Here is a 72,089-nt window from a genome sequence, read left to right on the forward strand (position 1 = left end):
TGCATGTGTGGGTTCCGGAGGTTGCTGTCGGTTGTACACAGTCGTGATGTGCGCTGTCAGTTTCACTGTCATTACAGTCACAAATTCCACCACAAAACTTTCTGTTTTGTTTCAGATTCCAGCATCCACTGTAATTTGCTTTTTTCTTTGTTTTTCATGCTCCACCAATTGCGATATAATTTGCATGGATCTCCCCCACTTGCTTTGCGATCTTATTCACTAGGAGGCTCCCTATTAAATTGAATTGGGATTGCAATATTGCTGGATTTATGACATTAGTATGAATGATTGGTGCGTTAGTCATTCCGGGTAGTAATCAATGTCACAAATTAAGTGGACTTTGATCTTTTTTTGATCAGCAGTCCCAATGTTGCATTAGCTCCAGACATTGTGGGTAAAGAATGTTTCGACATTTCATACACCAACCCTGACATTCGCTCATCAACCTCTCCAGGAATGTTTCCAAAAATGTATGGTGACCATATATTGTAACACCAATGGCGAGAGTAATGGTTCAACGAATATTGTTTGCTAAACTCAGCACGGCAGCAATTGGTGTCTCACTAATATGGGCGGGGAATTGTTCAAATTAAAGCAGCAAATGATTCCTTGCAATTGGCAGTGGATGCCAGCTTGAGGTGTGCCAACTTGTGCGCCAGGTCCAGGTGCGCGAGCTCCAGGTGGGCCAACTGGAGGTGTGCCAACTTATGCATCAGCTCCAGGTGTGCCAGCTTGTGTACTAGCTCAAGGTGTGCCAACTTATGCGCCCGGTCCAGGTGCGCCAGCTCCAGGTTTGCCAACTCGGGGTGCGCCAACTTGTGCTTCAGCCCCGAGTGTCTCAACTTGTGCGCTTTCTCCAGGTGCATCAGCTCCAGATGCACCAACTCCAGGTGCGACAGCTTGAGAAGTGCCAGCTCAATGTGTGCCAACTTGTGCACCATCTCGTGGTGTGCCAGCTTGATGTGTGCCAACTGTTGCACCATCTCAAAGTGAGCGCCAGCTCAATGTGTGCAAATTGTTCACCATCTCGTGGTGTGCCAGCTCAACGTGTGCCAACTTGTGCAACATCTCAAAGTGAGCCCAAACTCAATGTGTGGAACTTGTGCACCATCTCGTGGTGTGCCAACTTGTGCACCATCACAAAGTGTGCCAGCTTGTGCACCATCTCGTGGTGTGCCAGCTCGATGTGTGGCAACTTGTGCACCATCTCGTGGTGTGCCAACTCGAATTGTGCCAGCTTGTGCAACATCTCAAGGTGTGCCAACTTGTGCACCATCTCGTGGTGTGCCAGCTTGATGTGTGGCAACTTGTGCAACATCTCAAAGTGAGCCCAAGCTCAATGTGTGGAACTTGTGCACCATCTCGTGGTGTGCCAACTTGTGCACCATCACAAAGTGTGCCAGCTTGTGCACCATCTCGTGGTGTGCCAACTTGTGCACCATCACAAAGTGTGCCAGCTTGTGCACCATCTCGTGGTGTGTCAGCTCGAGCTGTGCCAACTCATGTTCCATTTATGGTTTCCAGCTGACTGTGTGCCAGCTCGTCTACCAATTTGAGGTGTACCAGCTCCATGTGTTGTATCAGGAAGTCCTCAGTCCTGTTAATTTAACTGGAAGGAAAGTGCACATCAATCGCCTTGTGATTCTAACAATTCACATCTCCTACCTCAATGTTCCTCTTCCAGGTCATTGGATGGTCAAATTCATTGTCATAGTCTGCTGAACCTTTAAGGAAACAAATAAAATGGTCACCCTCCAGCCTTCTTTCCTGCTCTGGTGAATTTATAGAGAAAAGTTCCTTTTAGGTTTCGACTTGCAGGAGTTCAGGCCCAGCCCTTTCCTCTGAAATACGTTCGGCCCCAGGCTTCATTACCATCCAGCCATTCATCAGAGGCACAATTGAGTTGAGAGATGATTAGGATTGTGGAGAGAGCATAATTGAATTGGGAGAGGGGAGGTGATTAGAATGCTGGGTGACTTGGAGGGGAACCTCCAGGTGGTGGGGTTCCCAGGTATCTGCTGCCCTTGTCCTTCTAGATGGTAGAGGTTGTGGGTTTGGAAGGTGCTGCCTAAGGAGCCTTGGTGAGTTGCTGCAGTGCATCTTGTAGATGGTACACACGGCTGCTACTGTGCGTTGATGGTGGAGGGAGTGAATGTTTGTGGAAGGGGAGCCAATCAACCCTCTATTCCCATCCTATTCATGTATTTGTCAAGATGCCCCTTAAATGTCACTATCGTCCCTGTTTCCACCACCTCCTCCGGCAGCGAGTTCCAGGCACCCACTACCCTCTGTGTAAAAAACTTGCCTCGTACATCTCCTCTAAACCTTGCCCCTCGCACCTTAAACCTACGCCCCCTAGTAATTGGAGTATTGTGTTCAGTTTTGATCTCCTTACCTGAGAAAGGACATACTGGCACTGGGGGGGGTGCAGAGGAGATTCACGAGGTTAATCCCAGAGCTGAAGGGGTTGGATTATGAGGAGAGGTTGAGTAGACTGGGACTGTACTTGTTGGAATTTAGAAGGATGAGGGGGGATCTTATAGAAACATTTAAAATTATGAAGGGAATAGATAGGATAGATGCGGGCAGGTTGTTTCCACTGGCGGGTGAAAGCAGAACTAGGGGGCATAGCCTCAAAATAAGGGGAAGTAATAATAATAATAGCTTATTGTCACAAGTAGGCTTCAATGAAGTAACTGTGAAAAGCCACAAGTCGCCACATTCCGGCGCCTGTTCGGGGAGGCCGGAATGGGAATTGAACCGTGCTGCTGGCCTTGTTCTGCATTACGAGCCAGCTGTTTAGCCTAATGTGCTAAACCAGCCCCAGTAGATTTAGGACTGAGTTTAGGAGGAACTTTTTCACCCAAAGGGTTGTGAATCCATGGAATTCCTTGCCCAGTGAAGCAGTTGAGGCTCTTTCATTACATGTTTTTAAGGTAAAGATGGATAGTTTTTTGAAGAATAAAGGGATTAAAGGTTATGGTGTTCAGGCCGGAAAGTGGAGCTGAGTCCACAAAAGATCAGCCATGATCTAATTGAATGGCGGAGCAGGCTCGAGGGGCCAGATGGCCGACTCCTGCTCCTAGTCCTTATGTTCTTAAAAGCCCCTTCTTACCATTTGCGAGGGTGCTTCGCGTTGCATTTTCTTTCAATTGTTTCTTTCTTTCTCGCACTTCTGTACACTTCTCCATCCTCATTTGAAGTCCTGAAAATACAGAAGAAATGCCATGTGAAAGCAGCAAAAGGTGGATGTAGACTGTGTTGTGTGACCCGTGGTATCTTTCATGGTCGCATCTACCTTGTACTAAGTGTACTGTCAATGATGTGTCCCATGAGCTGTAGGTACTGTTTACTGAGTGCAGTATATATGGCATGTACTCTGAGCCACATGTACTTTGTGCTCCACGCAGAATTAGAGAAACTTACAGCAGAGGGCATACGGCATATCTGTCCTCTGCTGGCACTTTGCAAGCACTGTTGGGCAGGATTCTCCCAACGGGAGTCTAAATGCCGACGCCGGATTAAAAACCGGAGTGTTTTACTCCGGCGTCGGCGCCCATTCCCAGACCCCCTATTCTCCCCCCCCCCTCCATGGGGCCTAGTAGGGGCGTTGCGCGGTTTACAAGGGCGGGGCCTCGGTGTGGCGTCAGAGACCCTGCGCCGCGTAAAAGATGCGGTGCCTTGGGTCCCGCGCATGCGCAATTGGGCTGGCGCCAATTGGCGCATGCGCGGTTACCTAGCAGAGCGCTCCGGGCCCTCACCAACATGGCGCTGGGGTTCTGGGGCTGGCCGCGGAAGGAAGTAGGCCCGGAGGGGGAGAGGCCGGCCCGGCGATCGGTGAGCCCCGATCGCGGGCCATACCCCATCGGAGGCCCCCCCCCCGGGAACGGAGCACCCTTCCCCCCCCCCCCCCCCACAGGCCGCCCCCCCAAGCCTTCGCGACGAGTACCCGCCGGCAGCGACCAGGTGTGGACAGCGCCGGCGGGACTCGGCCGTTTACGCGCGGCCGCTCGGCCCATCCGGGCTGGAGAATCGCCGCTCGCCATTTGATTCTCCGAGCGGCCCGGCGCAATTCGCACGGCGCTGGTTTCGGGAGGGTGGGAGAATCGCGTGCAGGTGTCGGGGTGGCGTGGCGTGATTTGCGCGACACCCCGGCGATTCTCCCACCCGGTGAGGGTGGGGGGGTGAGAATACCGCCCTGTTGTATTTAATCCCACTGCCCGCCATTCTGCCCACAACTCTGTCAGTTCCTCACCCTAATATCTGCGAAAGCCCCGTGAGATATTCCGTGAAAACCAAAGTGAAAACACAGAGAGAGTTCTGGAAAGGGGGTGCATGGAATTCCTGGCTATGAGGTCGTTAGACTTCTGGGAAATTAGCTAACTTGAGGCTGCTAAGGAGACAGAGTTGAGATGCAAGGCGAAACAATGAATTGGGCCGCGACTTAGCACTGCTATGGAGATGGGAGCTTGATAACCAGAAAGGGCAAATAGCAACTAAATGGGGTATCAGGGTACATCTTGTGGTGTTGCACAAACGGATGAAGAATTGTTCATCTGATTCAGTTATGCAGAGGAAGGGAGAACAGAGAAGGCACATTTACAAGGAGCGGTGTTTGTATGTAATCGAGTTAAATGACAGACAGCAGAAGGCAGCATTAGAGTAGGGATTGTGAATTGGGCAGTTTTACAGCTGCTGTTTCCGTTTGCCGGAGACGTTAAGACCATTTGGTGGGATTTATGAAAGGTGTCGGGCAAACGAGCCTCTGGGGAAACTGCCATCAAGTCTGACACGAACCGAGCTAAAGAGGCTCAGGAAGGAGTGTGCCAGATGGGTGTTAACCATATCCAGGGACTTCAGGACATATATGGCCTGCTACTGAAAGTGAATCAAAGGCCAAACCCATTGATGAGAAAAGTGAGAGAGCCTGCCAAAGACTGAGTTGGAAAGATGGTGAGATTTCACATGATAACACATCTGTGCAGTGAGTAATGGCCTTTCACATCTTTTGTTCTCTCTGGGGACTGCCATTAGCACTCTTTCCCCTTGGTTTCTATGGCCATTAGCACCCGGTTTCCCTGGGTTTCTGTGGCTATGACTCATAGAATATACAGTGCAGAAGGAGGCCATTCAGCCCATCAAGTCTGCACCGACCCACTTAAGCCCTCACTTCCATCCTATCCCCGTAACCCCATAACCCCTCCTAACCTTTTTGGTCACCAAGGGCAATTTATCGCGGGCAATCCACCTAACCTACACGTCTTTGGACTGTGGGAGGAAACCGGAGCACCCGGAGGAAACCCACGCAGACACGGGGAGAACGTGCAGACTCCGCACAAACAGTGACCCAGTGAGGAATCGAACCTGGGACCCTGGCGCTGTGAAACCACAGTGCTAGCCACTGTGCTACCGTGCTGCCCTGAATGGGAGGTGCTTGTAATTTCTTGAGGTATATATTTCTTGTAATGACTATTTAGAGTGATATTAATCAAATGCTAAATCATTTGTCTATTTCAGCCTGCTTAATTTCATGTTGATTTTAGGATTTCAGTCAAAGATTTAAGAAGTGAATTCTCCTCCATCGATTCTGATTGTTATTGGGAGATTCCTTTATTGTCAGGTTACAGTTCTACGCATGTGACAAAATTGTATAATTTATGCTTTACTGTCTTTCTATATTGTCTATAAAGTCCATCACTCCTCCACACTGAACTCCGTAATTCTGCTCCGTTTTCCATCATGTCTGGTACCCTAAAGACTAAAACTATCCCCCATCCCTTGACTCAAGATTCAAAATATTTACTAACTGAACACCAAAGTCTAAGTTGTTTACAAAAATTGTGAAGAATAAAGGATCAAAACATGATTATTGGTGATGACCATTGAAAGCTATTCACAAAATCCACCCATCTGGTTCCCCTTACAGATCCAATTCTGTATTTAATACCGCTCTCCATCCTGTACTTCCCATCACCACCCTCTGCTTCACATTACTGAGCCAATTCTGTATCTATAAGGTTAGGTGGATTGGCCATGCTAAATTGTCCCTTAGTGTCCAAAGATGTGCAGGTTAGGTGGATTGGCCATGATAAATTGTCCCTCAGTGTCCAAAGATGTACAGGTTAGGTGGATTGGCCATGATAAATTGTCCCTTAGTGTCCAAAGATGTGCAGGTTAGGTGGATTGGCCATGCCAAATTGTCCCTTAGTGTCCAAAGATATGCAGGTTAGGTGGATTGGCCATGTTAAATTGTCCCTTAGTGTCCAAAGATGTGCAGGTTAGGTGGATTGACCATGTTAAATTGTCCCTTAGTGTCCAAAGATGTGCAGGTTAGGTGGATTGGCCATGTTAAATTGTCCCTTAGTGTCCAAAGATGTACAGGTTAGGTGAATTGGCCATGATAAATTGTCCCTTAGTGTCCAAAGATGTGCAGGTTAGGTGGATTTGCCAATCAAATTGTCCCTTAGTGTCCAAAGATGTACAGGTTGGGTGGATTGGCCATGCCAAATTGTCCCTTAGTGTCCAAAAGGTTGGGTGGGGTTACGGTGATAGAATGGGGGAGTGGGCCTAGGTAGGGTGCTCTTTCAGAGGGTCAGTGCAGACTCAATGGGCCGAATGGCCTCCTTGAGCACTGCAGCAATTCTATGGTTCTATGGAATACGGATATGAACCTGTGATGCCAACACCACTGAAGCAGAAAAAATCTGGCTTCATCTCCTCGAGGGCCTGCTGTGTCACTGACTCCGGAGGACTGTACCTCCGTACCGCCGAGTGGCTCTGAGGATAACTCTTCGCACATCATAGTCCTGCTCGTCTGAGTCTACAGGAGCCAGTACTGTGAACCGTTCTTGAAAGTAGTTGGCACCAGAGAGATTATGCACTGTTTGCACTTAACTCCCAGATGTCCTTCACCCAATGGAATTGACTTTGACCTGGAGATAACACTCTGCAGCCAGAAGTCCATCCGTCTGTGCTCCACTTGTATTGAATAACCAGTGTTGAACAGTAATGATCGATCTACTCAGAACCAAACACACAGCTCAAGGTGGGTCTGGCCAGAGCTCTGAATTTGAATATCTGGACAAGGAGCAGGAGGCCACTCAGCCCCTCGAGCCTACTATCCCATTCAATAAGATTGTATCTGATCTGATTGTAAGCTCAGCCCCACATTCCTGCCGACCCCCCGATAACCTTTCACCCCCCATGTTAATCAAGAATCTAACTGGCTCTGCCTTAAAAATAGTCAAAGATTCTGCTTCCACTGCCTGTTGAGGACGAGAGTTGCAGTGACTGACCCCCTCTGAGAGAAAACATTTCTCCCCATCTCCGTTTTAAATGACGACTCCTTATTTTTAAACAGTGACCCCGAGTTCCAGATTCTCCCACAAGAGGAAACATCCTCTCCACATCCACCCTGTCAATACCCCTCAGGGTGTTAAAGGTTCCAATCAAGTCGCCTCTTACTCTTCAAAACTCCAGTGGATGCAAACCCAACCTCTCCAACCTTTCCTCATAAGACAACCAGCCCATTCCTGGGATTAGTCTAATAAACCTTCTCTGAACTGCTCCTCACACATTTCCATCTTCCCTTAGATAAGGAGACAAATACTGTTCACAATACTCCAGATGTGGTCTCACCAACGCCCCGTACAACTGAAACACAACCTCCCTGCTTTTATATTCAATTCCCCTCACAGTAAACAATAACATTCTATTCACTTTCCTAATTACTCGCTGTACCTGCAGACTAACCTTTTGTGATTCATGCACTCGGACCCCCAGATCCCTCTGTACTCCGAGCTCTGCAATCTCTCACCATTTAGAGAATCAGCTTCTTTTTTATTTGTGCTGCCAAAATGGGCAATTCCACATTTTCCCACATTATATTCCATTTTCCAGATTTTTGCCCATTCACTGAACCGATCTGTGTCCCTTTGGAGCCTCCTTATGTCCTCTTCACAATTTACTTTACTCAATTCGGCCCATCGAGTCTGCACTGACCCTTCGAAAGACCACTCGACTTAGGCCCAATCCCCCACCCTAACCCTGTAAACCCCACCCAACCGTTGCATATTTAGGGGCAAATTAGCATAGCCAATCCACCTAACCTGCCCATCTTTGCACTGTGGGAGGAAACCGGAGCCGGGGCCCTGGCGCTGTGAGGCAGCAGTGCTAACCACTTTGCCGCTGTTAACTAACTAATCTTTTATCCATGCCAATATATTACCCCCTACACCTTGAGCCTTTATTTTATGCAATAACCTTTGATGTGACATCTTATCAAATGCTTTCTCAAATCTAAATCCATTCAGTACATCCACCGGTTCCCCTTCATCCACATGTACATGTACATGTGGCTCCTTCAAATATCTCCAATGGGTTGGTTCAACATGATTTCCCTTTTACAAGACCATGTTGACTCTGCCTGTTTGCTTTGAACGTATCTAAGTGCCCTGCCATAGCATCTTTAATAATGGCTTCTAATATTTCCATACAACTGATGTTAGAGTAACTGGCCTGTAGGTGCCTACTTTCTGTCTCCCTCCCTTTTTGAATAAATTAGTTACATATATAATTTAAACATGATGAACATTAGACATCATGGCTGGAATTTTCTGGCTGTTAATGCCGGCGGGATCTTCCGGTCCTCCCAATGGTGCACGGATTTCCCGGAAGCAAGGGGTGCATTCAACGGGGAACCTCATTAACAATGGTGAGAACAGAAGATCCCATCCCCCGGCCAATGGCTGGCTGACTCCGCCGCCATGAAACACGCGGTGGATTGCGCGGTAAACCCCGCCCATTGTTCTAAGTTTAGCCAGAACAGGTTGGTTGAGTACAGTCCGTTCTCTGCTTATTCCAAGCATCTGAAGGGTCCCAGTGTCTGATATGATCCACCAATTATTGGGATGTACGGCCTTTATACCTGGCATCACACAGTCATTGAAATTCATATAACGCATTGCTCATTTGTGCGATCAGCAGAACGTCTTCTTGTCTTGATGGCAGCATCCTGTTAGCAATGATTACTACTCCTCTTACTACTGTGAAAGGGCTAACCATCTGATGCTCAAATTTTTAAATTATAGGCCGTACGTCCCAACGTCTAGTGGATTGTATCAATCCCTTCAAACCATACTCAACTAACCCATGCTTGGAAAGCTCAGCACATAATATCAATTGTTAGATGAGATTCCGCGATTGGACAGTACCTGCTGAGCAACCCTGAGTGCGCTAAAGGTTACACCTATTTAAGGCTATCAGTCGGGCTCACAATATAGCTCACTTACACTTGCTAGAAGTGACATATATTCACAGGCAGGGACCTGTCCCTCTGCAAGCAAAAGTAACATGTCCGGGCATTGCACCTTCTCTGAATAAACAAAAGCATGGGGGACAATAGCTCCCTGGGGCATTCGCTATAGAAATATCTCAACCAATCAGAGCCGACTTGTCAACCAATCGGCACTCCTTTTCTAGTGCACCATTGATTGTTGTTCCCTTTGAAATTTGGCATTCTTACATCTGCCCTGATGGATGCAAGATGAAAAGCTTCGACGGATGTCTCTTTTCTTTCCAGAAATATTCAAAATCCTGTGCTCCCGACTGATTATTTGCACACCACCCTGACTTGGAAATATATCGGCCGTTCCTTCACTGTCGCTGGGGCAACATCCTGGAACGCTCTCCCTAACAGCACAGTGGGTGTACCTACACCACATGGGCTGCAGCGGTTCAAGAAGGCAGCTCACCACCACCTTCTGAAGGGGCAATTAGGGATGGGTCCCAAATGCTGGGCCTAGCCCATGTCCCATGAACTCAATAAAAAAGTCCCAGGCATCGTTGCAGTGTAAGGTAGGGGCTAATTGCTCTGTCTTAAAGTCTACTATTTCTACGCTGCAATTGATTTCTCCATACCGTGATAATATTAATCTTTAATCCACCTGATAAGCAGAGAAGTGAAAGTTAATTTAAATTATCACTGGGACTGTGGAGTTTTCACTACTTCAATAAACATAATTTTTAAACTGCCAGGCCATACTGACTTATATTTCAGAGAACCTTAATCAGCGGCGAACAAGGTCGGAAAATCAGTTCGTTCTGTGCATCTGAAACATCTGGATTGAGGTCATCCTGTGAATTGAAGCCGGGAAGAAAATGGTAGGGGATGTTACAAAACGAAGGTTCACTTGATGAAATAGCAATTCTAGTTAACAAGACTGAAACTATTGATAAGATAACAAAGCAAAGGACTATGCTTCTATGATCTTGTGACTATTGTGAAGAAAGGTCTTGTTAATTAAGGGCAGACGATCATAGTTCAGGGACAAATCAATTAAATTCTCCTTCTGTTTTAGTCTGTGTGCGTTGGCCAAGGAAGGTGCATTCATAACGCTACCAACCAGGTCGATTGTCAACTTGTAAACCTTCCAACATGCACAGGCGGTAAAAGCGGTAGACGTACCTGGTCAGCCATGTGATGGAGCGAATATTGCAGCCTCTACCATCAATCATTGTCCATATCTCCAGCTACAACATGTGCGTCATGTGACAGCAACTCGGACTCCTTCGGGTAGGGACGGGGTGGGTAAGGGGGGTACGGTTGGCTCAGTTGCCCGGGAGACCAGTGTGCATCAGATTGGTGCCAACAGCATGGGGTCCGATCCCTGTCTTGGGTGGATTCAGGACCTGTCTTCTTGTCCTAACTACTGGAGGTCATGGGTCAGATCGACCTCTGTTCAGATAACTGAAGATCATTTATTTTCCAATCAAGGGACAATTTAGCGTGGCCAATCCACCCAGCCTGCACATCTTTTGGATTGTGGGGGTGAAACCCACGTAGACACGGGGAGAATGTGCAAACTCCACACGGACAGTGACCCGAGGCCGGGATTGAACCCAAACCTCGGCGCGTGAAGCAGCAGTGCTAACCACTGCGTCACCGTGCTGCCCCTCTGAAGAAGACAATTAAGTTGCGCCGAAAAGTTTGGAGTTTCACCTGGAGAGAGGGCGAGAGACTTTAAATATTGTCGATTTGGATTCTTAACGGGCAAAGTTGAGCTCAACACTGTCACGTGGTTTGAATGTATAAATAATACTATTGATTTCAGGGATAAATGATCAATAAGATTCCCTTCTCCAGCACGATCACTTCCTGTTCTCTCCACTCGCAGACCAGGAACTTTCTGAAGAATGTGTCTTTACCGGCTCCCGGTAACTGCCATCCCTCCTGGCCCCCACACACTAAATCTTTTCTTTCCACACTTTTTGGAATCGAATCATTTCCAATAATGTTTATCTACCTGAGCTGCATCTCACCATCCGTAACGGAGCTGAGAGGTACTGAAGCCCATCACAGCCAACCACTGAGTGCAGGAGCTAACACTGAGACACACGTAGGCCTTGGAGTCGTCAGTCACGATACCCATTGTCTGACCCATGACAGCCCTGGAAGGCCGCAGCCTCAGCAGCAGTTGACGGTGACGGGGGCTGAATTACAGTTTCCTTTAGTGACACCCCCACCCCCACCCCCTTAAACACCCGGTGTCAGAAGGGGAACAGTGAGCCAATCATCTTGTCCATCGTCAATGAGCTGTCAGTGGCGTTGGAAGTGAGGTGGACATGTCGTGGGGAGATTCACATTAGGGCGGCACGGTAGCACAGTGGTTAGCACTGTTGCTTTGCAGCTCCAAGATCCCAGGTTCGATTCCCGGCTTGGGTCACTGTCTGTGCGGAGTCTGCACGTTCTCCCCGTGTCTGCGTGGGTTTCCTCCGGGTGCTCTGGTTTCCTCCCACAGTCCAAAGATGTGCAGGTTAGATGTATTGGCCGTGATAAATTGCCCTTAAGTGTCCAAAAATGGCTACGTGGGGTTACTGGGTTACATGGATAGAGTGGAGGCGTGGGCTCAAGACGGGTGCTCTTTCCAAGGGCCGGTGCAGACTCGATGGGCCGAATGGCCTCCTTCTGCACTGTAACTTTTTTTTTTTTAATTTAGATTATCCAATTATTTTTTCCAATTAAGGAGCAATTTAGCATGGCCAATCCACCTACTCTGCACATTTTTGGGTTGTGGGGGCGAAACCCACGCAGACACGGGGAGAATGTGCAAACTCCACACAGACAGTGACCCAGGGCCGGGATTCGAACCTGGGACCTCAGCGCCGTGAGGCGGTTGTGCTAACCACTAGGCCACCGTGCTGCCCTCTTCTGCACTGTAACTTTTCTGTAACTGCCGATACTCACTGCCGGGGCTCAGTTAAGAGGTACAAGAGGGTGGGACATTCGAACATCTGAATTCGGAGCAGGAGGAAGCCACTCAGCCCCTCGAGCCTGCTATCCCATTCAATAAGATTGTGCCTGACCTGATTGCATCCTCAACCTCATATTCCTGCCGACCCCCAATAGTCTTTCAGCCCTCCCCTCCCCCTTGTAAGTCAAGAATCTATCCACCTCTGCCTTAAAAATATTCAAAGATTCTGCTTCCACTGCCTTTGAGGACGAGAGTTCCAGAGACTCAGCCCCTCTGAGTGAAAACATTTCTCCTCATCTCCGTTTGAAATGACAGCCCCTTATTTTTAAACAGTGACCTCCCCCTCATCCTAGACTCCCCCACAAGAGGAAACATCCTCTCCACACCCACCCTGTTGCCATGTTCTTCTGCACTGGCTGGTAGGAATGATGCACTACAGAACATCTAGTTCTTAACGAGTTAAGATAATTTATTATAAATCAAATGCGTGGTGAAAATAACTGGAGCAAATATATTACAAACTACTAGCTCGAGCCACTGTAAAATATGTCTATCCACCAACACGGCTTACTCCCAGCTCCCCGAGGAACATGGTAGGTTTACACTGCCACCTACTGGTCGGAGGTTGCGTACATTATTATTTTCATTTGGATTTAGATTTCTTTGGATTTGTTTATTGTCACGTGTACAAAATACAGTGAAAGGTATTGTTCTGCGTGCAGCTCAGACAGATCATTCCGTACATGAAAAGAAAATACATAAAATACACAATGTACATAAAATACATAATGTAAATACATAGGCATAGGCATCAGGTGAAGCATACGGAGTGTCGTACTACTCAGTAGAGAATATGTGTGAAGGGATCAGATCAGTCCATAAGAGGGTCATTTAGGAGTCTGGTGACACCGGGGAAGAAGCTGCTTTTGAATCTGTTCGTGCGTGTTCTTAGACTTCTGTATCTCCTGCCCGATGGAAGAAGTTGGAAGAGTGAGTAAGCCGGGTGGGAGGGGTCTTTGATTATGCTGCCCGCTTTCCCCAGGCAGCGGGAGGTATAGATGGAATTAATGGATGGGAGGCAGGTTAGTGTGATGGACTGGGCGGTGTTCACGACTCTCTGAAGTTCCTTGCGGTCCTGGGCCGAGCAGTTGCCATACCCAGGCTGTGATACAGCCAGATAGGATACTTTCTATGGTGCATCTGTAAAAGTTGGTAACGGTTAATGTGGGCATGCCGAATTTCCTTAATTTCCTGAGGAAGTATAGGCACTGTTGTGCTTTCTTAGTGGTAGCATCGACGTGGGTGGACCAGGACAGATTTTTGGAGATGTGCACCCCTAGGAATGTGAAACTGCCAACCATCTCCACCTCGGCCCCATTGATGCTGACAGGGGTGTGTACAGTACTTTGCTTCCTGACGCCAATGACCAGCTCTTTAGTTTTGTTGGCATTGAGGGAGAGATTGTTGTCGCTGCACCACTCCACTAGGTTCTCTATCTCCCTCCTGTATTCAGACTCGTTATTCGAGATCCGACCCACTATGGTCGTATCATCAGCAAACTTGTAGATGGAGTTGGAACCAAATTTTGCCACGCAGTAATGTGTGTACAGGGAGTAGAGTAGGGGGCTAAGTACGCAGCCTTGCGGGGCCCCGGTATTGAGGACTATAGTGGAGGAGGTGTTGCTGTTTATCCTTACTGATTGTGGTCTATGGGTCAGGAAATCGAGGATTCAGTTGCAGAGGGAGGAGCCAAGTCCTAGGTTTTGGAGCTTTGATATGAGCTTGACTGGGATTATGGTGTTGAAGGTGGAGCTGTAGTCAATAAATAGGAGTCTGATGTAGGAGCCCTTGTTTTCGAGATGCTCTGGGGATGAGTGTAGGGCCAGGGAAATGGCATCTGCTGTGGACCGGTTGCAGCGGTATGTGAATTGCAGTGAATCAAGGCGTTCTGGGACTATGGAGATGATGCGCTTCATGATCAACCTCTCGAAGCACTTCATTACGGCTGAAGTCAGGGCCACCGGGCGGTAGTCATTGAGGCACGTTGCCTGGTTCTTCTTTGGCACCGGTATGATGGTGGTCTTCTTGAAGCAGGTGGAGACATCGGAGAGGAGTAGGGACAGGTTAAAGATGTCTGTGAATACCTCTGCCAGCTGGTCCGCACAGGCTCTGAGTGCACAACAAGGGATCCCGTCCGGACCCGTCACCTTCCGAGCATCCACTTTCAGGAATGCCGATCTGACTTCAGAAGCCGTGATGTGTATGGGTTGCTGAGGCAGTTGACAATGATTTGATGGATTCCTGCTCGAACTGAGCACAGAATGCACTGAGTTCATCGGGGAGGGGTGCGCTGCTGACAGAGATACTGCTCGGCTTCGCTTTGTAGCCCGTTATGTTGTTTAGGCCTCGCCACAACCGACAAGAGTCTGAATCGCTAGTCTGTGACTCTAGCTTGGTCTGAGATTCTCTCTTGGTGTCCCTGATATACAAGATTGCTTATGCTTATCATCACACCTGTCCGTACTCCTCAGGATCTTATATGTTTCAATCAAGCAGGATAAATCCATCCCAGCCAATTCCCGCCCTATCAGCCCACTCGCCACCATCAGCACAGTGATGGAAGGAGTCATCAACAGGGCTATCAAGCGGCACTTACTCAGCAATAACCTGCTCACGGGTACTCAGTTTGGGTTCCGCCAGGGTCACTCAGCTCCTGACCTCATTACAGCCTTGGTTCAAACATGGACAAAAGAGCTGAATGCCAGTTGAGGTGAGTGTGACTTCCCTTGACATCAAGGCAGCATTTGACCGAGTGTGGCATCAAGGAGCCCGAGCTAAACTGGAGTCAATGGGAATCAGGGGGGAAACTCTCCGCTGATTGGGGTCATACCCGGCACAAAGGAAGGTGGTTGTGGTGGTTGGAGATCAATCATCTCAGCTCCAGGGCATCACTGCAGGAGTTCCTCAGGGTAGTGTCCTAGGCCCAACCATCTTCAGCTGCTTCATCAATGACCTTCCACCGCTGTCTCTGGCGGGTAGGGTGCAGTCCGTCAAGATGACGGTGCTCCCGAGGTTTTTGTTCCTGTTCCAGTGCCTTCCCATCCTTATCCCGAAGGCCTTTTTTAGGAGAGTTAACAGGAGTATTACGGGATTTGTATGGGTGCATGGGACCCCGAGGGTGAGAAGGGTGTTTTTGGAACGGGGCAGGGATAGGGGGGGGGGCTGCCGCTGCCCAGCCTCTGTGGGTATTATTGGGCTGCCAACGCAGCGATGGTGCGTAAGTGGGTAATGGACGGGGAAGGGGCAGCATGGAAGAGGATGGAGATGGCGTCCTGCGTGGACACAAGCCTGGAGGCGCTGGTAACGGCGCCGTTGCCGCTCCCTCCAACGAGGTATACCACGAGCCCGGTGGTGGCGGCTACCCTCAAAATTTGGGGGCAATGGAGACGGCATAGGGGGGAGGTGGGGGGCTCGAGGGAGTCCCCGATACGGGGGAACCACCGGTTTGTTCCAGGGAGCATCGATGGCGGATTTCTGGGCTGGCATAGGGTAGGTATTAAGAGGTTGAGGGACCTGTTTGTGGATGGGAGGCTTGCGAGCCTGGGTGAGTTAGAGGGGAAGTTTGGGCTCCCCCCGGGGAACATGTTTAGGTACATGCAGGTTAGGGCGTTTGCCAGGCGGCAGGTGGAGGGGTTCCCTCTGTTGCCCCCAAGTGGGGTACGGGACAGGGTGCTCTCGGGGGTGTGGGTTGGAGGAGGGAGGATTTCGGACATATACCGGGTAATGCAGGAGGTAGACGAGGCCTCGGTGGAGGAGCTGAAGGGTAAATGGGAAGAGGAGCTGGGTGAGGAGATTGAGGATGGGACGTGGGTGGATGCCCTGGAGAGAGTGAATTCCTCCTCTTCCTGTGCGAGGCTTAGCCTCATACAGTTCAAGGTGCTGCACAGGGCCCACATGACAGGGACGAGGATGAGTAGGTTTTTCGGGGGCGAAGACAACTGTGCTAGGTGCTCGGGGAGCCCAGCGAACCATGCCCATATGTTTTGGGCATGCCCAGCGCTGGGGGAGTTTTGGAAGGGGGTAGCAAGGACGGTGTCGAGGGTGGTAGGATCCAGGGTCAAGCCAGGCTGGGGACTCGCAATTTTTGGGGTTGCAGTGGAGCCGGGAGTGCAGCAGGCGAAAGAGGCCGGTGTTTTTCATAGAGTTTGCAGTGCAGAAGGAGGCCATTCGGCCCATCGAGTCTGCACCAGCTCTTGGAAAGAGCACCCTACCTAAGGTCAACAACTCCACCCTATCCCCATAACCCAGTAACCCCACCCAACACTACGGCCAATTTTGGACACTGAGGGCAATTTAGCATGGCCAATCCACCTAACCTGCACATCTTTGGACTGTGGGAGGAAACCGGAGCACCCGGAGGAAACCCACGCAGACACGGGGAGAATGTGCAGACTCCGCACAGACAGTGACCCAAGCCGGGAATCGAACCTGGGACCCTGGAGCTGAGAAGCATTTGTGCTATCCACAATGCTACCGTGCTGTTCTGGCCTTTGCGTCCCTAGTAGCCCGGCGGAGGATCTTGCTTCAATGGAAGGATGCGAGGCCCCCAAGCGTGGAGGCCTGGATCAACGATATGGCGGGGTTCATCAAATTGGAGAAGGTGAAATTCGCCCAGAGGGGATCAGTACAGGGGTTCTTTAGGCGGTGGCAGCCTTTCCTGGACTTCCTGGCGGAACGGTAGGGAAATAGGCCGGCAGCAACAGCAACCGGGGTGGGGGGGGGGGGGGGGGGGGGGGGGGAGGGGGGGAGGTTTGGTTCGGTGGGAGGGGGAATTGTGTACATGGGTTTATTGGATGTGGCGGGTGTTATCTCTTTCCTTTTTGCTGTTTGCTTTTTTTGTTTTTGTAGTTGCTTTTGTAGTTGGGTGGGTGTTGGTCTTGGGTTTTTACCATGGTTGTTTTGTTAATATTGTTTTGTTGTTTATATTTTGTGAAAATCTTAATAAAAATTATTTAAAAAAAAAAAAATCAATGACCTTCCTTCCATTATAAGGTCAGAAGTGGGGATGTTTGCTGATGACTGCGCAATGTTCAGCACCATTCGTGACTCCTCAGATAATGAAGCAGTCCATGTCCAAATGCAGCAAGACCTGGACAATATCCAGGCTTGGGGCTGACAAGTGGCAAGTTACATTCGGGCCACAGAAGTGCCAGGCAATGACCATCTCATTGAGGATCTAACCATCAACCCTTGACATTCAATGACATTACCATCGCTGAATACCCACAATCGTCATCCTGGGGGTTACCATTGATCAGAAACTGAACTGGACCCAGCCATATAAATATTGTGGCTACCAGGGCAGGTCTGAGGCTGGGAATCCTGCAGTAAATAACTCACCTCCTGACCCCGCAAAGCCTGTCCACCATCTACAAGTCACAAGTCAGGAGTCATCTTGCCTGGGTGAGTGCGGCTCCAACAACACAATGTCAACACCGTCCAGGACAAAGCAGCCCCGCTTGATTGCTCCCCCCTTTCACAAACATTCACTCCCTCCACCACCGACGAACATAAAACATAGAACATACAGTGCAGAAGGAGGCCATTCGGCCCATCGAGTCTGCACCGACCCAGCCAAGCCCTCATTTCCATCCCATCCCTGTAACCCAATAACCCCTCCCAACCTTTTTTGGTCACTAAGGGCAATTTATCATTAATGACCAAAAAAGTGGCAGCCGTGTGTACCGTCTACAAGATGCACTGCAGCAACTCACCAAGGCTCCTTAGGCAGCACCTTCCAAACCCACGGCCACGACCATCTAGAAGGATAAGAGCAGCAGATACCTGGGAACCCCACCACCTGGAGGTTCCTCTCCAAGTCACTCACCATCCTGACTTGGAAATGTATCGGCCGTTCCTTCACTGTCGCTGGGGCAACTCCCTCCCTAACAGCACTGTGGATGTACCTACACCTCAGGGACTGCAGCGGTTCAAGAAGGCAGCTCACCACCACCTTCTGAAGGGTAACTAGTGATGGGCAATAAATGCTGGCCTAATCAGCGAAGCCCACATTTCATAAAAATATATAAAAAATAAACCATGCCAATTCTTACTCTTCTGGACTCCAGCCTAACCTCTCCAACCTTTTCTTGTAAGACAGCGCACCCAGTCCAGGTTTTGAGGGAGAGAATCATGTTATAAACAAGCCTTTTGAAACTATTAACCAGCTGAATCGGAAGGAGGAAAACCAGGCTTATCACTCAACTGTTCTCGTTGAATGCGATTGGATTTTGGGTGTTTGGTCGGGCGTTTGGGTAAGTTGGGTTTATGCCGTACTTACAGAGGTTCCTGCTGTCAGCTCACCCTCCTGTCTTTCTGCTGCTCCCTGTGCTTCCTGCTTTGTGTTGGAGAAATCACACAGATCGTGTTCAGAGAGCACTGTTCTTTGTACTACTTCCCAGAGATAGGCGGCTTGTTGTAATCCTAGAGGAGCTTGCAGCTATGACCTTCCAATCAGAAAGATACGTATGAGCACTTTGGCCTCATTCTTGGGACTATTTTTGTTTAACCCTCTCCTCCCTGACGTGTGGATTTCTTTTAACCACTTTGCGATGTGCAGGCTCGAATTGGCATTGCCAGATCGTTAGAAGAAAGGATTTTCATTGGCATGACACGTTTCACAATGGAGCATATTCCAAAGCAGTCCTGTTGAAGTGGAGTCCCCGTTATAATGGCAGCAATCCAGCAGGGGGAGCTGGCGGTGTCATGGTCATGTCATTGAACTGTTAATTCACCAGTTTAGGTTAATATTCTGGGAGCGTGCGTTCCAATCCCATTGCAGGCTCGATGGGCCGAGTGGCATAATTCTGCTCCTATGTTTTCTAGTCTACAGCAGCTGATAGAATTTCAATTCAGTGGATACAATCTGTGATTTCAATCTCATCTCAGTAATGGCTCCCTGAAACTAACGTCACTTTCTGTTACCGGGGGAACCAAGGTGAAAAGTGATAAAAGGAATGAAACGGGATGGATCACCCGGATCGACCCAGGCACCGGAAACGAACCCAGTCCTGTCGACCCTGCGACGTCCTCCTTAGTAACATCTGGGGGTGTGTGCTAAAGTTGGGAGAGCTGTCTCACAGACTAGTTAAGGCGCAGCTTGATGCAGTCATACTCACAGAATCGTACCTTACAATGTCCCAGACATCACTATCACCATTCCTGGGTATTTCCTGTCTCCCGGCAGGTCAGACCCAGCAGAGGTGGCCGCACAGTGGTACACAGTCAGGAGGGAGTTGCCCTGGGAGTCCTCAACATCGACTTTGGACCCCATGAAGTCTCATGGCATCAGGTCAAACATGGGCAAGGAAACCGCCTGCTGATTACCACGTACCGGCCACCATCAGCTGGTGAATCAGTACTCCTCTATGTTGAACACCACTTGGAGGAAGCACTGAATATGATCTGGGTGGGGAACTTCAATGTCCATCACTAAGAGGGGCTCGGTAGTACCACCACAGACCGATTTGGTGAGTCTGGGGCCTGGGGCAAGTGGTGAGGGAAAAACAGACACAACCCTGTCATCACCAATGCACCCAGTGCATCTGTCCATGACGGTACTGGAGTCACCACTGCATTGTTTATGTGAAGATGAAGACCCATCTCAATTGCTTTGCATTAACTCTGTGCTGGAAGATTCAGAACAGATCGAGTAGCTTAAACCTAACCGATGAGAGGTTGTGGACCATCAGCAGCCCCCACTCTACCATTACCGCCAAGCCAGGGGATCAACCCTGGTTCAATGAAGAGTGCAGGAGAGCATGCCAGGAGCAACACCAGGCATACCGAAAAATGGGGTGTCGACCTGGTGAAGCTACAACACAGGACTACTTGTGTGTCCAACAACATGAGCATAAGTCATGCATAGGCTGTGAAGTATTTTAGAGTCATATAGTCTTACAGCACAGAAAGAGGCCATTCAGCCCAAGGTTTCTGTGTCGGACATCAAGCGCCTATCTATTCTAATCCCATTTTCCAGCACTTGGTCCGTAGCCTTGTGTGTTGGGGTGATTCAAGTGGTCATCTAAATGCTTCTTCAATGTTGTGAGGGTCTCTGCCTCCATCACCCTCTCAGGCAGCGAGTTCCAAACTCCCACCACTCTCTGGGTGAAAAGGTTTTTCCTCAAATTGCCTCTCCCTTACTTTAACTATATGCCCCTTGGATGTTCCATAGAATCCCTACAGTGCAGAAGGAGGCCATTCGGCCCATTGAGTCTGCACTGACCCTCTGAAAAAGCACCCTACCTAGGCCCACTCCCCCGTTCTATCACTGTAACCCCACCCAACCTTTTGGACACTAAGGGACAATTTATCATGGTCAATCCATCTAACCTGCACATCTTTGGACACTAAGGGACAATTTAACATGGCCAATCCACCTAACCTGCACATCTTTGGACACTAAGGGACAATTTAGCATGGTCAATCCACCTAACCTGCACATCTTTGGACACTAAGGGACAATTTATCATGGTCAATCCACCTAACCTGCGCATCTTTGAACACTAAGGGACAATTTATCATGGTCAATCCACCTAACCTGCACATCTTTGGACACTAAGGGACAATTTAACATGGTCAACCCACCTAACCTGTACATCTTTAGACACTAAGGGACAATTTAACATGGCTAATCCACCTAACCTGCACATCTTTGGACACTAAGGGACAATTTAACATGGCCAATCCACCTAACCTGTACATCTTTGGACACTAAGGGACAATTTATCATGGTCAATCCACCTAACCTGCGCATCTTTGAACACTAAGGGACAATTTATCATGGCCAATCCACCTAACCTGTACATCTTTGGACACTAAGGGACAATTTATCATGGCCAATCCACCTAACCTGTACATCTTTGGGCACTAAGGGACAATTTAACATGGCCAACCCACCTAACCTGTACATCTTTGGACACTAAGGGACAATTTAACATGGCCAATCCACCTAACCTGTACATCTTTGGACACTAAGGGACAATTTAACATGGTCAATCCACCTTACCTGCGGAGGAAACCCACGCAGACACGGGGAGAACGTGCAGACTCCACACAGACAGTCACCCAAGCCGGAGTGGAACCCGGGTTCCTGGCGCTGTGAGGCAGCAGTGCTAACCACTGTGCCACCGTGCCGTCCCCTCTACCAAGGGGAAAGGTTTCTTCCTATCTATCTATGCCCGTCATAGTTTGTGATCGCTTGAAAAGACCAAAGGCGTAGAAACACGAGCTCATTCCTTCCCCTGAATCCTCGGAGAATTCCTTCAGCCCACCATCTCCTGTCAGACCCACTCAGTCTGTGCTGCCCACTCCTCCCTCCAGCTGACTCCTTACCCTGGAACTCTTTTCAAGGGTTAATGGAGGTGGATTTGCCGTCGAATCAGAGAGGGCCCCAGATGACAGCACAATCCATTTCATTTTGCGGGTTGCACCGCTGCTCATTTGAAATTGTTGTATGTTCCAGTCGGCCATCTTTAGTCGGAATGGAATGTATTTGGAAATGTACAAAAAAACATTTTTTGCAAGTACAAATTCCACTTGGCACTAATCTTGAGCTCTGAGCCGTGTTAAGGGCAATGTGTCAACAGATGGAAAGGAGTTAATTATTACTTCTTCGGCAGGCTTTGCTCGATGACAAGAGGACTGGAGTTTCACGGCATCAGAGTTTGTTTTTTGAGGAATATGTCAAGTTCTGCACTTTGGTAGGAAGAATAAAGAAGCTGATTATTATTTAAATGGAGAAAGACTGCAGAAAGCTGCATCACAGGGGGACCCGGGGATCCTTGTGAATACATCACAGCAGCTAGCCTGCAAGTCCAGCAGGTAATTGGGAGCGCAGATGGAACGCTGCCCTTTATTTCAAAGGGAATGGAGTGTAAAAGTAGGGAAGTCCTGTTAAAAATGGGCGTCACGGTAGCACAGTGGTTAGCACTGTTGTTTAACAGCTCCAGGGTCCCAGGTTCGAGTCCCCGCTGGGTCACTGTCTGTGCGGAGTCTGCACGTCCTCCCCGTGTCTGCGTGGGTTTCCTCCGGGTGCTCCGGTTTCCTCCCACAAGTCCCGAAAGACGTGCTGTGAGGTAAATTGGACATTCTGAATTCTGCCTCTGTGTATCCGAACAGGCTCCGGAATGTGGCGACTAGGGGCTTTTCACAGGAACTTCATTGCAGTGATAATGTAAGCCTACTTGTGACAATATTATTATGAAACTATACAAGGCGCGAGTTAGACCACATCTGGAACACTGTAAACAGTTTTGGTCCCCATATCTAAGGACAGATATACTCCCATTGGGTGCAGTGCAGAGAAGGTTCACTAGTTTGATCCCGGGAATGGAGGGATTTTCTTATGAGGAGAGGTTGGGTAGGTTGGGTCTGTATTCATTGGAGTTCAGAAGAATGAGAGGCGACATTATTGAGACGTATCAGATTCTCAGGGGATTTGACAGGGTCGATGCTGAGAGGTTGTTTCCCCTTGTGGGAGAGCCTGGGACCACAGGGCAGAATCTCAGAGTGAGGGGTCGCCCATTTCAGACAGAGAGGAGGAGGAATTTCTCCTCTCTGAGGGCAGTGAATCTGTGGAATTCTTTACCGCAGAGAGCTGTACAGGCCGGGCCGTTAATATGTTCACAGCTGAGATTTTTAATCAGTGAGGGAATCGAGGGTTATGGGGATAAGAGTGAGGGAATTGAGGGTTATGGGGGTAAGAGTGAGGGAATCGAGGGTTATGGGGATAAGAGTGAGGGAATCGAGGGTTATGGGGATAAGAGTGAGGGAATCGAGGGTTATGGGGATAAGAGTGAGGGGATCGAGGGTTATGGGGATAAGAGTGAGGGAATCGAGGGTTATGGGGATAAGAGTGAGGGAATCGAGGGTTATGGGGATAAGAGTGAGGGAATCGAGGGTTATGGGGATAAGAGTGAGGGAATCGAGGGTTATGGGGATAAGAGTGAGGGAATCGAGGGTTATGGGGATAAGAGTGAGGGAATCAAGGGTTATGGGGATGAGGGGATCGAGGGTTATGGGGATAAGAGTGAGGGAATCGAGGGTTATGGGGGTAAGAGTGAGGGAATCGAGGGTTATGGGGATGAGTGAGGGGATCGAGGGTTATGGGGATAAGAGTGAGGGAATCGAGGGTTATGGAGATAAGAGTGAGGGAATCGAGGGTTATGGGGATAAGAGTGAGGGAATCGAGGGTTATGGGATAAGAGTGAGGGAATCGAGGGTTATGGGGATAAGAGTGAGGGAATTGAGGGTTATGGGGATAAGAGTGAGGGAATTGAGGGTTATGGGGATAAGAGTGAGGGAATTGAGGGTTATGGGGGTAAGAGTGAGGGAATCGAGGGTTATGGGGATAAGAGTGAGGGAATCGAGGGTTATGGGGATAAGAGTGAGGGAATCGAGGGTTATGGGGATAAGAGTGAGGGAATCGAGGGTTATGGAGATAAGAGTGAGGAATCGAGGGTTATGGGGATAAGAGTGAGGGAATCGAGGGTTATGGGGATAAGAGTGAGGGAATCGAGGGTTATGGGGATAAGAGTGAGGGAATTGAGGGTTATGGGGATAAGAGTGAGGGAATTGAGGGTTATGGGGGTAAGAGTGAGGGAATCGAGGGTTATGGGGATAAGAGTGAGGGAATCGAGGGTTATGGGGATAAGAGTGAGGGGATCGAGGGTTATGGGGATAAGAGTGAGGGAATCGAGGGTTATGGGGATAAGAGTGAGGGAATCGAGGGTTATGGGGATAAGAGCGAGGGAATCGAGGGTTATGGGGATAAGAGCGAGGGAATCGAGGGTTATGGGGATAAGAGCGAGGGAATCGAGGGTTATGGGGATAAGAGTGAGGGAATCGAGGGTTATGGGGATAAGAGTGAGGGAATCGAGGGTTATGGGGATAAGAGTGAGGGAATCGAGGGTTATGGGGGTAAGAGTGAGGGAATCGAGGGTTATGGGGATAAGAGTGAGGGAATCGAGGGTTATGGGGATAAGAGTGAGGGAATCGAGGGTTATGGGGATAAGAGTGAGGGAATCGAGGGTTATGGAGATAAGAGTGAGGGAATCGAGGGTTATGGGGATAAGAGTGAGGGAATCGAGGGTTATGGGGATAAGAGTGAGGGAATCGAGGGTTATGGGGATAAGAGTGAGGGAATTGAGGGTTATGGGGATAAGAGTGAGGGAATTGAGGGTTATGGGGATAAGAGTGAGGGAACCGAGGGTTATGGGGGTAAGAGTGAGGGGATCGAGGGTTATGGGGATAAGAGTGAGGGAATCGAGGGTTATGGGGATAAGAGTGAGGGAATCGAGGGTTATGGGGATAAGAGTGAGGGAATCGAGGGTTATGGGGATAAGAGTGAGGGAATCGAGGGTTATGGGGATAAGAGTGAGGGAATTGAGGGTTATGGGGATAAAAGTGAGGGAATCGCGGGTTATGGGGGTAAGAGTGAGGGAATCGAGGGTTATGGGGATAAGAGTGAGGGAATCGAGGGTTATGGAGATAAGAGTGAGGGAATCGAGGGTTATGGGGGTAAGAGTGAGGGGATCGAGGGTTATGGGGATAAGAGTGAGGGAATCGAGGGTTATGGGGATAAGAGTGAGGGAATCGAGGGTTATGGGGATAAGAGTGAGGGAATCGAGGGTTATGGGGATAAGAGTGAGGGAATCGAGGGTTATGGGGATAAGAGTGAGGGAATCGAGGGTTATGGGGATAAGAGTGAGGGAATCGAGGGTTATGGGGATAAGAGTGAGGGAATCGAGGGTTATGGGGGTAAGAGGGGAAAGGGAAGTTGAGGATTATCACATCAGATCAATCATGATCTCATTGAATGGCGGAGCAGACTCGATGGGCCGAATGGCCTACCTCTGCTCCTACATCTTATGTTTGAAAATGAGCAACGTGGGACTTTGGTTTTCATGGAGACTGAAGGAGCTAGGATTGTTCTCCTTTTACAGAGAAAGTGAAGAGGACATTTAATTGGTGTTCAACAGTAGAAGAGATTATGATCAAGTGATTAAGAAGAACCAGTTCCCGCTGGCAGGTGATCCAGTGGACACAGGTTTAAGATTATTGGGAAGAGAATCTGTAATGGGGTTGGTGTGGGAGCTGGAAAAAAAACTTTTAGACATAACTAACCGTTGTGATATACACGAACATAAGAAATAGGAATAGACCATTCGGCCCATCGAGACTGCTCCACCAGTCAATACGATCATGACTGATCTCGGGCTTCAACTCCATTTTCCCACCCACTCCCCATAATTCCAAGAGACCACAAATCTATCTCGGCCTCAATTATGTTCAACGACGGAGCACCCACAATTCTCTGGGGTGGAGAAACCCAAAGATTCACAACTCTTTGAGTGAAGAGATTTCTCCTCATCTCAATCCAAAATGGCCGACCTCTTATCCCGAGACTGTGACCCCCGTGTTGCAGATTCCCCAGCCAGGAGGAAACAATCTCTCAGTATCCACCCTGTCAAACCCCAGCCAGGGGGGGAAACAATCTCTCAGTATCCACCCTGTCAAACCCCAGCCAGGAGGAAACAATCTCTCAGTATCCACCCTGTCAAACCCCAGCCAGGGGGAAACAATCTCTCAGTATCCGCCCTGTCAAACCCCAGCCAGGGGGAAACAATCTCTCAGTATCCACCCTGTCACACCCCAGCCAGGGGGAAACAATCTCTCAGTATCCACCCTGTCAAACCCCAGCCAGGGGGGGAAACAATCTCTCAGTATCCACCCTGTCAAACCCCAGCCAGGGGGAAACAATCTCTCAGTATCCACCCTGTCAAACCCCAGCCAGGGGGAAACAATCTCTCAGTATCCACCCTGTCAAACCCCAGCCAGGGGGGGAAACAATCTCTCAGTACCCACCCTGTCAAACCCCAGCCAGGGGAAACAATCTCTCAGTATCCACCCTGTCAAACCCCAGCCAGGGGGAAACAATCTCTCAGTATCCACCCTGTCAAACCCCAGCCAGGGGGGGGAAACAATCTCTCAGTATCCACCCTGTCAAACCCCAGCCAGGGGGGGAAACAATCTCTCAGTATCCACCCTGTCAAACCCCAGCCAGGGGGGGGAAACAATCTCTCAGTACCCACCCTGTCAAACCCCAGCCAGGGGAAACAATCTCTCAGTATCTACCCTGTCAAACCCCAGCCAGGGGGAACAATCTCTCAGTATCCACCCTGTCAAACCCCAGCCAGGGGGAAACAATCTCTCAGTATCCACCCTGTCAAACCCCAGCCAGGGGGAAACAATCTCTCAGTATCCACCCTGTCAAACCCCAGCCAGGGGGGGAAACAATCTTTCAGTAACCAGCCTGTCAAACCCCAGCCAGGGGGAAACAATCTCTCAGTATCCACCCTGTCAAACCCCAGCCAGGGGGAAACAATCTCTCAGTATCCACCCTGTCAAACCCCAGCCAGGGGGAAACAATCTCTCAGTATCCACCCTGTCAAACCCCAGCCGGGGGGAAACAATCTCTCAGTATCCACCCTGTCAAACCCCAGCCAGGGGGAAACAATCTCTCAGTATCCACCCTGTCAAACCCCAGCCAGGGGGAAACAATCTCTCAGTATCCACCCTGCCAAACCCCAGCCAGGGGGAAATAATCTCTCAGTGTCCACCCTGTCAAACCCCAGCCAGGGCGAAACAATCTCTCAGTATCCACCCTGCCAAACCCCAGCCAGGGGGGGGAAACAATCTCTCAGTATCCACCCTGTCAAACCCCAGCCAGGGCGAAACAATCTCTCAGTATCCACCCTGTCAAACCCCAGCCAGGGGGGAAACAATCTCTCAGTATCCACCCTGCCAAACCCCAGCCAGGGGGAAACAATCTCTCAGTATCCACCCTGTCAAACCCCAGCCAGGGGGAAACAATCTCTCAGTATCCACCCTGTCAAACCCCAGATAGGGGGAAACAATCTCTCAGTATCCACCCTGTCAAACCCCAGCCAGGGGGAAACAATCTCTCAGTATCCACCCTGTCAAACCCCAGCCAGGGGGAAACAATCTCTCAGTATCCACCCTGTCAAACCCCAGCCAGGGGGAAACAATCTCTCAGTATCCACCCTGTCAAACCCCAGCCAGGGGGGGAAACAATCTCTCAGTATCCACCCTGTCAAACCCCAGCCAGGGGGAAACAATCTCTCAGTATCCACCCTGTCAAACCCCAGCCAGGGGGAAACAATCTCTCAGTATCCACCCTGTCAAACCCCAGATAGGGGGAAACAATCTCTCAGTATCCACCCTGTCAAACCCCAGCCAGGGGGAAACAATCTCTCAGTATCCACCCTGTCAAACCCCAGCCAAAGGGAAACAATCTCTCAGTATCCACCCTGTCAAACCCCAGCCAGGGGGAAACAATCTCTCAGTATCCACCCTGTCAAACCCCAGCCAGGGGGGGAAACAATCTCTCAGTATCCACCCTGTCAAACCCCAGCCAGGGGGAAACAATCTCTCAGTATCCACCCTGTCAAACCCCAGCCAGGGGGAAACAATCTCTCAGTATCCACCCTGTCAAACCCCAGCCAGGGGGAAACAATCTCTCAGTATCCACCCTGTCAAACCCCAGCCAGAGGGAAACAATCTCTCAGTATCCACCCTGTCAAACCCCAGCCAGGGGAGAAACAATCTCTCAGTATCCACCCTGTCACACCCCAGCCAGGGGGAAACAATCTCTCAGTATCCACCCTGTCAAACCCCAGCCAGGGGGGGAAACAATCTCTCAGTATCCACCCTGTCAAACCCCAGCCAGGGGAGAAACAATCTCTCAGTATCCACCCTGTCAAACCCCAGCCAGGGGGGGAAACAATCTCTCAGTATCCACCCTGTCAAACCCCAGCCAGGGGGAAACAATCTCTCAGTATCCACCCTGTCAAACCCCAGCCAGGGGGAAACAATCTCTCAGTATCCACCCTGTCAAACCCCAGCCAGGGGGGGAAACAATCTCTCAGTATCCACCCTGTCAAACCCCAGCCAGGGGGAAACAATCTCTCAGTATCCACCCTGTCAAACCCCAGCCAGGGGGAAACAATCTCTCAGTATCCACCCTGTCAAACCCCAGCCAGGGGGGAAACAATCTCTCAGTATCCACCCTGTCAAACCCCAGCCAGGGGGAAACAATCTCTCAGTATCCACCCTGTCAAACCCCAGCCAGGAAGACTTCTTTATTCCTGTACTGCAATCCCCTTGGAATAAAGGCTGATGTGCCATTTGTCAACCTAATTGCTTGTTGTACCTGCATGTTAACCGGCAGCATGGTAGCACAAGTGGATAGCACTGTGGCTTCACAGCGCCATGGTCCCAGGTTCGATTCCCGCCTGGGTCACTGCCTGTGTGCAGTCTGCAAGTTCTCCCTGTGTCTGCGTGGGTTTCCTCCGGGTACTTCGATTTCCTCCCACAGTCCAAGGATGTGCAGGTTAGGTGGATTGGTCATGATAAATTGTCCCTTAGTGACCAAAAAGGTTAGGAGGGGTTACGGGGCTAGGGTGGAAATGAGGGCTTAAGTGGGTCGGTGCAGACTTGATGGACCAAATGGCCTCCTTCTGCACTGTATGTTCTAAACTAAAGTACGAAAGTAAAGTTAACTCTCATGTTCCTTGCATGAACATCTGAAGTCTCCAGAATGAATTGCCTGAAAGGGTAGGTGAGGCAGACGGAGCAGTAACTTTCAAAAAGGGGTGGAATACATACTTGAAGAGAGAAAAGGAAGCATTTCCGGGGAAAAGGGCAGGGTGAGGGGGGGGGAAAAGGGCAGGCCGAGGGGGGGAGTAATTGGATCGCGCTTTCCAAGAACCAGCCCAGGCGCAGTGAATCAAATGGTCTCCTTCTGCCCCTGTCATTTGACAACATGTGTATTAACGAGGACCAACTGTCCCTCCCATTTCCTCGCCTCTGGAGTTTCAAGGCTGTTCGGAGCCAGTCAGGCTTTGATCAGCTCTGAGGAGCGGCCTGGTCAAAATGGCCTCCATTCTGCTGCAATGCTGTGCGCACTGATTTCCCAAACTACACCCCCCCCCCCCCCCCCCCACCAACCCCCACAGAGGACAAACATGACATTCAGATAAATCATTAAAAGGTGAGATTTTATTAAATAAGACATTGCAAGAACAAATCCCAAATTTCAAAGCAACACCAATTTATCACAAAGAAGCATTTATTGATTTCAGACATCCTAGATTTCACTATTTCTGTTCTTGAAATTTAAATATATAATTGCATCATATTCCCCAGTAAAAAAATACATAGTGCTTATAAAGTCCTCTGGAGTGATGTAAAGTTTCACGGGCTCTGTGCCCACACCAAGTTACATCCACCGAGACGTCAAGGGGCAGCGCGTTAGCTGGGAACCATGAGTCAAGAGCCAAGATTCTCCGTTCGGAGTCCGACCCGCTACCAGCGAGAAGAAACCGGCCAGTCGCTGGAGCGGGAACTGAGTCCCATCAGTATGAACGGATGGAGAATCCAGGGCTAGTTGTTAAATTAAACAATTTCTAAATTGCTTTCTGGGTGTCAAGTGGGAGAGGTGGCAAAACAAAATGGAGGCTACCGAGGTCTGGCGGGTAGCATTGTGCAAGTGGGAAGCCTCCACCTTCACCCTGAACATTCATGAAGTAAAATTAAACAAACAGGTTTGAATATATCTGATTTGAAAACGTGCCCGCAAACCGCGTGGAGGAGCCAGGTCAAACACTCCAGACCCGCTGGGTTTACGGAGGGCAAACGGGTGCTGCCACTCATGTTACGCGGGCAGACATCTGGGGCCGGAATTTGTGGGCCATCGGGATTCCCCGTCCCCGGCGGGAGTGCACCCCCGCCCACGGGTTTCCCGGCGGCGTGGGGTGACTTCAATGGGAATCACAGCGAGCAGGCACGCTGCCGAGGATCACGCGGCTGGGGGGATGCGCATCCCCGCCCCTGGTCATCGGTTGAAATCAGGCGAGGTTTCTAGAGTGCTGCTTCAGCAGCTGACAGCACACCTCCTGCATCCATGCAGCTCTGTACTTTGCCCTCTCCCGAAGGTGCTCCACCATCACCACAGCGTGCGAGGGAGCCAAGAGGGCTGTACAACTGAGGGGGGCATCACAACAAAATGTGCACTTTCCTGCAAGGGATCACTGGGCAGTGATCGGGCGTGACAGCTGGCCTGCCCGGCTCGGTGCCAATTCAGCTGGCACGACCACCCCACTGAGCTACCAGGGTGCCACCGTTCAATGATGCTGCAGGACCAGACCTAACCCGAGTCTTCTACCAGACTCTTTGTTACAACTCAAAGTTTGTGCTGAAAGGGAGTCAAACTAGGGCGGTGGGGGAGGGCATGGAAGCCATGCCAGTGCGATGTGTTAATGCCAGGCACTGAAGCACATTTGATATGAGTAGGAATCAGAATTTAAAGGTTGAATTTCGGAAGACCTTGTTACACGTTTTCTAAGCTTTAAACTAAACTACTTCCAGCATGTGCGATTCCAGGTAAAGCCTGGAGGTCATTGTAGGAATGGACCTCCAGCGAGAGAGCAAGGCTGATTGGAGATATTCTCTTTCTAGTTTAATCTTGTCGTCAGAAACTTCAGGCAGTGCTGCCCTCAGGGGGACAGTGGCCACGGCACCGATTAATAGCCAACCTCTCCAGAGGACGCACTCTGCCCACACGACACAGGCTTTTTCCTGCGCACAGGCCCAGGAAGCGAATGGCCATATTTGTCCACACACCAGCAGTGGCCTCGTTTTCGGCCTCTCGATGGCTTGCACTAGGAAACAGGAAAAACATCAGGTGTTAATGGAAGGGGGGAAAATACAAAATACTTCAGAAATATTACAGCCAATGTTTGCCCCCGCAGACAGCAGTGTGACAGCGATCAGTAAAGTAGGCCCACGACCCGCAGGCGCCATCAGAGCAGTTGTGGACCATTCGGCCCATCGAGCCTGCTTCGCCAGTCAATACCATCATGACTTATCTCGGGGTTCAACTCCACTTTCCCGCCCAGTCCCCATTACCCATAATTCCCTAAGAGACCATAAATCTATCTCGGCCTTAAATATATCCAACGATGGAGAGCCCACATTCCTCTAGGGTGGAGAATTCCAAAGATTCTCAGCCCTTTCAGCGAAGAAATTTCTCCTCATCTCAGTCCTAAATGATTGTTTCCTTATCCCGAGACTGTGACCCCCATGTTGTAGATTCCCCAGCCGGGGGGGGGGGGGGGGGGGGGGGAGAACAATCTCTCAGTATCCACCCTGTCAAACCCCAGCCAGGGGGAAACAATCTCTCAGTATCCACCCTGTCAAACCCCAGCCAGGGGGAAACAATCTCTCAGTATCCACCCTGTCAAACCCCAGCCAGGGGGAAACAATCTCTCAGTATCCACCCTGTCAAACCCCAGCCAGGGGGAAACAATCTCTCAGTATCCACCCTGTCAAACCCCAGCCAGGGGGAAACAATCTCTCAGTATCCACCCTGTCAAATCCCAGCCAGGGGGAAACAATCTCTCAGTATCCACCCTGTCAAACCCCAGCCAGGGGGAAACAATCTCTCAGTATCCACCCTGTCAAACCCCAGCCAGGGGGAAACAATCTCTCAGTATCCACCCTGTCAAACCCCAGCCAGGGGAAACAATCTCTCAGTATCCACCCTGTCAAACCCCAGCCAGGGGGAAACAATCTCTCAGTATCCACCCTGTCAAACCCCAGCCAGGGGGAAACAATCTCTCAGTATCCACCCTGTCAAACCCCAGCCAAAGGGAAACAATCTCTCAGTATCCACCCTGTCAAACCCCAGCCAGGGGGAAACAATCTCTCAGTATCCCCCCTGTCAAACCCCAGCCAGGGGGAAACAATCTCTCAGTATCCACCCTGTCAAACCCCAGCCAGGGGGAAACAATCTCTCAGTATCCACCCTGTCAAACCCCAGCCGGGGGGGGAAACAATCTCTCAGTATCCACCCTGTCAAACCCCAGCCAGGGGGGGAAACAATCTCTCAGTATCCACCCTGTCAAACCCCAGCCAGGGGGAAACAATCTCTCCATATCCACCCTGTCAAACCCCTTTAGAGTCTGCTATGTTTCAATAATATCACCTCTCATTCCTATCTCCAGAAAATATCGACCCAATTTACTCCAGGGTGGCCCGCCCACTACCCACACCCCTCACCCTGGCCTGCCCACACTTACCTGGGCTTCGGAGCCTGGTAAGACTGACTGTAGTCCCAACAATGGCCAGCATTCCCAGTGGCGCTGCCAGAACTACAGAGCTGCTGGTTATCTAATTGGCTGGCAGCTCTCTAGTGTGGGACGTTCTCGTGAGGAAGTGGGAGTGGGGCGTCATCCATCTTGAACTACTCAACGCTGCGCCCTTGTTAAATTGTTCCAAGGCAGCATTCAGGAAGGTAGGTGCCATACCCTTCCCACGCCACCCCCACTGCGACCCAATTGTTTTGCTGATGGGGCAAGGATTATGCCACCCTGTTCAGTCCGGCTCCTGTGGTCTTATTCTTTCTCCCATTACACACCAGATTTCACCATCGGTGGGTGAGGGGTTTCTCACTTTAACTGATAGACTGCGCAAAAAGCTGCGTTAGGATCACTATTTACTTGTTTGCTCCGGTAGAATCCTCTCTTATCACAGTTCGGGATGTAGATGTCCTCTGGGCTGCGGAAGAACTCTGGCTTCAGGTCCTGGAGAATGGATTCCATTTCTCGGCGACACGGGCCCTAAGTACAGACAAAACAATTGGTTCAAATCCAAAGTCAGGTCCGTGACAAAGGCTCATTTGTCCATCAAAGTCCAACCCTCCCACTGCAGCCCATCACCCATGAGCTCTTTGCCCCACTGAAGCTTCTCTTGCTGCCCAGCTACATTTGCCCTCCAGGGAGATTATCTCCACCACACAGTATATTATTCAAAATGGTCACGGTAAAATACGCTTCACAATGTTTTTGTTCCCTCTCGACAAACGGTTAGTTTTGACTGAATTACAATGCAAATGTTTGTCAGAGAATCATACAGCACAGAAGAGGCCCTTCGGCCCATCAACAACAACAAAAAACAACTCTAATTGACACTAATCCCACTTCCCAGCACTTGGCCCATGGCGTTGAATGTTACGACATTTCAAGTGTTCATCGAAGTACCTTTTTTAAAATAAATTTAGAGTGCCCAATTCATTTTTTTTCCCAATGAAGGGGCAATTTAGCATGGCCAATGCACCTAACCAGCACATCTTTGGGTTGTGAGGGTGAGACCCACGCAGATACGGGGAGAATGGGCAAACTCCACACAGACAGTGACCCAGAGCCGGGATTGAACCCGGGCCCTCGGTGCTGTGAGGCAGCAGTGCTAACCACTGCGCCACCGTGCTGCTCTATCCAAGTATTTTTTTTACAGATTGTGAGGTTTTCTGCCTTGACTACCCTCCAAGGCCGTGCATCCCAGATTCCCATCACCCTCTGGGTGAATACCCTTTCCTCAAATCTCCTCTCAACCTCCTGCCCCTCACCTTAAAATGATGCCCCCTCCATATTGATCCTTCAACTGAGGGGAACAGCTGCTTCCAATCCCCACCCTGTCCACATCCCTCATAATCTTATACACCTCAATCAACTCCCCTCTCCGCCTTCTCTGCTCCAACTCAAGCTTATCCAGCCTCCCCTCATAGCTCATATCCCAGTGAACCTCCTCTGCACCCTCTCCAGTACAATCACATCCAACTCTCTGACTCCCCTGAAAAGTTTTAACTGCCCCGGGGCGGCACGGTAGCACAGTGGTTAGCATTGCTGCGCCACAGCTCCAGGGTCCCAGGTTCGATTCCCAGCTTGGGTCACTAACTGTGCGGAATCTGCACGTTCACCCCGTGTGTGCGTGGGTTTCCTCCGGGTGCTCCGGTTTCCTCCCACAGTTCAAAGACGTGCAGGTTAGGTGGATTGGCCATGCTAAATTGCCCTTAGGGTCCAAAAGGTTAGATGGGGTTATGGGGATAAGGTGGGGGCGTGGACCTAGGTAGGGTGCACTTTCAGAGGGTCGGTGCAGACTTGATGGGCCGAATGGCATCCTTCTGCACTGTAAATGCGATGATTCTATGACACAGTTCCAGTTTTTAAAAAATAAATTTAGAGTACCCAATTCATTTATTCCAATTAAGGGGCAATTTAGCGTGGCCAATCCACCTACCCTGCACATTTTTGGGTTGTGGGGGTGAAACCCACGCAGACACGGGGAGAATGGGCAAACTCCACACGGACAGTGACCCAGAGCTGGGATCGAACCCGGGCCCTCGGCGCCGTGAGGCAGCAGTGCTAACCACTGCGCCACCGTGCTGCCCCTGACACAGTTCAAGTTTAAGATGGAGACAAGGATAATTTCCTTCTCCAAGCGTTGTTAGTCTGTGGAATTGCTTCCTCATAGAGCTGAGGAGGCTGGGTCGTCTATTCAAGGCTGGGTTGGATGGATTTTTGATTGACAGGGCAGTCGAGGGTTCTGACAGGAGAAAATGGAGTTCCATGGACAACCAGATCAGTTGTGACCTTATCGGCTGACGGAGCAGGCTCCGAGAATTGAATGGCCCGTTTCCGTCCTCCCCTCCTGACACCCCCATTTCTCAACATCATCACACTCACTGAGAACTTTGTCAAAGGTGACAATCTCGAGCAATTCAATTAACTGGTGGTTTTCAGAGAATATTTGTTCTCCCCCCTTGGGATTCATGTTTCTGCAATACACCAACACTATTTCATCGAGTCAATAGATTCGGCCATAACAACGCTCAGGGTTAGTTCCTATCTGCACTTGGTTTTTATAGTTGAATCAATGGGGAGAGGGAGATGATTCTGATTTATGAAGGGAACGTTTTTAATAATTATAACGACAATAATCTTTATTATCACAATTAGGTTTACATTAACACTGCAATGAAGTTACTGTGAAAATCCCCTAGTCGCCACACTCTGGCGCATGTTCGGGTACACAGAGGGAGAATTCAGAATGTCCAATTCACCTAACAGCACGTCTTTCGGGACTTGTGGGAGGAAACCGGAGCACCCGGAGGAAACCCACGCACACACTGGGGAGAACGTGCAGACTCTGCACAGACAGTGACCCAAGACGTGAATCGAACTTGGAACCCTGGCGCTGTGAAGAAACAGTGCTAACCACTGTGCTACCATGATGCTACCCTTCCACAAACGTTCACTCCCTCCACCAGCGTGGAGCTGGTGACAGTAGCAGCCGTGTGTACCATCTACAAGATGCACTGCAGCAACTCACCAAGGCTCCTTAGGCAGCACTTTCCAAACCCACGACCACTACCATCTAGAAGGGCAAGGGAAGCAGATACCTGGGAACCCCACCACCTGGAGGTTCCCCTCCAAGTCACTCACCATCCTGACTTGGAAATATATCGGCCGTTCCTTCACTGTCGCTGGGGCAACATCCTGGAACTCCCTCCCTAACAGCACAGTGGGTGTACCTACACCTCAGGGACTGCAGCGGTTCAAAAAGACAGCTCACCACCACCTTCTGAAGGGTAACTAGGGATGGGCAATAAATGCTGGCCTAACCACATCCACATCCCGTAAATTAAATTTTGTAAAAAAATTTTCAAAGAGACTTTAGTAGGTCAGGAGTGGTGGGTTGAAGAGGAGATTGAATAGTCAACGTGTACTGATGGAAAACACTGGGCTATCCATAGTGGCTCCATTTCACTGGGCGCCACTTTCCTGATGCCCATCTTTTCCCCACAACATTTTGCGGAGGGACCTAGGGTATGTCTCCTCCCACAAACCAGTCAGTATCACCTACAGATTCCGGCAAATCAAAGGCTTTCTTCATCACAAGGTGGTGTCGTACACAGCAATGATTCTGGAGACTCTCACAGGGCCACACTGCCAGAACCTCACTGGATACGTCCAATCACATCAATGAAAACGAGACCCCCACTGTCTCTGCTCACTCATGCTTCTTTAACGCCAAAGGCCACGTTGTCCCAGACACAGAGAAACACGTGCTCGAATTAACAACTAGACTCACATCTACAATATCATTTTGTGCGTCGCGCTCCAATTGGTTGGCACTTTTTTGCCATTGCAACACTCCAAAAAAAGGTACATACAGTGGGTCCCCGCTTTACGCCGCCCTGCTTCTAGTCATTTCGCTTTAAAAGTTGCGCAGTTTTAGAGGGTTGCTCGTCCCAATTTGCGTCTTCCAAATTCGATTTAACCTTTTGCGTCACTGCGCGCCATTTTGCGGCATGTTGCGCTGCTTTGCATCAAGGAGGTAGGTCTGATGATCCGATCAACGCCGTTCTGAAACCAGTGCGACCGGATTGATTCAGCGGTTTTTAAGACGGTGATCATTAAAAAAAAAACTGAGGCAAGGTTCTTGACAAAGAATATCCAAACTCGGGGTGGGGGGGGGGAATGGTGCTAGGTACTTACCATTCAGCGGGCTGACTCTCCAATGCCTGATTAATTTTGGAGGCCCCCCCCCACCCCCACCAGAACATTTCACACTCTCTTTAGTTCTGAAGAAGAGACAAAGGACTCGAGACATTAATCTCTCTTCACAGATACTGCCAGAGCTGCTGGGTTTTCCCAGCATCCTCTGTTGTTGCTCTAACTTTAAGTTCTCCTGGACAGGAATTCACTTTAAACCTGGCTGGAACTCATTCAGTTCCCCATGCCCCCTGCCAATCCCAAACCTGGCACTTACATATTCAGAATCTGCCATAGGCGTGGTGACAGCTGGCAGTTTGGATGGGTTCACTACGGTGGGCTTTGAATGGCGATTCCCACGATGCGGTTTCGCTGCCAAATGCTGGCGAGGATTTTCCCGTCGCATGCCCTGGTCTTTACCACCGTGCTCCCTCTTTGCCATGGAATATTTCTCCTCACCATCCAGGGGCTTTCCTGCGGGAATAATGAACAGATCATAGAACATAGAACAGTACAGCACAGAACAGGCCCTTCGGCCCTCAATGTTGTGCCGAGCCATGATCACCCTACTCAAACCCACGTATCCACCCTGTACCCGTAACCCAACAACCCCCCCCCATCAACCTTACTTTTTAGGACACTACGGGCAATTTAGCATGGCCAATCCACCTAACCCGCACATCTTTGGACTGTGGGAGGAAACCGGAGCACCCGGAGGAAACCCACGCACACAGGGGGAGGACGTGCAGACTCCGCACAGACAGTGACCCAGCCAGGAGTCACTTCTGTCCAATGCAAGGAATATGCAACATTTCCAATTCCATTTAAGCACAATTGCTTCACACAGACCACATCCAACCCGCTCCATACCATAAACGGCACACTGTCGCAGCAAATCCCACTTTACCCCCGTCTTGGAGTACATCTCAATTGTGATGGAGCCCGAATTGGGTTCAATGCTCCGGGGTTGAGGGGAAATAAAAACATTTGGACAATATTGGGCCTCGGTTAGCAATTCCACGTTTACACAAATGGTAGCACACCCTGCTGCAGTTGCATTAAAAATCTTTGCAAACAGAACACAAATCATTTCTATGTGGCACTGAATGAGTTCCACTCTGAAGGGCTGCTTTCTTTTGCAGTACCAGCTCTCGTCAGCAGAGGGAACTCAAGTGGATCTCATCTCACAAAAGATTTTCCCCCTCCCCTGCAAACACGGCAGAGATAACTTATCAGCCCCGAATCCTCTGCTCCCTGGATCACCCGACACGTGGTGTACGCGGGGAGATGCGCATCAGGACGCTGCAGAGGGCCAGACACAAAAGCTCCAGGGTCCCAGGTTCGATTCCCGGCTTGGGTCACTGTGCGGAGTCTGCACGTTCTCCCAGTGTCTGCGTGGGTTTCCTCCGGGTGCTCCGGTTTCCTCCCACAGTCCAAAGACGTGCAGGTTAGGTGGATTGGTCATGCTAAATTGGCCTTAGTGACCAAAAAAGTCAGGTGGGGTTATGGGGATAAGGTGGGGGCGTGGGTTTAGGTAGGGTGCTCTTTCCAAAGAGCCGGTGCAGACTCGATGGGCCAAATGCCCTCCCTCTACACTATAAATTCAATGATTCTATGAACACGGGTACTGCCCCCCACCACCCACTTGTCCATTTGCTGGTTTAGCACACTGGGCTAAATCGCTGGCTTTGAAAGCAGACCAAGGCAGGCCAGCAGCATGGGTTCAATTCCCGTAACAGACTCCCCGAACAGGCGCTGGAATGTGGCGACTAGGGGCTTTTCACAGTAACTTCATTGCAGTGTTAATGTAAGCCTACTTGTAACAATAAGCCATTTTCATTTCATTTCATTTCATTGCTCACCCACACTCAATTCATTCCGAGACTTTTCAACAAGAACGTACCTGATTCAGGCAGCTGTCCTATCTAGGAAGCAGATCACCCCACCCCACCCCACCCCCACTCCACCCCTCCCACTCCCCCCCCCCCCCCCCCCAACCCCCCCACCCTCACACCCTCACCCCCCAATTCTGCTGAACTTACCCTGGAGATTCTGCACTTCCCAGTTCTGTTTCAATGGCGATTGGAAGATACAGCTGAAAATGGTTGGCAGCATGGGTGCGAGGAATTGCTGACGCCCAGCATTGCGGCTCTCTGCAAGATCTAGGCCAACGGTTTTCTGATAAGGACGGTTGCCATCTGTATCTGGGAGTGAAGAGGCCCCCACTCTGGAGACTGGAGGGACACAAAACCCAGGCTACCCCTCCAGTGCAGTGCCAAGGGAGTGTTTCAGTGTTTATGGTAACACACTAATTTACTCTGTCAGAGGTCCGTGCCTGGACACGTTAACATCTGGAGCAGCTCCCTCACAGCGTCCTTACGGTGTTCAGATCACACCTTATGGAAAGAAAACTTACTCCAGGACTGGAGAATTCCTCACCTCCTTCAATCTCGCCGATGACTATAATCCACAGTTTCAAAGAAAGCCCCCCCCCCCAGCACAATTCTGAACTTGGGATATTCGACCGGGAAGTGCATTGTGGTCAAGCCTTGGGCACCAGCGCTTCACAGCTGTGGGCAGCTGTTCTTATATATCTTTTAATAAATTTAGAGTACCCAATTCATTTTTCCAATTCAGGGGCAATTTAGTGTGGCCAATCCACCTACCCTGCACATCTTTGGGTTGTGGGAGCGAAACCCACACAGACACGGGGAGAATGTACAAACTCCACACGGACAGTGACCCAGAGCCGGGATCAAACCTGGGACCTCGGCGCCGTGAGGCAGCAGTGCTAACCACTGCTCCACCAAGCTACCTCAGTTGTTCTTATAATAATAATAATCTTTATTAGTGTCACAAGTAGGCTGCAATGAAGTTACTGTGAAAAGCCCCTAGTTGCCACATTCTGGCGCCTGTTCGGGAAGGCTGGGAGAATTCAGAATGCCCAATTCACCTAACAAGCATCTTTCGGGACTTGTGGGAGGAAACTGGAGCACCCGGAGGAAACCCACACAGACACAGGGAGAACGTGCAAACTCCACACAGAGTGACCCAAGCCAGGAATCGAAACTGGGACCCTGGCGCTGTGAAGCAACAGTGCTGGCGCTGTGAAGCAACAGTGCTAACCATGTGCCACCGTGGGTACCTTACCATAGAATAGAATCCCTACAGTGCAGGAGGCCACCATACGGCCCATTGAGTCTGCACAAACCCTCTGAATGAGCACCCTATCTAAGCCCACTCCCCCAACATTATCCCAGTAACCCCATCTAATCATTGGACACTAAGGGCAATTTAGCATGGCCAATCCACCTAACCTGCACTCTGTGGAAACTGACTCTGTCACTCGCTGGAAACTGACTCTGTCACTCGCTGGAAACTGACTCTGTCACTCTGTGGAAACTGACTCTGTCACTCTGTGGAAACTGACTCTGTAACTCTGGAAACTGACTCTGTCACTCTGTGGAAATTAACTCTGTCACTCTGTGGAAACTGTCTCTGTAACTGTGGAAACTGTCTCTGTAACTGTGGAATCTGATTCTGTAACTGTGGAAACTGACTCTGTCACTCTGTGGAAACTGACTCTGTCACTCTGTGGAAACTGACTCTGTCACTCTGTGGAAACTGTCTCTGTAACTGTGGAATCTGTCTCTGTAACTGTGGAAACTGACTCTGTAACTGTGGAATCTGTCTCTGTAACTGTGGAAACTGTCTCGGTAACTGTGGAAACTGACTCTGTAACTGTGGAATCTGTCTCTGTAACTGTGGAAACTGACTCTGTCACTCTGTGGAAACTGTCTCTGTAACTGTGGAATCTGTCTCTGTAACTGTGGAAACTGACTCTGTCACTCTGTGGAAACTGACTGTCACTCTGTGGAAACTGACTCTGTCACTCTGTGGAAACTGACTGTCACTCTGTGGAAACTGACTCTGTCACTGTGGAATCTGTCTCTGTAACTGTCGAAACTGACTCTGTCACTCTGTGGAAACTGACTCTGTCACTCTGTGGAAACTGTCTCTGTCACTCTGTGGAAACTGTGGAATCTGTCTCTGTAACTGTCGAAACTGACTGTCACTCTGTGGAAACTGTCTCTGTCACTCTGTGGAAACTGACTGTCACTCTGTGGAAACTGACTGTCACTCTGTGGAAACTGACTCTGTCACTCTGTGGAAACTGACTCTGTCACTCTGGAAACTAACTCTGTCACTCTGTGGAAACTGACTCTGTCACTCTGTGGAAACTGACTGTCACTCTGTGGAAACTGACTCTGTCCCTCTGTGGAATCTGACTCTGTGGAAACTGTCTCTGTAACTGTGGAAACTGACTCTGTCACTCTGTAGGAACTGACTCTGTCCCACTGTGGAATCTGACTGTTGAAATTGACTTGCACACACATTAACCTTTGGCTATTTGAACACATTCTGCCACAATGCCTGGACTCACCCGCCAGCTGGACCTGGTTCCTCCGCTTGAGGCTGCGACACATGCCCCGTCCTTGCAGCAGCGCCTGGAGCGGCGCCTTGTCCCCGCTGCGGGGAACGCACCTGAGTCCAGAGGCGCAACTCTCGGTGTAAACTCCGCACGCCGCTCCCTCCGCCAGCGCGCATGTCAGGCAGCAGCCACAGCCGGACTCTCTCACCAGCTCGCAGCCCCTGGGGGGGTGGCAGGCAGACATGGCCCTCTCGTTGCACGGGGCACACTCGATCATCGCCCCCAGTGCACCCAGCTGACTGGGCAGAGCCGAGCAGACGAGCAGTAAGAAGATCCTGAGCATGGTTTGCAGCAACTTGACTCGCTCCACCACATTGCCCAGCTTGTAGGTCCCCCTCTTTTTAAATAGGCAAGCAGGGCCAGGCCCCGGAACCTGAATAATAGGTAAGCGAGCAGTGAAATGACACAGGGGGAGGGAGGATTACAGGACCCCCCTCTTACCCGCCCTGAAAACCTGTCAATAGGGTGCCCAAAGAGGCAGCACCAAAGTTTACTCTGCTTTTTAACTTTTCTCATTTGTTTTCAGAGACATGTGTTATCTGTGCTTTTGGATGAGGTTATGTGTTCATTTCAATGACTGCTATTTTCAGTTCTAAATCACTTTCGTTGATCCGTATTTGAGTATATAAAATAATAATTTCTTTCAAATATATACTTATTGCAGATAAGTATAAATCATCCTTATTAATCAGTATTTGAGTATATAAAATAATTTCTTGCAAATATATACTTATTGCAGATAAGTATAAATCGTCCTTATTAATCAGTATTTGAGTATATAAAATAATAATTTCTTGCAAATATATTCTTATTGCAGATAAGTATAAATAACCCTTATTAATCAGTATTTGAGTATATAAAATAATAATTTCTTGCAAATATATACTTATTGCAGATAAGTAGAAACATCCTTATTAATCAGTATTTTAGTATATAAAATAATAATTTCTGGCAAATATATACTTATTGCAGATAAGTATAAATCGTCCTTATTAATCAGTATTTTAGTATATAAAATAATAATTTCTGGCAAATATATACTTATTGCAGATAAGTATAAATCGTCCTTATTAATCAGTATTTTAGTATATAAAATAATAATTTCTGGCAAATATATACTTATTGCAGATAAGTATAAATCATCCTTATTAATCAGTATTTGAGTATATAAAATAATTTCTTGCAAATATATACTTATTGCAGATAAGTATAAATCGTCCTTATTAATCAGTATTTGAGTATATAAAATAATAATTTCTTGCAAATATATTCTTATTGCAGATAAGTATAAATAACCCTTATTAATCAGTATTTGAGTATATAAAATAATAATTTCTTGCAAATATATACTTATTGCAGATAAGTAGAAACATCCTTATTAATCAGTATTTTAGTATATAAAATAATAATTTCTGGCAAATATATACTTATTGCAGATAAGTATAAATCGTCCTTATTAATCAGTATTTTAGTATATAAAATAATAATTTCTGGCAAATATATACTTATTGCAGATAAGTATAAATCGTCCTTATTAATCAGTATTTTAGTATATAAAATAATAATTTCTGGCAAATATATACTTATTGCAGATAAGTATAAATCGTCCTTATTAATCAGTATTTGAGTATATAAAATAATAATTTCTGGCAAATATATACTTATTGCAGATAAGTATAAATAACCCTTATTAATCAATATTTGAGTATATAAAATAATAATTTCTTGCAAATATATTCTTATTGCAGATAAGTATAAATAACCCTTATTAATCAGTATTTGAGTATATAAAATAATAATTTCTTGCAAATATATACTTATTGCAGATAAGTATAAACATCCTTATTAATCAGTATTTGAGTATATAAAATAATAATTTCTTGCAAATATATACTTATTGCAGATAAGTATAAATCGTCCTTATTAATCAGTATTTGGGTATATAAAATAATAATTTCTGGCAAATATATACTTATTGCAGATAAGTATAAATAACCCTTATTAATCAGTATTTGAGTATATAAAATAATAATTTCTTGTAAATATATACTTATTGCAGATAAGTATAAATAACCCTTATTAATCAGTATTTGAGTATATAAAATAATAATTTCTTGCAAATATATACTTATTGCAGATAAGTATAAATAACCCTTATTAATCAGTATTTGAGTATATAAAATAATAATTTCTTGCAAATATATACTTATTGCAGATAAGTATAAATAACCCTTATTAATCAGTATTTGAGTATATAAAATAATAATTTCTTGCAAATATATACTTATTGCAGATAAGTATAAATAACCCTTATTAATCAGTATTTGAGTGTATAAAATAATAATTTCTTGCAAATATATACTTATTGCAGATAAGTATAAATAACCTTTATTAATCAGTATTTGAGTGTATAAAATAATAATTTCTTGCAAATATATACTTATTGCAGATAAATATAAATAACCCTTATTAATCAGTATTTGAGTACGTGAAATAATTATTTATTGTAAATAAATATTTATTGCAGATAAGTATACATATTCCTTATAGATCAGTATTTCCCGTACCAGCCTCCCCGGACAGGCGCCGGAATATGGCGACTAGGGGCATTTCACAGTAACTTCATTGAAGCCTACTCGTGACAATAAGCCATTTTCATTTCATTTTTTCATTTTCATTTGTGAATAGAAATTTTTTTTAAATAAAAAATTAGAGTACCCAATTCCTTTTTTTCCAATTAAGGGGCAATTTTGCATGGCCAATCCACCTACCCTGCATATCTTTTTGGGTTGTGGGGGTGAGACGCACACAGACACGGGGAGAATGTGTAAACTCCACACGGATAGTGACCCAGGGCCGGAATCGAACCCGGGTCCTTGGCACCATGAGGCAGCAGTGCTAACCACTGCCCCACCAAACTGCCCCCGAGAATATAAAATAATTATTTCTTGTAAATAAATATTTATTTCAAATAAGTATAAATATTGCTTACAGATCAGTATTTCCGATATAATGATTTATTGTAAGATAAATAGTTGTTGCAGATAAGTATAAATATTCCTTCTTGGCCAGTATAAGTATTTCTTGTAAATAAATATTTATTGCAGATCTTTGTAAGTATTCCTTATGGGTAAGTATGTGAGAATACAAACATTTGTCAAGTACTTTTTCTTCTTACACCAATCATTTAATGTCAATAATTTTTTTTATTCATAACATGTTTTCTAGACAGTTATTTCTTATGGATTAGAATTTTCACAGATAAGATTATTTAAAATTCATTCTTGAGATGTGGGCATCCCTCACAAACTTAGCATTTGTTGCCCACCCCTAATTTTCCTTGAGTAAGTGGTGAACCGCTGCAGTCCATGTGGTGTGGGTATACCCACTGCGCTGTTAGGGAGGGAGGTCCAGGATGTTGCCCCAGCGACAGTGAAGGGACGGCCGATATATTTCCAAGTCAGGGTGGTGAGTGACTTGGAGGGGAACCTCCAGGTGGTGGGGTTCCCAGGTATCTGCTGCTCTTGTCCTTCTAGATGGTAGAGGCTGTAGGTTTGGAAGGTGCTGTCAAAGGAACCTTGGCGAGTTCCTGCAGTGCATCTTGTAGATGGTACACACGGCTGTCACTGTGAGTCGGTGGTGGAGGGATTGAATGTTTGTGAAAGGGGAGCCAATCAAGCGGGGCTGCTTTGTCCTGGATGGTGTTGAGCTCCTTGAGTGTTGTTGGAGCTGCGCTCATCCAGGCAAGTGGAGAGTATTCCATTACACTCCTGACTTGTGCCTTGTAGATGGTGGACAGGCTTTGGGGGGGGTCAGGAGGTGAGTTACTCGCTACAGAATAATGCTGATAAGTATTTTTGCGCAGTTAAGTACTTTTCGTAAACCAGTAGTTTTGTCATTTTAAAATGACGAATAAAATGTTTCATAGCTGCTAGTTTTCACTGTCCTGATAATAGTTAATATGTTATTGCTGCAAATGTGAACAATAACATGGTAACTATTAAGAACATAGAACATAGAACATTACAGCGCAGTACGGGCCCTTCGGCCCTCGATGTTGCGCCGACCTGTGAAACCATCTGAAGCCTATCTGACCTACACTATTCCATTTTCATCCATATGTCTATCCAGTGACCACTTAAATGCCCTTAAAGTTGGCGAGTCTACTACTGTTGCAGGCAGGGCGTTCCACACCCCTACTACTCTCTGAGTAAAGAAACTGCCTCTGACATCTGTCCTATATCTACCACCCCTCAATTTAAAGCTATGTCCCCTCGTGTTGGTCATCACCATCCGAGGAAAAAGACTCTCACTGTCCACCCTATCTAACCCTCTGATTATCTTATATGTCTCTATTAAGTCACCTCTCAGCCTTCTCCTCTCCAACGAAAACAACCTCAAGTCCCTGAGCCTTTCCTCGTAAGACCTTCCCTCCATACCAGGCAACATCCTAGTAAATCTCCTCTGAGCCCTTTCCAAAGCTTCCACATCCTTCCTATAATGTGGTGACCAGAACTGCACGCAGTACTCCAGGTGCGGCCGCACCAGAGTTATGTACAGCTGCAGCATGACCTCGTGGCTCCGAAACTCAATCCCCCTGCTTATAAAGGCTAGCACAACATATGCCTTCTTAACAGCCCTATTGACCTGGGTGGCAACTTTCAGGGATTTATGTACCTGGATGCCGAGATCTCTCTGTTCATCTACACTACCAAGAATCTTGCCCATTAGCCCAGTACTCTACATTCCTGTTACTCCTTCCAAAGTGAACCACCTCACACTTTTCCGCATTAAACTCCATCTGCCACCTCTCAGCCCAGCTCTGCAGCTTATCTATGTCCCTCTGTATCCTATAACATCCTTCAGCACTATCCACAACTCCACCGACCTTCGTGTCATCTGCAAATTTACTAACCCATCCTTCTACACCCTCTTCCAGGTCATTTATAAAAATGACAAACAGCAGTGGCCCCAAAACAGATCCTTGCGGTACACCACTAGTAACTGAACTCCAGGATGAACATTTGCCATCTTCTTTCAGCTAGCCAATTACTGATCCAAACCGCTAAATCACCTTTAATACCATACTTCCTTATTTTCTGCAATAGCCTACCGTGGGGAACCTTATCAAACGCCTTACTGAAATCCATATACACCACATCAACCGCTTTACCCTCATCCACCTGTTTGGTCACCTTCTCAAAAAACTCAATAAGGTTTGTGAGGCATGACCTACCCTTAACAAAACCGTGTTGACTATCGCTAATCAACTTGTTCTTTTCAAGATGATTATAAACCCTGGGCGCGATTCTCCGCTGCCCATGACAGGTCAGAGAATAGCGGGAGGGCCTTCCCGACATTTTTCCCGACCTCCCGCTATTCTCCCCCCCCCCCCCCCCCCATGGCCGCCCCACGACACGAATTGCTGCTCGCCGTTTTTTACGGCGAACAGCGATTCTCCCCTAGCCGATGGGCCGAGTTCCCAGGCCTTTACGGCCGTTTTCACGAACGCAAACACACCTGCTCTCACCGTTCGTGAAAACGGCCGCAAAGTGCCGTTCCCGACAACCATGGCACCGATTGGCACAGTCGTGCCAAGGGTGGCATGGGCCCGCGATCGGTGCCCACCGATCGCGGGCAGCGGGACCGAAACCCGAGCACTCTTTGTTCCTCTGCTGCCCCGCAGGATCAGTCCACGGGGTGGCTGAGGGGCATGACGGCCCGCGCATGCGCGGGTTTGACGCATATGCGTGATGACGTCATCTGCGCATGCGCGGGTTGGAGCCGTCCAATCCGCGCATGCACGGCTGACGTCATCGTGGGCGTCAGCCGCCGTGACCCTTGGCGCGCGGGCTTAGCGACGGTCGCTAAGCCTGCGATGCCGTGCTTCGCGAGGCCGTGCTGCTAGTCCTGACCTGGGGGGAGAATCGGGTCCCGGGAGGGGGCGCGGAGGCTGCTGTGAAACACGGCCAGTTTCACGGCAGCCTTTACGACTCTCCGCATAACCTTTTCCAACATTTTACCCACAACCGAAGTAAGACTCACAGGTCTATAATTACCAGTGTTGTCTCTACTCCCCTTCTTGAACAAGGGGACAGCATTTGCTATCCTCCAGTCTTCCGGCACTATTCCTGTCGACAAAGACGACATAAAGATCAAGGACAAAGGCTCTGCAACCTCCTCCCTGGCTTCCCAGAGAATCCTAGGATAAATACCATCTGGCCCAGGGGACTTATCTATTTTTACATTTTCCAAAATTGCTAACACCTCCTCCTTGTGAACCTCAATTCCATCTAGCCTGGTCGACTGAACCTGAGTATTCTCCTCGACAACATTGTCTTTCTCCAGTGTAAACACTGATGAAAAATATCCATTTAACGCTTCCCCTATCTCCTCTGATTCCATACACAACTTTCCACTACTATCCTTGATTGGCTCTAATCTTACTCAAGTGCCCTAACTGAGCCTTCATGTCTCATCCTAACATAAGCCTTCTTCTTCCTCTTGACAAGTGCTTCAACTTCCTTAGTAAACCACGGTTCCCTTGCTCGACAACTTCCTCCCTGCCTGACAGGTACATACTTATCAAGGACACGCAGTAGCTGTTCCTTGAAAAAGCTCCACATTTCGATTGTACCCATCCCCTGCAGTTTCCTTCCCCATCCTATACATCCTAAATCTTGCTGAATAGCATCATAATTGCCTTTCCCCCAGCTATAATTCTTGCCTCGTGGTATATACCTATCCCTGCCCATTGCTAAAGTAAACATAACCGAATTGTGATCACTATCACCAAAGTGCTCACCTACATCTAAATCTAACACCTGGCCGGGTTCATTACCCAGTACCAAATCCAATGTGGCCTCGCCCCTTGTTGGCCTGTCTACATACAGTGTCAGAAAACCCTCCTGCACACACTGCACAAAAACTGACCCATCTATAGTACACGAACTATAGTATTTCCAGTCAATATTTGGAAAGTTAAAGTCCCCCATAACAACTACCCTATTACTCTCGCTCCTGTCGAGAATCATCTTTGCAATCCTTTCCTCTACATCTCTGGAACTATTCGGAGGTCTATAGACTAAGCCTTGGTGTCCGCCACAAACTCTGTTCCCAAGCTACCCCCCCCCCCCCCCCCCCCCACCCCACCACCCCCCACCCCTTTCCCGGCCCACCAACACCGCCATTTAAAAATTCTCATCCTTATTTTCAAAGTTCGACCTAACTTTGTAACCTACAAATTCCCTGCCCCTCCAATTCTGGTCTCTTGAGTGTCGTAAGTTTCCTTTGACCTGACATTTACAGACGTGCCTTCAGTTGCATTCTCTCTGAGCTTTGGAATTCCAAACCCCCCCTCCCCACCCCCCCCCCCCCCCCCCCCCCCCCCCCCCCCCGACTCACCAAACCCTCAACCTCTTCTCCACTCATTCATTCAGAAGCTGCTTAAACCCTACGACTGCGTTCACTCATCTGTGCTAACAGCTCGTCCATCTGCCCATTGTCAGTGTGTGTCTGCTTACGCTCCTCTGGTGAGGGAGGACCTGTTGGCCCATCAAAGGTACGACATAAATGCAGGCTGTTGTTACGTCGAAACGTACGTAGAAAATAAGAGCAGGAGGAGGCCATTCGGCCCTTCGAGCCTGTTCTGCCATTCATTATGATCATGGGAGGAAACCGGTGCACCCGGAGGAAACCCACGCAGACATGGGGAGAATGTGCAGACTCCGCACAGACAGTGATCCAAGGTCGGAATTGAACCCCAGTCCCTGGCGCTGTGAGGGGCCACGCTAACCACTGTGCCACCCTGCTTCCCCCTATTAGGGTGAAATCTAACACCGTGGCTTCCTCCATTAAACTTTTTTGGTCCGACGTGATTCTCCAGCTTTATTTCCTATCCTTTATCTGAGTTCCACTGCCCTTTGGGGAGTTGCATTTGGGTAATAAATGCACTCGGTGCCTGGAAGCCATGCAAGGTCCTTTTCCCACTCCCCGTGGCGTATGAATCCAGCACAGCGAACCGCTGTTGTTCAATAGGCAGAGTACGGTTAAAGAGACCAATTCTTGTTCGCATCTCAATAAGAGAGGAAATAACTGTGATTCTTCAAGGAAAAAAACGGTGCTGATCATAATGTTTCTCACTGAAAGGATACAAACGAGAACCATTTCTCATCGGGATGGTACACTTCTGGTTCGGGCAGAGAATTAGAATTGGTGTGTTACACCTATGATTGCTTAAAAAGAACATTTCAATGAATGGCTGGACACTAGGAAGCTCAGAGGAACAGAGGGATCTTGGGGCGGTTGTTCGCAGATACCTGAAGGCGGAGGAATGGTTAATAGTGTGGTTAAGAAGGTATATGGAACACTTGCCTTAATCAGTTGTGATTGATTATAAGAACGTGGAGGTTATGTTGGAGCTGTACAGGACTTTGGTGAGGCCACAGCTGGAGTACTGGTGCAGTTCTGGTCACCACACTATAGGAAGGATGTGATTGTACTGGAGGGGGTGCAGAGGAGATTCACCAGGATGTTGCCTAGGGTGGAGCATTTGAGCTATGAAGAGAGGCTGGATAGGCTTGGGTTTTCTTTAGAGCCGAGAAGGCTGAGGGCGGACCTGATTGAGGTGAATAAGATTGAGGGGTATGGACAGGGTGGGGATAGGAAGCATCTGTTCCACTTTATTAATGGGTCGATAATAAGGGGATACAATTTCAAGGTGGGGGTGGGAGATTTAGAGGGATTTGAGGAAAACCTTTTCACCCAGAGGGTGATGGGAGTTTGGAACACACTGGGAGGGTAGTAGAGGCAGGAAACTCCACAACCTTTAAAAAGTACATGGATGAGCACTTGAAATGCTTTAACATTCGAGGCAATGGCCCAAGTGCTGGGAAGTGGGATCGGTGTCGATTTGAGCCGGGATTCTCCGTTGAGAGATGGCCCCGCTATCGCTGCGAGCGAGGACGGGGAACTTGGCACTGAACCAAATCTCCCATTCAGTGCAGCGGAACCGCCGAATCCCGCGAACGTGATCGGACCGAGAATCCCGCCTTTAGTTGTGTCAGTGCAGACTCGATGGGTAGAAGGGCCTCTCCTGTACTGTATGACTCTGGGACTGGGACTCTCAGCTGGGCAAGGTATAAACCTGTGACTTTATTTTGGAAGATTATCTCTTTGTATATTATGAATTTTCATATTGAGGCACCCTCAATTACGACGCGAGAGCGAGGTCGGTAATCAAAAGGCTTTAATCTACAGAGAACTGAACAGCATCCGAGAGAAGTGTGCTCACTACATGGACGCTTAGCCTATATATCGTTTCCTGGGGGCGTAGCCAGAGGCGGAGTCCCCCAGAGTTCCAAGCATCTTAAAGGGGCAAGGTATTAAAGGTCAGGTACCGTTTACAGCAGTTATTAATACTGTTCATCACACATGTCCAGGCCACCATTTTATATTTGTAATGTTCCATCTTTAATGGTAGGATTTAGGTGAAGGTACATTGTCCTCTTGTTCAAAATCCCCCAGTTAACGGTGCAATTCATACAGAGACCCTCAAGCCCATTCCACCAGTCACTGGACTCGTGGCTAATCCCGATTTTAATTCTCTCCGGCCACCTTGGTATTGTACCTTTACCACCCAGATGCAATGGAAAATGAGTCATCTGGGCTTGGAAACCTCCAGCTTTCGAGGGAGAGAGATTCAGATTTTTTGACTTTGTGAGAAGGAAAGTTTCCAGGCATCATTCCCCAACAACCAAGTTCAACATAGAAACATCGATATGAATGCGGATCAGGAACCACTCAGTCCCTCGAACCTGCCCCGCAGATTCGGAGGTACTGTGCACTGGTCACGGAGTATTCAACGTAAGATTGAGAAGGACTCATGCAGTCGACCGAGCTCCTTTGACACCTCCGCAAACTATTTTCACTCCAGCAACAAGAGCAAACTGTCTCATTTGGAAATTGACTGCAAAACAGATATTTCCCGAAGACTTCAAGCTGGTCTGCATTCAATCCTCTAGGTGGCAGTCTACTCCGTTAATCAATAATCTCAGTAAGACTGAAACAGTCAACTCAGTGTTTGTTCCACAAGAACCACTCTCAGCAAAGGCAGCAATACACAATGAACGGAGTGGAGACTGTCTCTGTGATTCCCACACACACACGCACACGGTGAGGGGACAGGGTTCAGTGTCTGTGATTCTCACACAGACACACAGGGTCAGCATGGGGTTAGATAGAGAGTAAAGGTCCCTCTACACTGTCCCCATCAAACACTCCCAGGACAGGAACAGCACGGGGTTAGATACAGAGTAAAGGTCCCTCTACACTGTCCCCCATCAAACACTCCCAGGACAGGTACAACACGGGGTTAGATACAGAGTAAAGGTCCCTCTACACTGTCCCCATCAAACACTCCCAGGACAGGTACAGCACGGGGTTAGATACAGAGTAAAGCTCCCTCTACACTGTCCCCATAAAACATTCCCAGGACAGGTACAGCACGGGGTTAGATACAGAGTAAAGCTCCCTCTACACTGTCCCCATCAAACACTCCCAGGACAGGGACAGCACGGGGTTAGATACAGAGTAAAGCTCCCTCTACACTGTCCCCATCAAACACTCTCAGGACAGGTACAGCACGGGGTTAGATACAGAGTAAAGCTCCCTCTACACTGTCCCCATCAAACACTCCCAGGACAGGTACAGCACGGGATTATATACAGAGTAAAGCTCCCTCTACACTATCCACATCAAACACTCCCAGGACAGGTACAACACGGGATTAGATACAGAGTAAAGCTCCCTCTACACTGTCCCCATCAAACACTCCCAGAACAGGTACAGCACGGGGTTAGATACAGATTAAAGCTCCCTCTACACTATCCCCATCAAACACTCCCAGGACAGGTACAGCACGGGGTTAGATACACAGTAAAGCTCCCTCTACACTATCCCCATCAAACACTCCCAGGACAGGTACAGCACGGGGTTAGATACAGAATAATGCTCCCTCTACACTGTCCCCATCAAACACTCCCAGGACAGGTACAGCACGGGGTTTGATACAGAGTAAAGCTCCCTCTACACTATCCCCATCAAACACTCCCAGGACAGGTACAGCACGGGGTTATATACAGAGTAAAGCTCCATCTACACTGTCCCCATCAAACACTCCCAGAACAGGTACAGCACGGGGTTAGATACAGATTAAAGCTCCCTCTACACTATCCCCATCAAACACTCCCAGGACAGGTACAGCACGGGGTTAGATACAGAATAATGCTCCCTCTACACTGTCCCCATCAAACACTCCCAGGACAGGTACAGCACGGGGTTAGATACACAGTAAAGCTCCCTCTACACTATCCCCATCAAACACTCCCAGGACAGGTACAGCACGGGGTTAGATACAGAATAATGCTCCCTCTACACTGTCCCCATCAAACACTCCCAGGACAGGTACAGCACGGGGTTTGATACAGAGTAAAGCTCCCTCTACACTATCCCCATCAAACACTCCCAGGACAGGTACAGCACGGGGTTATATACAGAGTAAAGCTCCATCTACACTGTCCCCATCAAACACTCCCAGGACAGGTACAGCACGGGGTTAGATACAGAGTAAAGCTCCCTCTACACTGTCCCCATCAAACACTCCCAGGACAGGTACAGCACGGGGTTAGATACAGAGTAAAGCTCCCTCTACACTGTTCCCTTCAAACACTCCCAGGACAGGTACAGCATGGGGTTAGATACAGAGTAAAGCTACCTCTACACTGTCCCCATCAAACACTCCCAGGACAGGTACAGCACGGGGTTAGATACAGAGTAAAGCTCCCTCTACACTATCCCCATCAAACACTCCCAGGAGAGGATGAATCGTTGACTCTGTGCAGATTCTTTGTTTATGTTTTCCCAAATCAGGGTGCATGTTCACTGTTCAGGGCAAATTATGACTTTCGTCCGCTCTGAATTGTGCTTCCTGGTTGAAATGGAAACTGCCATCACGTGGAGACCAGTATTCAATCCAGCCGTCAATCGATATTGGTGATGTCTTGCTGCAGGTAACGTACTTTGTTAGGGTTTCAGATTTGTTGGTGTCCATTGAACCTTGCCTTTTCCGGTAATAACACGATTTAGCCTAAGAAATTGTATTTCAAACGTAAATCGAGTTTGTGTCCACTCTAAGACCTGACGCCATGCATGAGGCTAGCCAGCAGTCACTTTAGTCAGCTTTTTCTATGCAGTTATTTATACTCATTCTTTTCCATGCAGTTATTTATACTCATTGTTTTCCAGAATCGGAATCCTCCATTGCTACAATCAATCCACTTCTCTTTCTGTTGCGAACTTGTTCCAGAACAGATAGATGAGAACAGACTGCCAGAGGATTCCAAACAGCTATGTCATGGAACTGCAGACCATTAACGTTTTAAGTTAGATCGCCACAACTAAGTCATGGTCATTAGGCGTTTATCAGCACAGAACCAGGCTCCTCGGCCCATCATGTCTGCACCTATCTATTCATGTACAAAACTCATTCAGCCAGCCTGCCCCTCCTTTCTACTAGACTGCACATTGTAACTGAAGGATTTGTTTAACTTGATGAAGAATTAAATATAAATGTCACTGAATTGCCGCTTTAATTTTCTGCCCTTCCATCTGCCTCAGTGAGTATTCTCCTGTTTCAGTTTGACCTTCAAACGGAGATGACTTTGGAGCTAAGGTCCTGCTCCCTCCCTGCCTTCATCGGCACTTACTTTCCAATCGAGATCACCGAGTAGTGATCAACAGGAGGAACACTGACTGATTCTTCCTCTTCTTAACTCAGGGGCCACGAGGAGCGACGATAGAACCTGACGTCACCCAATTCACCCCAAGGGGTAGAACCTGGCAACTTCCAAGTCTGTGTGGTTCAGGAATCGTAGCCGCACTCCCTGAGTACAGGCCAGTGCAGACTTACTCCTCGTTTCTTCTCAGCTTGAAGTATCAAAGACTTGGCTCTCTGCAATGTAACACAGCGGGAGCCAATGCCCACGACAATGGAATCCCTTCCATTGTGTTCTTCTTCACCTTGGATTTCACTAAAACTGAGACACAAACAAATTTGTAGCTTTAGTGGTAGTGATTGTATTGGAACACAGAGATCTCTGCCCAGTGAAATCATATGCATCTGTATGACCTGATGGATTAGAATCATAGAATCCCTACAGCGCAGAAGGAGCCATTCAGCCCATCGAGTCTGCACCAGCCCTCTGAAATATCACCCTAGCTACGCCCACACCCCAGTCCCATAATCCCACCTAACCTGCACATCTTTGGACATTAAGGGCAATTTAACATGGCCAATCCACCTAACCTGTACATCTTTGGACACTAAGGGACAATTTAACATGGTCAATCCACCTAACCTGTACATCTTTGGACACTAAGGGACAATTTAACATGGCCAATCCACCTAACCTGCACATCTTTGGACACTAAGGGACAATTTAGCATGGCCAATCCACCTAACCTGCACATCTTTGGACACTAAGGGACAATTTAACATGGCCAATCCACCTAACCTGCACATTTTTGGACACTAAGGGACAATTTAACATGGTCAATCCACCTAACCTGTACATCTTTGGACACTAAGGGACAATTTAGCATGGCCAATCCACCTAACCTGTACATCTTTGGACACTAAGGGACAATTTAGCATAGCCAATCCACCTAACCTACACATCTTTGGAAACCGGAGCACCCGGAGGAAACCCACGCAGACAAGGGGAGAACGTGCAGACAGTCACCCAGCGGGGAATGGAACCCGGGTACCTAACGCTGTGAGGCAGCATCTCCATTTTAAATGAGTGACCCCTTATTTATAAACAGTGACCCCGAGTTCTAGATTCTCCCACAAGAGGAAACATCCTCTCCATGTCCACCCTGTCAATACCTCCCTCAGGAAAATCGTGCGAATGGTACATCCCAACATGGCGCAATGTGTGCTGTCAAGGCGTCGGGCAAGATTTTTCGGTCATTCCCGTCGGGAGGGGGGTATTACAGTCCTCGGGCAAAATTCTCCGACCCCCAGCAGGGTCGGAGAATCGTCTGGGGGCGCCTAAAATCCGGCCCCCGCCGTGGCAGAGATTCTCGCCACCCGGGAAGTGGCGGCGGCGGAATCTTGCCACTCCGATCGGAGAGGCCCCTGCGGTGATTCTCCGGCCCGGATGGGCCGAAGTCCCGCCGCTGGGAGGCCTCTCCCGCCGCCGAGGTTTGAACCACCTCTGGAACGGCGGGATCAGCGGCGCGAGCGGGCCCCGGGGTCCTGGGGGGGCGGGGGGGCGATCGAACCCCGGGGGGTGCCCCCACGGTGGCCTGGCCCGCGATCGGGGCCCCCCGCTCAGACTCCGGGCCAGTGCCCTGGCTGCACTATTTCTCTTCCGCGGCCGCCACGGCCTCCGCAATGGCGGAAGCGGAAGAGAAACCCACATCACGCATGTGCTGGTGGTGACGTCAGCAGCAGCTGGCTGCTGACGTCACCGCCAGCGCATGCGCCGACCGGCGAAAGCCTTTCGGCCAGCCCCGCTGCCGGGGGCGCCGGTTTTATGCGCCAGTCTTCTGGTGCCAACCGCTCCGGCGCGGGGCTGGCCCCCAAAGGTGGGGAGAATTCCCCACCTTTGGGGAGGCCCGACCCCTGAGTAGTTGGCGCCACTCCCCTACTCCGGGACCCTCCGTCACGCCGGGTAGGGGAGAATGCCGCCCCTGGTGTGAACAATTGACAGCAGTGGTAGTGGTACAGGAGGATCCTGCTGTCAGCTAATGGCGGGACACCTCCACTGCCAGAAGACACGCCGCAGAGGGAGGAAGCAGCGGCGGGGGGGGGGGCTGCCATTTATGGAAGAACATAAAAAATAGGTGCAGGAGTAAGCCATTCCGCCCCTCAAGCCTGCTCCACCATTCCAGACATTCATAGCTGACCTTGTACCTTAATTCCACTTTCCTGTCTGCTCCCCATTTATCTCTTTGAGAGATTTACTTATTTATCTTTGAGGCCAAAAATGTTTAGATCTCAGTCTTAAATCTATTCAGCGATGGAGCACCCACAACTCTCTGGGATAGAGAATTCCAAAGATTCACAGCCCTCTGAGTGAAGACATTTCTCCTCATCACAGTCAGGCCTCAGCCGCCCAATTCACCTGAAAAAGCACGCAGCCATCAAGGGTCGAGATTAATATCTTTACTCAGCAACAGTTCAGCAGTCTGTGTATTTTGATTGTGTACAATCAGCAGAATTTTCCACCGTGGATTGAAGTTGAAGAGTAGAAGGGCGTGCCCCTTCGTCCAGTGAACATTTGAGAGTTTCATTTTTTCCAAAGTGTTTCCTTCGCAATGAGAGGCCGATTATTTCAGGAAAGTCAGTTCAAATTGGTGTGGCCTGTCATTTTTCCATTCAAAAGTCCTATGCCAGCCATCCCAATGGGATTTTCCATTTGAATTGTGTACACATCTGGTGACTTCGGCCCAGTGACGTGATTTTCCCATCAGCGTGCCTGCCTTGCAGTTCCGTACACTGGCCACCAGGTGATAACATGGAAGAGGTTTGTTCACCTTCAGCTGGAGATTTTATTCACATAACTTGTGTTGGTGGAGCACCTTTAACATTATAAAACATCCCGAGGTGCTTCCCAGGAGCATAATTAAGCACGGTATGATACTGAGCCATAAAAGAAATATGAGGGGCTGGTGACAAAACACCTGGTCAATGAGGTTGGTTTTAAGCAGTGTCTTCAAGGGGACAAAGTGAGGTCGAGAGAGGATGGAGAGGTTTAGGGAGGGAATTCCAGAGCGTGAGGTCCAGGCAGCTGAAGACCCGGGTTGCCAATGCCGGAGCGATTAAAATCAGGAATGAACACGAATTAGAATTAGAGAGGCACAGAGGTCACGGAGGGTTGTGAGGCGAGAGGAGATTCCAGAGATAAGGATGGGGAGAGGACATGGAAGGGTTTGAAAACAAGGATGAGAATTTTTAAAATCAAGACGTGGATTGACTGGGAGCCGGTGTAGGTCAGCGAGCACAGCAGGTGAGAGGGGAATGGGACTAGATGCTAGTTACGACACAGGGCAGCAGAGATTTAGATGACTCCAAGTTTACGGAGGGTAGAATGTGGGGGGGGGGAGGGGGGCGCAGCCTGGAGGGTGAGGGAATAGTCAGGCATGGATGAGGCAGCCGATCAGCTGAGGCGAGGGCAGAGTTGAGTGCTAATATGGAGGTGGCGGCGAAAGGTGTTTGGCTAAGCTAGTTTAATAGTTTGATGAAATGACGGAGAAGGAACCCTGAAGGGAATGAAGGTCGATGAGGGAAATGTGGTAGATGTTGTTTATGTGGATTTTAAGAAAATGTTTGACAAATGACCACATAAAAAGCTGGGTAACAAGATTAAAGCTCATGGAATAGGAGGGTCAGTGTCACCTTGGACAAAAAAATTGGCTGAAGGACTGAAAACAGCGAGTCATGATAAATGGTTATTTTTCAGACTGGAGGATGGTGGACAATGGTGTTTCCCAAGGCTCAGTGCTGGGACCTCTGCTTTTTAGTATATACTGGAATCACAGAATCACGTAAATACACAGTGCAGAAGGAACCCTTCGGCCCATCAGAGTAAAATTTCAAATTTTACCAATGATACCAAACTTGGAGGAATGGCAAACAGTAAGGATGGTTTTACAGTTTTTCAATTGATTTACGGGTGTGGCATCACTGGCTAGGCCAGCATTTATTGCCCATCCCTAATTGCCCCCTTGAGAAGGTGGTGGTGAGCTGCCTTCTTGAACCGCTGCAGTCCATGTGGTGTAGGTACACCCACTGTGCTGTTAGGGAGGGAGTTCCAGGATGTTGCCCCAGCGACAGTGAAGGAACGGCCGATATATTTCCCAGTCAGGGTGGTGAGTGACTTGGAGGGGAACCTCCAGGTGGTGGGGTTCCTAGGTATCTGCTGCTCTTGTCCTTCTAGGTGGTACTGGTCGTGGGTTTGGAAGGTGCTGCATAAGGAGTTTGGTGAGTTACTGCAGCGCATCTTGTAGATGGTACACACGGCTGTCACTGTGTGTCGGTGGTGGAGGGAGTGAATACTTGTAGAAGAGGCACTAAAAAAGCGGGGCTGCTTTTGTCCTGGATGGTGTTGAGCTTCTTGAGTGTTGTTGGAGTTGCACTCATCCAGGCAAGTGGAGTGTATTCCATCACACTCCTGGCTTGTGCCTTGTAGATGGTGGACAGGATTTGGGGGGTCAGGAGGTGAGTTACTCTCCGCAGGATTCCCAGCCTCTGACCTGCTCTTGTACCCACAGTATTTATACGGCTGGGTCCAGTTCGGTTTCTGATCAATGGTAACCCCCAGGATGTTGATTGTGGGGGATTCAGCGATGGTAATGCCATTGAATGTCAAAGGGCGATGGTTAGATTCTCTCTGATAGGAGATGGTCATTGCCGGGCACTTATGTGGCGCAAATGTAACTTGCCACTTGTCAGCCCAGCCTGGATATTGTCCAGGTCTTGCTGCATTTGGACACGGACTGCTTCATTATCTGAGGAGTCGTGAATGGTGCTGAACATTGTGCAGTCATCCGCAAACATCACCTTATGATGGAAGGAAGGTCATTGATGAAGATGGTTGGGCTGAGGACACTACCCTGAGGAACCCCTTACAGTGATGTCCTGGAGCTGAGATGATTGACCTCCAACCACCACAATTATCTGCCGGGTATGACTCCCAACCAGCGGAGAGTTTCCCCCCCTGATTCCTATTGACTCCAGTTTAGCTCGGGCTCCTTGATGCCACACTCGGTCAAATGCTGCCTTGATGTCAGGGGCAGTCACTCTCACCTCATCCCTGGGGCGGCATTCTCCCCTACCCGGCGTGACGGAGGGTGCCGGCGTAGGGGAGTGGCGCCAACCACTCAGGGGTCGCTCCTCCCCAAAGGTGGGGAATTCTCCCCACCTTTGGGGGCCAGCCCCACGCCGGAGCGGTTGGCACCAGAAGACTGGCGCAAAAAACCGGCGCCACCGGCAGCGGGGCTGGCTGAAAGGCTTTCGCCGGTCGGCGCATGCGCCGGCGGTGACGTCAGCAGCCAGCTGATCACGGGCCAGGCCACCGTGGGGGCCCCCCCCCAGGACCCCGGGGGCCTGCTCGCGTCACTGATCCCACCGTTACAGAGGTGGTTCAAACCTCGGCGGCGGGAGAGGCCTCCCAGCGGCGGGACTTCGGCCCATCCGGGCCGGAGAATCACCGCAGGGGCCTCTCCGATCGGCGGGGCGAGATTCCCGCCACCGCCACTTCCCGGGTGGCGGAGAATCTCTGCCACGGCGAGGGCGGGATTTTAGGCAGCCCCAGGCAATTCTCCGACCCTGCTGGGGGTCGGAGAATTTCGCCCCTGATCACTGGAGTTCAGCTCTTTTGTCCATGTTTGAACCAAGGCTGTAATGAGGTCAGGATATGAGTGACCCTGACGGAACTCAAACTGAGTGTCCGTGAGCAGGTTATTGCTGAGTAAGTGCCGCTTGATAGCCCTGTTGATGACTCCTTCCACCACTTTACTGATGATGGAGAGTAGACTGATAGGGGGGTAATTGGCCTGTATCTTGTGTGCAATATCAGACTGCAAAGCTTTGGAGGACAGATGATTGTTTTCTAGTCTCCAGAGAGGCCCATCCCACTCACGGGTTTTGTGAGACCCAAGAAAAGGTGTTTGCTGCTCTCTGCACCTCTCTTGAAGCTGACATCGGGAGAAATCATGACTACGGTATATCTGCCTGCTCTGAAGCCACATTGTACCTCTAGGTATATTCTACTGGGTACTTGATGGAACCTCATTAGATTGACACTGGCAAAGGCCTTCCCAGTGATTCTGAGGAACACAATGGTAGTTGTTGCAATCCCCTCGATTGTCTAATGTTATGATGTTTGTGTCATGCATATTCTGTGGGACAGAGCCTTCTCTCAAACAGAGGAGGAGGTCTTGAATATTTGGAGATAAGTGGGACTTTCCCGCAAGGCATTGCGTACAAAAACGTGAGGAGGAACCTTTTTACACCGTGGGTGACAATGAGCTGGAGCTCACTGCCTACGAGGGGTATAGAAGTAGAGTCGATGAATGATTTCAAAAGGAAATGGGATGGCCGTTTGGGGGAAATAAGAACAAAAGAACAAAGAACAATACAGCACAGGAACAGGTCCTTCAGCCCTCCAAGGCTGTACCGGTCATGATACCAACCTTGGCCTCCATTTGCAATGTCGGGATTCTACGATTCTATGAATGATAGCAGTGATTATCGTGTGAGAGATAGCAGTGGGAAGAATAACTGCTCTTCTTGTTTTCCTTTTGCTGGTTAGAAAATAGCGACTGTTTACAAAGGATGATTTTGTTTCTATCCATTATTGCGTTGGTTTGTGAGTAAGCAATTAAGAAATCTCTCCTGAATCATTTTTGAAGCCCAATGTTTTTGCAAAAACAGCATAAACAGTGAGCTTTTCTGAGGCACGCTTTTGTTTGTTTGTGGAAACTTATGTCTGGCAAACTCCAAAACTGTTCTGCTCCTGTGCTCCTGGCTCAGGCCGGGAACATGCATCGGGAATCTACACGTCGTCCTTGGCTCAGTGGTGTCGCTTTTCCATATGAGTCAGCAAGTTGTGGGTTTAAGTCCCTCTCCAGAAACCTGAGCACGCAATCTAGGTAGGCACTCCAGTGCAATACTGAGGGGCTTGCCACGGCCTTACAGCTTGGGCAGTTAACCTGGAACCATGGCTGCCCGCTCAGGTGATTGGCAAAGGTCTCATGCCGCTATTTAATAATCTTTATTACTGTCACAAGTAGGCTTACATTAATACTGCAATGAAGTTACTGTGAAAAGCCCCTAGTCGCCACATTCCGGCGCCTGTTCGGGTACAGAGTGAGAATTCAGAATGTCCAATTCACCTAACAGCACGTCTTTCGGGACTTGTGGGAGGAAACCGGAGCACCCGGAGGAAACCCACGTAGACACGGGGAGAACGTGCAGACTCCACACTCATTGACCCAAGCCAAGAATTGAACCCAGGACCCTGGAGCTGTGAAGCAACAGTGCTAACCACTATGCTACCGTGCCGGCTCTCTGTCCGAGCCAATACTTATCCCTCCATCAACACGACTAATCCAAATAATCTGAACGTCAGGGGTGGCACAATGGTTAGCACTGCTGCCTCACAGCTGCAGGGTCCCAGGTTCGATTCCCAGCTTGGGTCACTGTGCGGAGTCTGCACGTTCTCCCCGTGTCTGCGTGGGTTTCCTCCGGGTGCTCCGGTTTCCTCCCACAAGTCCAAAGATGTGCAGGTTAGGTGGGGCTACGGGGATAGGGTGGGGGAGTGGGCCTAGGTAGCGTGCTCTTTCAGAGGGTCAGTGCAGACTCGATAGGCCGAATGGCCTCCTTCTGCACTGCAGCAATTCTATTCTATTTTATCAACACGTTATTATTTGTCGGATCTTACTGTTCACAAATATTTTCTTTGTTTCCTACATTGCAATAGTGACTACACTTGTGTAATAACCCTCACGAGACCCACGGCGGTGACCCTCATGGGGTTTGTGGAATATGATCTGACCCCGCTGAAGGGTGGAGGCCTAGCAGCTGGGACTCGTGAATCTATTGCTTAAAAGCCGGCCTGAATTGGGACCGGCCTGACCGGCAGTCCTGCCTGGGGCCTATGTGCTCTTTGCTGCGTTGCGGCCTTTACTTAGTTTCCCAAAATAAACCTTTTGTTGGTGTTACTTTCTCGGGACTGCTGAAGATATTATAACTTCGAAAGCATTTAATTAGCTGTAAAGTGCTTTGGGATGTCCTGAGTCCGTGAGAGGACCTTTATAAATGCAAGTCTTCCTTTCATCATTTATGAAGCATAATATTCACATGTCGATACTTGTAAGGCAGGCAAATGGAGACAGCAACCAGTTGTTGTTGGGGAAAGTGGGGATAGAAGGTATCTAAGGCCATTAAAGTCACAAAGGGGCCAAAAGGGTGAAAACATATGAGGCGAATGAGATTTGATGGTTGAAAGGACCCAATGGTAGTCCTATTGTTTTGGATCCCCCGAATGATACATCTCACCCCAGTAACCGTACCTCCAATAACTCTGATTCCCCCACGTTCCAAAACTTCCTCCCCAGTCCTCTGGATCGTAGGGCATCCATTGGCTGCTTCACCCTCTATACTTAGATCAGAACACCTTTCTTCAATTCCCCAAAATTTCCAATGCTGCCAAATCTCCCATTCTCCCTCCCAGGGATTCGAGGATTTGCACCAGAATACTCCTCTCCAGTATTTCTGTAACTCTCAGAACCCAATCCTCGCCAGATGCCAGGTCAATGTTCAGAAGTCAGGATCTCTGATGATAAGAATTGGGATGGCCCCTGTGATGACCTCAGAAAAACACCACAGGGAATCTGAAAATTAATTATATTTTTATAGCAAAGGACTCAAGGTATTTAACAAGTGTGAAGCTGCTTCAGCTTCCCTGTGAGACTTGTGTCTTAGTGCTACCGGGACTTGGAGCGGGGCTCAAGCCATGAAAGTCATCTGGATTACCATGGGCTTTGGGATGGTGCAGATTCTGGGTGCTGAGATACCAGGATGGCAGGGGTGGATTAATGGCAAGTGTGGTGCACAGCTGAGGGCAGCTTGAGTTATGGGCAAGTAGATGGCACGGTGCCACTTAAATTCAGCCTCTCTCCTCTCGCAGTGACTTCCTAACTGTCCAGCTTTACCACAACCACCCGCATGGTCCCTGTGCTCAGGAGATATATTTCTTTGAGATACAGATTTAAATTTCTGGGAGCCATCTTTAACTTAGAATCGTAGAATCCCTACAGTGCAGAAAGAGGCCATTTGGCGCATTGAGTCGGCACTGATCCTCCGAAAGAGCACCTGACCCAGGCCCACTCCCCCCGCCTAAACCCATAACCTCACCTAACCTTTGGACACTAGGGGCAGTTTATCATGGCCAATCCACCTACCCTGTACATCTTTGGACACTAAGGGACAATTTAGCATGGCCAATCCACCTACCCTGTACATCTTTGGACACTAAGGGACAATTTAACATGACCAATCCACCTAACCTGCACATCTTTGGATGAGAATATAGTTGATTGTTGGGAAGTATGTTTCCCGGGGTGTTTATTTGCTGTAACCTGTTTTTATACATGTTTGTAATAAAATACATTTTTAAAAAAAAATCTTTGGATGAGAATTGTTTGGGAGTTTTAATCTCTTTTTAAAGTTTCCTATCCAACTTAAACGCCCTTCACCAACTTCTTTCTGGTTTCCAGTCATGATCAGGAGTGCAGCTTTTGTGAATGTGCGAATGGGAGATTTTCCACACTTGCTGAGCAAATCCCAAATATTTAAATAACTGTTCAAGTGCTGTTTTCAATTTCAATAATACAGCATTCTCCAACTCTGAAAAAGCCCTTTACTTCTTCAAACCTATTAAGGAAGGAGGGAAAGGATTCTATTACTTAGTTTGTGACTAGACCACCAAAGAAGTGGAAAATCTTCCGTTATGCTGTTATGTCATCCTGGGCTCGAGCGCAGTCAATTCCAGCCCCATATGCCCCGGAGTCCCAACACAAGTGAATTAACCAAAAATTCTTCTACAAATACCCGATAATTCAAGTCACCAAATTTATAAGTTTAAAAACAATTACTGTTTATTTATGTCAAGAGCTATCATGAAATATACAGTAAATCCAACTGATAATGACAAGTTAATACTTATTATCCACTTTTACTGTCCCGCCCTCTACCCACACACACAAGACAGACAAACACAGAGGGGTGGAAAAGGGTAAAAAATAATAAGGATGAAGGTCAAAGGATAAGTCCTTGATTCAGATGGTGCATCTTTAGCATACATTTTTCACAGCACGCTTGCAGATTAAAGTCTTTGGTGTGCAGCCGACAATGGCTTTTCATTCAGAGTCCCTGTAGTTGAGAAAATGCAGTACCCACAGACAGCAGGCTTTCTGGAGAGACAGCTTATTTCACATCAAACAGGGGCTTCAGTTCAAGGTTCGCATTCAGGCCTATATCTTTCTGCAGAGAGCGTTGGCCGATTCTGCCTTTGCCTTTCAGGAGAGAGAGTTGGTTGGTTCTGTACTCTGCCTGTACATAGATCCATCCAGATTCTCTGCCAGTTCAGGAAGACAGCCTTTCTGGAGAAAAGCGGAGAGGGGGAGATAGCAGATCCTTTCCTGGAGCTGCCAAGATGAAAACTGAAACCAAACTTAACCCTTGGAGCTCTGAAAAACATTCCAGTGGGATCAGATCCACTCACCACCCGTTACCGGGCAGAGCACAGCATTTTGGGCCAATTCATTGGCCACCAGCCACATCAAGCAAACTGAGTCCCAACCAATCTCTATCCTTGGTGCCTGTCAGTCTACAACTCCAGTTTGAACCAGCTCAGACTCGCACAGTGACCTCTCCTGCTGCTAAAATCCTCTGCTTGAATTAAAGGCACAGTCCACTTGCCTTAAAGACACACATCCATTAATCATCCACAAAACAAAAATGTAATTGCAAAAATAAAAGTCTGGAGAAATAAGGGAATAAACAGGAAGAACCCTTATAATGTGTCGAGCAGCTATTTTAAGAAAGATATCTAAGTCGTGGAGATACTGTGCAAGAGATTCACCAATATGATCCCAGTTATACGAGGAGAAACTAGAGAAATTAAGGTTTTCATTTGAAGAAGGAACTTCGAGGATATCTAACAGAAACAGGCTGGGAGTTTGTTCGCCTTTTCCCACTTCCTATGTATTAAATGCCATCTTGTGCAAGCACAGAGATATTTTCAAAACGTGCTGCCCAACAAGACATATCCAAAGTGACAGATGCTATCCAAGCTGTAACCCATTCTCAGTGTTAGCGTGTGACCATGCAACTCACTGTTCAAATGATCTGATGTGTGATATCTCTTGGAAGATGTCAGTGTGCCAAGGATATCAAAAGTAATAGTAAGAAGGGTATTTTATTTAAGAAACACATTCGCTGCCCGAAGATTGAATTCTATCTAGATTTCCAACTGGGCTAAATAATTGGTATTTCCTTCCAAACCAATTATCTCAACTGAAGGACAAGAGCAGCAGATACCTGGGAACCCCACCACCTGGAGGTTCCCCTCCAAGTCACTCACCACCCTGACTTGGAAATATATCGGCCGTTCCTTCACTGTCGCTGGGAACAAACCCAGGAACTCCCTCCCTAACAGCACTGTGGGTGCCCCTACAACCTCATGGACTGCAGCGGTTCAACAAGGCAGCTCACCACCAGCTTCTCAAGGGGCAATTAGGGATGGGCAATGAATGTTGGCCCAGCCAACGGAGCCCACATCCCAAGAAAGATTGAAAAAATCATACAAATATGTAACAATCATGTTGTAACAAAAAATAGGCAAACAAATTGAGCAGGTAGTGGGGAAGTGATGAATGGGATATTAATAAAGGGTATTATTGAATTAAAATTTTTATTTATTCTTTCATGGGTGTGGGTCTCACAGGCGAAGCCAGCATTTCTTACCGATCCCTAATCACCCTTGAAGTGAGCATTTCAAAGAGTAGTTAAGAGTCAACCACATTGCTGTGGGTCTGGAGTCGCATGTAGGCCAGACCGGGTAAGGACGGCAGATTTCCTCCCCTAAAGGATATTAGTGAACCAGATGGGTTTTTAAGACAAAAAAATGATAATTTCACGGGTTCCATTGCTGGGACTAGTTTTCTGGTCCAGATTTATTAATTGAATTTATCATCGAATCATAGACTTTACAGTGCAGAAGGAGGCCATTTGGCCCATCGAGTCTGCACCGGCCTTTGGAAAGAGCACCCCACTTAAGCCAACACCTCCACCCTATCCCTATAAGCCCACACTTCCACTCTATCCCCATAACCCCACCTAACCTTTTTGGACACAAAGGGCAATTTCTCATGGCCAATCCACCTAACCTGCACATCATTGGACACTAAGGGCCAATTTATCATGCTCAATCCACCTAACCTGTACATCTTTGGACACTAAGGGGCAATTTAACATGGCCAATCCACCTAACCTGCACATCTTTGGACACTAAGGGCCAATTTATCATGGCCAATCCACCTAACCTGTACATCTTTGGACACTAAGGGACAATTTATCATGCTCAATCCACCTAACCTGTACAGCTTTGGAAACTAAGGGACAATTTAACATGGCCAATCCACCTAACCTGCACATCTGTGGACACTAAGGGCCAATTTATCATGCTCAATCCACCTAACCTGTACATCTTTGGACTGTGGGAGGAAACCGGAGCAACTGGAGGAAACCTACGCAGACGCAGGTAGAACGTGCAGATTCCACACAGACAGATTTGAAGCCATACCCCTAGATTAGAGCTTGGGTTGCTGCATTACTAGTCCAGTGACATTACCACTGTGCCACCCTCTCCCTAATTCCAAGCTACAAACCAATACACCATGCCTGCATTACAGGCACTGAAGTATATATGCACATTTCATCATTTAAATGTTTAATTGAGGACCTGACCCATGGAGGGAATGGGGCTACATTCCATCCTGCAACTGACAGTGTTGAATTTAGATGGATTTCTGTATTGTGTGGTTTGTTTTGAGCATGCTGAGCGTTTCGGCTTTGTGACATGAAGGATAATGTTGTACACCAGGTCACGTACATCAATCTCATTGTGTGCTTGACATATCCTTTCAGTCTGAGTGGTCTCTGCGTGTGAGGTCAGGGTGTTATCCAGGCACTGCGCGTTCAACCAAGGGTGGATGTAGCCAGTGCAGATCAGCAACAGGTCATGGACAGAATCAGAAAAGGATACGGGGTCTCAGAATGAACATCTGCCTAACTGCTGTTTGTTAGCAGAATTTCCACTTGCCCATCCCACTACACAGTCAAATTGAATGTGTATATCCAGGATGTTCAAGCATGTCACGTTGTTATCCCCTAACTTTTTAACAAGAGGCATGTGCTCATGAAGTCTGCTCACGTGGCATTACATTAACAGAATCTCAAATCAACCGCAGGACCGAGGATTGCAGGCGAGGTGGATTGGGCCTTGGGCAGTTCGGGTCATGCAGGGTCAGGTAGGGTCAATGGTCACTTGGAGTGCAGGTTGAGCGGCGCACGAAGCGACAAAGCCGAAAACTAGTCCGGAGCTGCACTGTGCCGATGCAGCACTTAGCGAAATTGTTCAGCTAAGTTATTTATTTCAACTTTGACTCAATATTGATGCGTGACTGATGCAGGGAACATTATAAAAGTGTCCGGTTTTCGGACAACTCTGGCTCTAGGACAGTGGATTTGCGACACTGTACCTGTAGTAGCATTCAACTGCATACTGTTTTCCTCACACCCTTCATTGAGAGCATCAAGATCTTCTTGAATCTCACTGATTGCACCTCACGGCCTAGACTGCACGACTGTCATATCATCCACTTATTTCCAGCATTTGACGCCAGAAGAGACAGCATCATGAATTGGAAGTTTCAGCTTGAATGAGAGACATGCGGGAAATGCTATTGTTCAGGACAGGTTGGGGGGGAGGGGTTAATTTAAACATCCACACTCTCTCACCACATGTCCACAAACAGAACGGTGTTTTTGATTTGCTTCCCCCTTTATAATGGGTGATGTATTTACCAACCCCTCAGCTTTGGTGTGATCAATTTTTTATTAATATCCCCACAGCAAACTCAAGATGCAATTAACTCGTAGGGTTAGTTTATTTGCACACACTCAAATGTGGGCGGAGTGTTGCAACGTAGCCCCCTGTGCACTCATACAGTAAAAGAGGAATAGAGAAAAGATTTACAGAGCAAAGACCACGGAGAAAATAATTATTGTTTTGTGTGGCTTCAGAGTCCTGAATCAAAGTCCAATGGTGCATCCTTTCATGGAGGTCCGCAGGCTGAAAACCCAATGCTCTATAATTCACTTTTCTCAAGAGATTTGACTTCCACGGTGAGATAGACACGCAGAGGTGCATCAGTCTTATAGGCGATGGTGCAGAGGTTCCAGTAGAAACAGTGTAGATATTCAATCTGCGGACAGCCCCTTTTCTGTGATGCGGCTTGTAGATGTGAAATGGCAGACTGAGCTTTGCAGCCCCACCAGGCAATATTACTGATTCCACAAGGTGATCCATGTCACATGACTCTCGCCTTTCCACAGTGGCCAGGATTCCCCGATCTGAGTTCGTCCTGCCATCGCTGTCAACAAGAATGAAGAATCTGGCCCTCAGCCAAGACTCCATTCACTTCAGTGCGATTGGAGAATTCCGGCCAGTGTCTTTGACAAGCGTTCCTTGTCCGGGTCCCTGAAATGGTTAATTGTCTCATCCATTAAAGATTGGAAGGAAGGTTGTAGGGTCCTTTATCCTAGCAGACAAATCAATTTTGGTTTGTCAGCCTGGGTTCTGAAATGCAGATGGCCTTTGTATAGTTCTCAATGAATTTGGGCTCTGCAGCCCACAGGGTTTCTTCAGAGATAACGAGTTATAAATTTCTTCGAAACTGCCAGGCAGCTTTTTTCAGGGGTGACCGACAGACCTAGATGCAGCCATTTTAAAACAACTTTGTCCAGTTTTTAAAATGTTACAAATATCTACAAGGATATTTTGTAAAAAAACTAGAGTGCCAGGCCTTATCCCGTTACAGTATGAAAGAGTGAGGGCTTTTAAACCAGGGTGAGGATGCTCTTTCCAAGGGCCGGCACAGACTCGATGGGCTGAATGGCCTCCTTCTGCACTGTAAATTCTATGAACTGCAAGCTCCTAAGGCTCCGATGAGAAAGATTCTCTTGACTGGGACTTCAGCTCTGAATTGTCTTCTCTCTTTGCACGTTTGCCCACGTTTGCTGCAGGTACCAGAAACCTCTCATTTTTCAGACCAGCCAGTCCTCAGGTTACCACGGCACCTCGAGTAGATGACAGTCAAGAGAGGAACCAGCTGAGCCTCAACACCCAGCTCCGATGCCAGTTGGAGAGATTATCCATGAGGACCACAGAGCAGAAACTGCAATCCCCAAGTCAGCATGAAAAATGCTATAACGGATGCTGGAACCCAAGTATCAGCCATCCATTGAAGACAGTACAGCACACAGTCAAACACTGGCGGTGAGCTGACTAGCAAGTCACACCCTCACAACAGGAAGAGCCATCTTCTATCCCAGGGCACGGTGAGCCGCAAGGAGGAAGAAGAAAAACAAGTACTATAAAGATAAGCCCTGAGTTCCTCCACCCCATAAAGAGTAGAAGAAAGAGTGTGGCTCATCTGAATCTTTGCTGTCTTCAGAATCATCCCCTTCACGTACTCCTCATCCGAGGAGATATGTGATGAATGTAGGAATTTCATATATATATTGTATTTGTATCTGGTGCAGTAATGGTTTTAAAGGCCTGAGTTAGCATGTGTATATCTGCTGCAGTAATATGTTTTTTAAATCCTGGTTTAAAAGACAGGCAGACATTGTGGTTTCAGAAGGTGCAATTAAGATGTTGTAAATGTGAGATCATCATTATTTATGTTTACAATGCCTAATGGGATTCTGTTGTGATTTCTGGGGATTCCCTGGGGAGTAGATAGTTAGAGACTGTTTAAACTTAAGTAGGTAATGGAATTTTGAGTGGTTGGTGGGAGGCGTCAGGTCTGGGGCTGGAAGGGCTGCTGAGTAGCAGTTTCTGCAGAAGGTTGTCAGAGATTCTTCATTATTCTTCTGACAGGCTCTCTCTGTTCAAGTAGTGTCTCAAAAGATCTCTACCCAATGTTTGGCAAGTAATCCTGTGTTTATTACTGCTACTTAAAAATGGGTTTTGACCTGTGATGGGTTTTGCTTGATTGGAGAAAAAGGAGGAATCAGTTAGGAGTTAAAGAGTTTAATTTTATTGTTAAGCATTGATTAACTGGTAATTGTAAATTATATTTCTGCGATGTGAGGGTAGTTTAAAACTGTATTAATAATAAAGTTCGTTCAATATACCATATCCCTATTTGTGTGGAATACAATACTCCTGGAACAAAGTATCCTTTTCTGACAGTTTTACAAATTAAAACAAAGTATTGGGGTTTCTGGCTGGTATCCTAGCAAATGTTGGGGTCTGGAATCGTAATATGTTTCTAATTCCTCAATATCTTCCTCTGGCAACACATCCCCTCTTTGAAGTGCAGGATCCAGCAAACAACAATGGCGCAGGAGACTCTCTGTGGTGAATATTGAAGCACCCTGCCTGACATGTCCAAACATCGGAAACACATCTTCAGGAGGCCAATCTTTGCCCTATGAAGGACCTCGTGGTTTTTTAAAAATGTATTCGTTCATGGGATGTGGGCTGGGCCAGCACTCATTGCCCATCCCTGAGCGCATTTAAGGGTCAACCACATTGCTGTGGATCTGGAGTCACATGTAGGCCAGACCGGGTAAGGACGGCAGATTTCAATGCCTGAAGGACATTCGTGAACAAGATAGGTTGTTACGACAATTGGAATGATTTAACGGTCATCTTTAGACTTTTAATTCCAGAGTTTAAAAATTGAATTCAAATTTCACCATCTGCCCTGGCGGGATTTGAACCCGGATCCCCAGAGCCTGACTCTGGGTCACTGGATTACTAGCCCAGCGACAATACCAGTCCGCCACCGCCTCCTCTAATGGTGGAATGTGCTGCATTGTATCTTTCATCAGACACACTCTGTGGCCAACAAACTAGAGTCATTAACAATGTCTTTTGGGGCTTCGTCTCACTCAGGAACCAAGCCTCTTTGTGTCGAGATTCCTCAAAAATCTGGGATACCCGAGGGCTTCCTTGCAGTTAGTAAAATCTTACTCACAGCTTTTCCAGCAGAGGTCCCTGGCTTACATCAACCTGCTCTGCAGAGAGAGTTAACAGATTCCGGGTCCTGCTTGAATCAGCCTTTTCTGCAGGGAGAGTTGGTTCCCACAGTGGTCTTTTGGTGAGAATTAGCTAGTTATTTCTGGATCAAACAGAGTGGGAAGACGAGAGGTTTTCTCCCTTCGCTGCCAAAAGCAAAACTGAAAGCTCTTTCGGTCTCTGAACCATTTCAGCGGGAACAGATCCAATCACCACCTGTTGCTGGGCAGAGAACCACCTTTTCGGCCAATTCATCGTCCACCAGCCACATCAATTAATCCGGGTCATCACTGATGTCAGTTTAAAACAGCACAGCCTTCCGGATCTTCCTGCTTGAACAGCAAAACTAAAAGAAAGGGGAAATAAGGGATTAAACAGGAAGGACCCTTACAATAAAGAGAATAGAACAGAATCCCGTCAGTGCAGAAGGAGGCCATTTGGCCCATCTAGTCTGCATCTCCCCTCGGAAAGAGAACCCTACCTAGGCCCACTCCACCGTCCTATCACCGTAACCCCACCTAACCTGCACATGTTTGGACACTATGGGGAAATTTAGCATAGCCAATCCACCTAATCTTTGGATTGTGGGAGGAAATCGGAGCACGCGGAGGAAACCCACGTAGACATGGGGAGAACATGCAAACTCCACACAGGCAGTTACCTGAGGTCAGAATTGAACCCGGGCCCCTGGCGCTGTGAGGCAGCAATGCTAACCACTGTGCCAACATGCTGGGGCTTCCTGGGGCCTCGCTGGCTCTTATTCCTCAGGTAATGGTGAGTGGCCCTTCTTCTCCTCATTCTTATCATAGCCATCGACAAGGCAGTGTTGCCTGCAGCCTGCATCCTCCCCTCCTCATTGTATCTATGAACGAATACAATTGAGCAATCAATAGTAGCTTCCTTTGAGTGGTCTCACTCCATCAAG

The 72,089-nt window shown here is 48.3% G+C and overlaps 1 protein-coding gene and 2 long non-coding RNA genes across 3 annotated transcripts; 1 reads left to right on the forward strand and 2 right to left on the reverse strand.

Annotated features, from left to right (window-relative positions):
• Positions 1 to 1,643: 1,643 nt before the first annotated feature.
• On the reverse strand, positions 1,644 to 18,931 carry LOC119958260. The gene is made up of 3 exons (XR_005458991.1): positions 18,592 to 18,931; positions 3,116 to 3,205; positions 1,644 to 1,724 (listed from the first exon to the last, which is right to left on the reverse strand). It is a non-coding gene; the product is annotated as an uncharacterized LOC119958260 (long non-coding RNA).
• A 10,440-nt stretch (positions 18,932 to 29,371) lies between these two features.
• Positions 29,372 to 41,569, reverse strand: LOC119958204 (insulin-like growth factor-binding protein 5). Its single transcript, XM_038786589.1, has 4 exons — positions 41,172 to 41,569; positions 37,005 to 37,201; positions 32,894 to 33,013; positions 29,372 to 31,054 (listed from the first exon to the last, which is right to left on the reverse strand). Exons 1-4 carry the CDS (start codon positions 41,500 to 41,502, stop codon positions 30,917 to 30,919), a joined length of 786 nt encoding a protein of 261 aa, XP_038642517.1. The 5' UTR covers positions 41,503 to 41,569; the 3' UTR covers positions 29,372 to 30,916.
• Positions 41,404 to 53,857, forward strand: LOC119958205. The gene is made up of 2 exons (XR_005458977.1): positions 41,404 to 41,603; positions 53,523 to 53,857. It is a non-coding gene; the product is annotated as an uncharacterized LOC119958205 (long non-coding RNA).
• The last annotated feature ends 18,232 nt before the right edge of the window (positions 53,858 to 72,089 follow it).

The sequence above is a fragment of the Scyliorhinus canicula genome, chromosome 28 (assembly GCF_902713615.1).
Source record: "Scyliorhinus canicula chromosome 28, sScyCan1.1, whole genome shotgun sequence".
NCBI lineage: Eukaryota > Metazoa > Chordata > Chondrichthyes > Carcharhiniformes > Scyliorhinidae > Scyliorhinus > Scyliorhinus canicula.

Excerpts from the sequence above, each read along its gene's own strand:
- LOC119958204 (XM_038786589.1), bottom strand. The coding sequence starts at position 41,502 with ATGCTCAGGATCTTCTTACTGCTCGTCTGCTCGGCTCTGCCCAGTCAG. Across the intron at positions 37,202-41,171 it reads GAACCAGGTCCAGCTGGCGG|GAAAGCCCCTGGATGGTGAG; the intron begins GTGAGTCCAGGC and ends TTATTCCCGCAG. Across the intron at positions 33,014-37,004 it reads CTATGGCAGATTCTGAATAT|GGCCCGTGTCGCCGAGAAAT; the intron begins GTAAGTGCCAGG and ends GTCTGTACTTAG.